General features: G+C 45.5%; 3 protein-coding genes and 1 pseudogene across 6 annotated transcripts in view; all 4 read right to left on the reverse strand.

Moving 5' to 3' along the window:
• The window catches only part of LOC106507259, an 8277-nt pseudogene extending 2612 nt beyond the window's left edge, over positions 1 to 5665 (reverse strand). Inside the window, exons 1-6 of the transcript XR_002343949.1 lie at positions 5610 to 5665; positions 2051 to 2554; positions 912 to 1126; positions 509 to 569; positions 256 to 351; positions 1 to 129 (exon numbers count right to left, since the gene is read on the reverse strand). The exon at positions 1 to 129 is cut by the window's left edge and continues 36 nt beyond it. The product of XR_002343949.1 is annotated as a keratin, type II cytoskeletal 6A-like (transcript). The remainder of the gene's footprint in view (positions 130 to 255; positions 352 to 508; positions 570 to 911; positions 1127 to 2050; positions 2555 to 5609) is intronic.
• LOC100737483 (keratin, type II cytoskeletal 6A) lies at positions 13161 to 21687 on the reverse strand. Its single transcript, XM_021091686.1, has 10 exons — positions 21632 to 21687; positions 18092 to 18596; positions 16666 to 16880; positions 16263 to 16323; positions 16010 to 16105; positions 15719 to 15883; positions 15121 to 15246; positions 14144 to 14364; positions 13892 to 13926; positions 13161 to 13777 (listed from the first exon to the last, which is right to left on the reverse strand). Exons 1-10 carry the CDS (start codon positions 21670 to 21672, stop codon positions 13536 to 13538), a joined length of 1707 nt encoding a protein of 568 aa, XP_020947345.1. The 5' UTR covers positions 21673 to 21687; the 3' UTR covers positions 13161 to 13535.
• On the reverse strand, positions 29184 to 50150 carry KRT6A (keratin 6A). Of its 3 annotated transcripts, none has more exons than XM_021091688.1 (10): positions 49816 to 50134; positions 33828 to 34126; positions 32688 to 32902; positions 32286 to 32346; positions 32033 to 32128; positions 31743 to 31907; positions 31145 to 31270; positions 30167 to 30387; positions 29915 to 29949; positions 29184 to 29800 (listed from the first exon to the last, which is right to left on the reverse strand). In XM_021091688.1, exons 1-10 carry the CDS (start codon positions 50051 to 50053, stop codon positions 29559 to 29561), a joined length of 1698 nt encoding a protein of 565 aa, XP_020947347.1. In that variant the 5' UTR covers positions 50054 to 50134; the 3' UTR covers positions 29184 to 29558. The 3 variants fall into 3 exon arrangements, with proteins under 3 accessions (XP_020947347.1, XP_020947348.1, XP_013840212.2); XM_021091689.1 differs by having other exon boundaries at positions 33828 to 34084; positions 49774 to 50134; XM_013984758.2 differs by lacking the exons at positions 29184 to 29800; positions 29915 to 29949; positions 30167 to 30387; ... (4 more) ...; positions 32688 to 32902; positions 33828 to 34126 and adding exons at positions 44872 to 45488; positions 45599 to 45633; positions 45851 to 46071; ... (3 more) ...; positions 47969 to 48029; positions 48372 to 48586 and having other exon boundaries at positions 49517 to 50150.
• On the reverse strand, positions 61084 to 67434 carry KRT5 (keratin 5). The gene is made up of 9 exons (XM_003126173.4): positions 66712 to 67434; positions 65926 to 66140; positions 64899 to 64959; positions 64693 to 64788; positions 63929 to 64093; positions 63475 to 63600; positions 63020 to 63240; positions 62207 to 62241; positions 61084 to 61751 (listed from the first exon to the last, which is right to left on the reverse strand). Exons 1-9 carry the CDS (start codon positions 67279 to 67281, stop codon positions 61432 to 61434), a joined length of 1809 nt encoding a protein of 602 aa, XP_003126221.1. The 5' UTR covers positions 67282 to 67434; the 3' UTR covers positions 61084 to 61431.

Consider the following 69810-nt stretch of genomic DNA (forward strand, 5'->3'; position numbering starts at 1 on the left):
CCTCTGAGCAATGTCCTCATATTGGGCTTTGACTTCAGCGATGATGCTGTCCAGGTCCAGGTTGCGGTTGTTGTCCATGGAGAGGACCACAGACGTGTCTGAGATGTGGGTTTGCATCTGAGCCAGTTCCTGCAGAACGCGACATCCTTAGATTGTCTTTGCCTGTGACATTTACAGACGTACCCGAGCCCAAGCTTTCCATCCCTCTCAGAGTCTCGTCAGAGTGACTCGAGCAAGGTGAGGGGAGATGCTTACTGCGTCATAGAAGGCTCTTAGGAAGTTGATCTCATCTGTGAGAGAGTCGACCTTGGCTTGTAGTTCAACCTTATTCATGTAGGCAGTATCCACATCCTGAGAAAGAAGACCAAAACTGACAGTCAGATGAACCCTCCTTCCCAGTCTAGCCACCTTTTGGTCTCCCTGCTTATTCTTCTCTTGGCTGCGGGCAGGGACCCAGAGTGCTCTCTTTCTGCAAAGAAGCATGAACCCCCGACCTTACTCAGCTCACCTTCTTCAGATTCACAAATTCATTCTCGGCCGCTGTGCGCTTGTTGATCTCGTCTTCATACCTGGAATTAGAAAGGACGAGACGTACTTGAGCCAGTGGTGAAGCTGATACACAACAGACACCCTGGGACCCCAGTCTCCCCGAGTGGGATATCCAAATGGAACTTTCCTGCCCGCAAGCCTAAGAGATGAGCTCTGTGGTCCCGAAATGGGTTATTTCTTTACTCGCCCCACCCACCTGGCTGGCCCTGTTGTTCTTTTGGGTCTGGGTATAGGCAGTGATTTTGGTTTCATTTCCATGGCCATATTTGCCTGGGAATCATGCCCTCATGTGGACCTGGTCATCCAAGAGACTTGCAGTGTGGGCTTCAGGAAACTGAGCCCCCTTCTCTCCTGTCACTCACTTCTTCTTGAAGTCCTCCACCAAGTCCTGCATCCCCCTGAGCTCTGAGTCCAGGCGGCCTCTCTCCCCCAGGATGCTGTCCAGCTGTCTCCTGAGGTCGTTGATGTACTGCTCGAACAAAGGCTCCAGGTTCTGCCTGACAGTCTTGATGCCCTGCTCCTGCAGCAGGGTCCACTTGGTGTCCAGCACCTTGTTCTGCTGCTCCAGGAATCGGACCTGGAGGAAGAGCAGATGGTTATTTGCCAGACGAAAGATGGAAGAGAGAGATGTGAGTTGCCTGGTCCCCAAGCAGACCTGGGTGGTCTCCATGAGGCTGGGCTACTCCAGAGCATGTACAGAGACTCAGGCTGCCAGTTGTGTTTTCCTTGACAGCACATAGCTATCACTGGCTATGTTCTTCCTTGAAGTTTTAAGATACCTTCCTCTAAGGTATGGAGGCTGTCACTGTCTTTCCAAGTTTCTTTTATTCCTCTTCATAAGCACAGTCACAGACTAGTTCACAGTAGTGTTTCTTTGGTGTATTGCACAGTTTTCTTGGAAATTATACCTCCATTAAAGTGTTCCCAGATATGTAGAAACTCACGATCAATTTTGAATCCTATTAATAACTGAATTCCAGTTTATTTTCCCATTCAGTGCATGAGTCTCCTCTGAAACCAACTCCCTTAATAGTCAAAATCTGGTTCTGCAGATTGCGTATCTCTATGGATATGTACTTCGTTCTGAGTCTTTTTTCCCCCTAGAATTTCCTTTTCTCTTTTATTTTCGTTCCTCTTGTTTCCCCCCTCTGTAGGGCTCTAGAGCAGTTTCCACTGTAATTCTGTTTTTAATTTGTGAGACCCTTCAGAAGGTCAGGCTAACCCGTTCCTTGCCCTCCTTCCCTTTCCTTTGCTTCAGGGTTATCAAGAGCTGAGAATTCTTTCCAGGCAGAAATGAGAGACCTCCAAGGGATCGGCGGTTCTGAACGATTCCCATCACCTCCTGCCTCCTGTCCACACAGAGCCTGTCCTGCATCCCAGTGGAGAGCTGGCCTGAGTCCCCTCCTCCCCGTGTCCTGAGTCTCTCCCTGGTAGGACTCATGGGTTGGTTCTTTAGTCTGGGGGCTGAAATCCCAGTGGAGGGCAGGTGCTCCAGGCTCACCTTGTCGATGAAGGAGGCGAACTTGTTGTTGAGGGTCTTGATCTGCTCCCGCTCCTCGGTCCTCACCCGCTGGATGGTGGGGTCGATTTGCAGGTTCAGAGGGGTGAGGAGATTCTGGTTGATGGTGACCTCTTGGATGCCTCCGGGGGGCACACAGGGAAGCCAGAGCCCCCATAGCCCCCAACAAAGCCAGCTCCACCACCGAGCCCAAAGCCACCACTACCAGCACCAAAACCAAATCCACTCCTGGCTCCACCTCCAAAGCCGAAGCCAGCCCCAACTCCGCCGCCATATCCACCAGCGATGGAGATCCTCTTGGAGCCGCCCAGGCTATAGAGGCTGCGGCTGCCAAAACCAGCTCCTCCACACACTCCAGACAGGCCGCCACTGCCCCTGGAGCGGGACACGGAGACAGTGCTGAAGCCAGAGCGGCAGACCCCGGGGACTCTGGCTGAGCTGGCACTGAAGCCCCGGCGGCCGCTGCTTTGGCTCCTCACGGTGGATCTGCAAGACATGGTTCCTGAGGATGAGAAGGCTGAAGAAAGGCGTGAGAGGTGGAGGGTAGAGCTGAGGGGAGCAGATCTGTGAGAGGAGCTTCCCAGCAGCAGCTTATATATGGAGAAGAGGGGCTGGGCTCAGTCCTGGAAGGTGAGCTTGCAGGTTGGGAAGGGCTGGGCTTTGCAAACAGTGAGATCACATCTGGGTTATTAGAAATGTTATGAAATATGAGGATTGCATTTTTGGTTTCCTTTAGTCAGGGAAAATTTCTCCTGCCTTCCAGCTTTGACTTGATTTCAGTACAATAAGACTATTCTCAACTCACTGAGCTGGGAGTTAGTCACTGTCTTACAGAAAGATTTATATGTTATGCACGTGTGTGAAATGTACTGAGGCTCCTCTCCACCTGCTGTTTCTCACAGTGAAGACACTGGAGATCAAACTAATTCATTGCTTATCCCCTGAGTATAATTATTAGTGTCTTTCATTGTTTCTAGAAGTTAGAGTTTTTGCTTTCTTTAATAGTTTCACGTGGGTAGATCAGTAAATTGACAATATAATGGGCCTCTCCACCTATCACTGGGTTTTATAAAAAGTACCTCATGGTCAGCCTCATATCATCTATACTTCCACCCAATTCCTTATCATTCCTGAAATATTTGAAAGAAAATCCCAGAGATCGTGTCATTTCTTTGGGATATAATTCAATGTTTATATGTAAATGAGTGCGCCTTTAAAATATATAACCAAATACCATTTATATATCCTTAATATTTATATATTCACTAGACATCAAGAAGTGTCTATTCAATATTGAAATCCTGTGTGTTATTCATATTTTTTATTTTCATTGTCTAAATCAGGATTCTAATAAGTTTCATACGTATCATGTGGTAATATGTCCTTAAACAATATGTCTTTAAAATCATTTAAATCATTAAATCCCCCTTCTCTTCTTCTTCTTCTGCCTTTTTTTTTTTTTTGCTTTTCAGGGCCACACTTGTGGCATATGGAGGTTCCCAGGCTAGGGGTCCAATCAGAGCCACAGTTGCTGGCCTACACCATAGCCACAGCAATGCCAGATCCAAGGCACATCTGTGACCTGCACCACAGCTCACAGCAAGGCCAGATCCTTAACCCACTGAGCAAGGCCAGGGATTGAACCTACAACCTCATAGTTCCTACTCAAATTAGTTTCCACTATACCATAACAAGAACTCCCCCCTCCTCTTCTTGACTTGCAATTCATTTGTGAAAGGAACCAGGTTCTTTGTCCTGTGCAGTTGTCCATTCTTGGAGTTTTCCAACTGCATAGTCACTTTGTCTTATTTAACATGATCTCCTCTGCTTCGTGTATCCTGTAAACTGACAGATAAAACTACAATCTTAATGAGCTCTCTATTTAAACATACCAGATGTAGAGGTAGTAGAATGCCTATTTATATATTGATTATTGTTATTTACGTACTTGTATATTTTAAAATTAAGTAAATAATGCATGTTTACATATTTAAAGAAAAAAAATATGCTCAAGGCCGTGGTCTAGCCATGCAGTCCTGTGTGGGAAGACAGGCCGTGTTCCACTTCCCTGTGTATCCTTGTAGGAACTTCCCTTAGTTACTTCTCTGTATTCTTCCTGGGTCACATGTGATGCACGTGATCATGTATGTGTTTTGTATGTGTGTGTGTGTATTTGTCTCCTATCTCTGTGTTTTCCCTTGGTTCTCATGTAATATGATTGCTATCTCATAATTATTGATCTGCCTTTACCTGTGATCCATTATTATTCATTGGCAATGCTTTGTGCTGCTCTCAGCTTGGTCTTCATTTCTATGGTGGCTTTATTTATTCACTTGTTTATCATTGCCTTCCTGTCTTTTCTTTCTTTCTCTTCCTTTCTTTCTTTCTTTCTTTCTTTCTTTCTTTCTTTCTTTCTTTCTTTCTTTCTTTCTTTCTTTCTTTTTTTCTTTCTTTCTTTCTCTCTCTCTCTCTCTCTCTCTCTCTCTCTCTCTCTCTCTCTCTCTTTCTCTCTCTCTCTGTTTCTTTCTTTCTCTTTTCTTTTTAGGGAAAGAAAAACCACCTGCAGCATGTCAAAATTCCCATGCTACGGTTCAAATTGGCCAACAGCTGCCAGCCTAGGTCACAGCCACAGCCACAGAAACAGGGGGCCTGCAACCGTGACCTACGCTGCCACCTATGGCAACGCCAGATCTTTAACCCACTCGGTGAGGCCGGGGTTTGAACCCACACTCTCATGGACATGGACACTATGTCGGGTTCTTAAGCCAAACCACAGCGGGAGCGCCTTCTTTTCTAAGCTCTACCAGCTAATATTTTTCTTTTATTGTCTCATTATACTGCCTCTTTGTTCTCTTATTTTATCATGGTGTTTATTTTACTGCCTTTGGGGTAATATTTTATTGTGACCTTTTTCTATTGAGGATTTTCTGTATTTCCTTGTTTTTCCTTTTCTTTGCATTTTTTAAAGGATAGCACTGGGAACTATATCTAGTCACTTATGATGGAGGGCAATATGAGAAAAAGAATGTGTATATGTTGTGTGACTGGATCACTCTGCTGTACAGTAGAAAATTGACAGAACACTGTAAACCAGCTACGATGGAAAAAAATAAAAATAGTTTGAAAAATAAAGAAAGAAAGAATCCCTTGTGGATCCTGGAATGGTCCCTTTCTAGTGAGAGTTCATCTTTGAATGAGGTAAGCTCTTTCTGGACCTGTCCGTTGCAGACAGGATTCTGGGAGGAGGGGCCAGGCTTCCTCCAGACTAACAGGAATTCTCTTTATGACACAGGCTGTGTGAATAATTCTTTTAATTTTAATTCTGTCAAGCCCAGGAGGATGGCTGCAGTGTGTGTGGCTCACAGCTCATAGTCTCAGGCTTTCTTTGCTTCCCCAACACATGTGCCAGTGGGTCTTGCCTCTTACTCATTTCTCAGCCCTGCCTTCACTGTGTCTTAAAACTCCTTGGCAAATAGGGTCTTGCCTGCAGCCCCCACACCCACTTCTGACTATTGCAAACCAAAGGTTCTTGGATATCTACCTGAGGAGCTGTCCCTTACCTCCGCACAGGAGGAGTTGCATGAGTCAGCAGTGCCCGGCAGTAGGAAAACCTCAGGGTTAGTTTTGTGTTGCTGTTTCTCTGTGGTTACCACGTTGCTTGGTTTTGATTTGTTTTTGAGAGTGTTCTTTACTGGGTTTTCTGAGCTGTGCGCTGAGGGCGGCTTCTCTCTAATTTCTCCTACCACTGTGTTTATGTGTCTCTCCTGTGAAAATCGTTTGCTCTTTATTTTGATTGAGGGATTTTAAAACGTTTTTCTTGTGGTAGTTGAGGATGGAGCGTACCTTTATATTTTGGGTTCTCCGTGTTTGCTTTTAGGTAATTTCTGAGAAGAGGAAATGCTTCCCTTTCCTCCACTAGGTTAAGTTCAGAAGCCTCCCACTCACCTATTAATATTCAAAATAGATCTCTTTACACAGCAAGCCAATAACTTAAATTAGAACTATCACTTTTCATCTCTCCCACTTCATGAAAACTGTTTCATCCACTGAGACTTCATTGTCTTCAGCCCCCTCCCTTCCCTGAGTCATGTTGGGAGGCACCTGAGTTTTCTACAAGACATCGTATTTATGGTCATCAGCAATTTTAGCCCAAAATATATTTGTGCTCTCCTCAGTGTGAAAACCGACTTTATTGTTTAACCAAAATTTGTATTATTGAAAATCAAATCTATTTAAAGAGAACAGTATATAAACCACCATGTACCAATCACCCAGATTAAACAGTTATCAGTAGCTGTCATTATTGCTTCATCTAGAATTCATAAAAAATTTCCCTAGTTTTATACCAAAATCCTCTACTTCTTTTTTTGATACACCTTAAAAGAATTGAAACATCAAGTCACTTCACTTGCAAATATTTGCATGCCGTTTTAAGTAATAATGATTTTTTAATCTTACTGGGTGACAGTTTTAAATCAGAACCAACAGTCATTTCTTTTTTTTTTTTTTTTTTCTTTTTGCCTTTTATCTTTTTTTTTTTTTTTTTTTTTAGGGCCGTACCCGTGGCACATGGAGGTTCCCAGGCCAGGGGTCGAATCAGAGCTGTTGCTGTTAGCCTACACCAGAGCCATAGCAACGCCAGATCCGAGCAGCATCTGTGACCTATACCACTGCTGACGGCAATGCCGGATGCTTCACCCACTGAGCAAGGCCAGGGATCGAACCCGTAACCTCATGGTTCCTAGTTGGATTCGTTTCCAGCGCGCCACGACAGGAACCCCAACAGTCTTTTTTTTTTTTTGTCTTTTTGCTATTTCGTGGGCCGCTCCCGCGGCATATGGAGGTTCCCAGGCTAGGGGTCGAATCGGAGCTGTAGCCACCGGCCTATGCCAGAGGCACAGCAACGTGGGATCGGAGCTGTGTCTGCAACCTACACCGCAACTCAACGGCAACGCTGGATTCTTAACCCACTGAGCAAGGCCAGGGATTGAACCCGCAACCTCGTGGTTCTTAGTCGGATTCGTTAACTACTGCGCCACAACGGGAAATCCCCAACAGTCATTTCTTAATGAAATCGAATAATGCCCATTTGTGTTCAGATTTCTCTGATTATCTCAAAGGTGTCTTTTCTTGCTGGTTTGCTGGAAGCAACATCCCACGCTGGTGCACATATTGCATTGGACGGTCGTGTGTCTTAAGATCCTTTCATTCTGTGACAGACTCCTTTCTTTTCTTTTAAACACCTTTGAGAAATTATGGAGAAATTGATTTTTCTGTGGAATGTTTATATTCTGGAGATGGCGCATTGCTTCCTGTTGGTGCCCCCAAACTTCTAACCCCCGTTTTTCCTATATAATAGTTGTAGTAGAGTTGATTAGATTTAATTCCATTGTCTCAGGCAGGATTATGTTCCAGCTGTTGCTGGGTACCACCTATTGCATCACCACGAGGTACATAATACTAATTGTCCTACTTCAGTGATGTTAAGGCTGATCCAGGGATACCTGTAGTTTCAGCCTTATCCCTTCGTTAAAAAGTACACAATGGATTAGCAATGAGATCCTGCTGTGTAGCACTGGGAACTATGTCTAGTCCCTTATGATGGAGCATGATAATGGGAGAAAAAACAATGTATACATGTATGTGTAACTGGGTCACCATGCTGTAAAGTAAAAAAATAAAATAAAATAACGTATTGGGGAAATAAAAAAATTATGTACACACCTAAAAAAATACACAATAAAAATGTCACCTAATATCTTAATATTCATTGATCCCTTCCCATATTTACTATTTCATTAGGGGTTGCAAAATGTTAACTTACTAACACCCCGCCTCTGCATTTATCAACTGAGAGTCATTTGTAAAGAGGGATTCTTTGTTGTTTATTTTTAGATAATCTAATAAGTGTTTAATTCATCACAGGAAAGGCAGAATAAGTGCTTGATTCTTTCCCTTTATTTTGCAGTTTTCAGAAGAGTGGGTTGGGACCCCAGCAATTTCCAAATGTCAGCAAAGAAAGTTTTTCTTTGGTTATTTTTGTTTTGGGGGTTTTGTGCAATTATAAATTCATAGTGTAAAAAAATATATTTGACTATAACATTGTAAATCAGCTATACTTTAATGAAAAAAAATTTAAATAAAAAAATTAAAAATATATTTGATATGGTTCAGTCCACTGCAGTCATTAAAATTTTGGTGCTTAAATTGTCCCATTTTAGGCCAATGGGAGCTCTTTGGATTGGCTTCTGTGTCCTCTTGTTAGGACCTTATTCAGATTTGACAATTTCCTTCTTTTCTGGGATGAGCTGTCAAGGCTACCTTGTACTTTTCTAGAAACAGACATGGAATCAGCCGTTTCTCTGAGTAGCTCTGGTTCTTTTTATTGGGGAATGATAACCCTAAGCTGGAGTTTTCATGCCATGGATGCTCATTGTTACTGGATTCTTCTTGCTTTGAAGATTGATCAATGGACAGAGCTGGCAAAAATGTAAAAATATACTTAAAAAACAAATCAGAAGCTTATACTAATATTTACTACTCAAGGAGAAGAATATGGGATGATTTTATACCTGTATTTATTCTACTCACTCTGAAAAGCCTGGCTATGAATGACCTAAACATATTACTTATTTGCTTTATCCTCCAGCATACTTATGATAGTATGAAAATAACAATACAAATACTACTATTAAAACTAGGTTTGCTAAACACAGTTTCTGATTTCTTTGTGGCTACTTCTCCTGGTGCGATGAAAAAAAAATCAAATTAGGCAAGGGGAATAGAGAGTTAGAAGAAGGGGATAGAGGAAAATTTTCATGAGAATCCAGATAAATTGTAGCCTGGTAGTTTCAAACAGAAGCAGGAAAGAAGGTCTTCCGCTGTTACAACTGATGGAGAAGAGTCTCTCAAGTGAGGGAGTACAGGCACAGATGGCATTAAACAAGGGACTGCTACAGTTGCATAAGGAGATTGGGGACAGCAGGAGTGTTGGGAGAGGTGGCACATCTGAATAGACATACCTCCAAGAGCATGGTTTTCCTGCCCCCACCCCCTCAGTTTCTAGTGCCAAAGGGACACTCCTGCCATCCGGTAAGTGAGAGTGTTGAGAAGGGACTGCCTGGCAAAAGTCACAGTCAAAGTATCCAGCTACTGTCAGAGATGGACTTCTTAGCCCCCTTTTCTTCCCATCCACGGGTCTGCCACCAGCTCTTCTTTTCTTTAAAATTTTTTTACTAAAGTGTAGTTGATTTACAGTGTTCCTTCAATTTCTGCTGTACATCAAAGTGACCCAGTCACACATACATGTACATTCTTTTTTTTTTTTACATACTATCTTCCATCATGTTCTAACCCAAGAGACTGCACATAGTTCCCTGTGCTGTACAGTAGGACCCCATTGCTTGTCCTTTCCTAATGCAACAGTTTTCACCTACTAACCCATTCCCGCCCCCTCCAGCAACCACAAGTCTGTTCTCTATGTCCATTATATGTTTCTGTTTTGTAGATAGGATCGTTTGTGCCAAATTTTAGATTCCACATATACATGATATTATATAGTATTTGTCTTTCTCTTTCTGACTTACTTCACTTAGTATGAGAATCTCTAGTTGCATCCATGTTGCTGCAGATGGCATTCTTTTAGCCTTTTTATGGCTGAGTGGTATTCCATTGTACATATGTGCCACATCTTCTTAATCCATTCATCTGTTGATGGACTTTCATGTTGCTTCCATGTCTTGGCTGTTATGAATAGTGCTTAAGGCCAAGTACAACAGAGTTAGCTATCAAGGAGTTCTATAGGCATGTCTCCTGGGGCAGGAGCTGGACAGAGACGAGCAGCCTGCTCTCTGCATCTCTTGAAGCATTTCCTCTCCTGACTCTGCTCCACCCCTCCCCCCAGCTCCCCACCAATGTATGGAGGTGTGATTCCATACATTGAGGTGTGCTGGGATTCCAGTCAATGCAGCTAGAATCACATGGCTTACAAGCTATCATCCTGGATCGCAAGGGACTCACATAAGGGACTTTGGATATGGCCTCTAACTGGCAAAAAGTTCTTCTACTTGAGGATGTTATTAAAAAGTTGTATTTCCTATATTTTCCAGGTACATGGGCTCCACACTGGAGAAGGCAACTGGGCGGCCTCCTTAGGAATCAAATCTGGTATCTAGTGACCATCGGTACTGCAAAGTCATTCCTTGCCTCAAAAACCAAATCTTTGCTGTTGCAAAATGAATCTGTTTCTTCCTAGTAAGTCCTCAGTGGGTAAAGGAAAACAATCTAATTTTTTTTTTTCTCATGGGCCTTAAATCCAGAGATTGAATCTTTTGTCCCTTCATACCAAAAAGTGTAACCATGTTTAGTCTCAGACATCATACAATGATGACGTCATTGGGAACATGCTTTCTCTTTTGAAATAACACATGTTCAACATCAAAAAAATTAGAAGGCACACAACTTAAAAGAAATACAGTTTTCTTGAGTTAACACCAAGTTGAGATAACCCATATTATTGTTTTAGCGTTGGTCCTTCAATTATTTTCTGGATCTCTGTCCCTCCACCTTGTCTCTCTGTTTCATTGTCATTCTGTCTCTCTCTCTCTACCTTACTTACTCTATAATTTTGTGTACCAAATTTGTTTAGTTAAAAATACAAACGGTCCTTTGAGCCCCACACCTTAGATTATTTTGTAATTAACTTTTTTTTTTTTTTGGCTTTTTGTCTTTTCTGAGGCTGCACCCACGGCATATGGAGGTTCCCAGGCTAGGCGTCTAATCGGAGCTGTAGCTGCCGGCCTATGCCAGAGCCACAGCAACGTGGGATCCAAGCCGTGTCCGCAACCTACACCACAGCTCACGGCAATGCCGGATGCTTAACCCACCGAGCAAGGGCAGGGACCGAACCCGCAACCTCATGGTTCCTCGTCAGATTCGTTAACCACTGCGCCACGATGGGAACTCCAACTTTTTTATTTTAGAGTAGTTTAGACTTACAAAAAATTGTGAGGGTATACAGACATCTTGTATACCGTACACAGCCAGTTTCCTTATTATCATCTTCATGATTATGATTATGATTATATGGCTGCACCCACGGCACATGGAATTGAACCTGAGCTGCAGCTGCGACCTCTTCCAGATCCTTTAACCCACTGGGCTGGGCTGTGATCAAACCTGTGTCCCCAGAGCAGCCAGAGATGCTGCAGTCAGATTCTTAACTCACTGCTCCAAGGCAGGAACTCCTCCTTGTTATTAATACCTCCCATTAAGGAAGCAATGTAAATGTATTATAATTAACTAGTTTATACCTCATTTGGACTTTTTTACCTTTTACCCTGTGTTCTATTTTTCTGTTCTGCGGTCTCATTCCATTGTATGACTTTGCATTTACTCATTGTGTCTCCTTAGACTCACCTTGGCTAACACAGTTTGTCAGATTTTCTTTGTTTTGATAATCGTGAAGTTTTGAGGAGCTCTGCCCAGATGTTTTGTAGATGTCCACAATTGGGCTTCGTCTGGGTGTTTTCTCATGATTAGACTGGGGTTGTGGATTTTTTTGGGTGGAAGACCTCGGAAGTGATGTGCCTTCTCGTCACATCATATCCGTCGTACATGATATCGACATGACTTATCACTCTTGATGTTCACCTTGATCATGTGGCTGAGGAAATGTTTGGTGGATTTTTCTACAGTAAAGTTACTCTTTTATCCCATGTTTTGCTGTAGTCTTTGGAAGGAAGTCATTGTGCCCAGCCCACACTTAAAGGGGAGTCGTTATGCACTCCTTCCTTGACTTGGAAACCCTAGGTAACCAAATGGAGTTCTTCTGCAGGAGAGTTGTCAATCCTCCTTCTTAATTAATGCATGCAATCACTTATTCATGTCTGTACAGACCATGCATATTTATTTTATACTTTGGATTATAATGCAACATATTATCTATCTATCTATCTATCTATCTATCTATCTATCTATCTATCTATCTATCGTCTATCTATCAAGGCTCAAATTGTCCCAATTTGGCTACTGGGAGCACGGAAGCAGCCTTTTTGTTATTTCTTTAATTTGGGCACTGAAATAGTTTCAGGACCTTCTTATTTACATATCCCACCCGATTCTTAGAATAAGTTTTTTCTCCTTTGTTCCTAGGAAGGAAACTTTCATTCCTAGTGGTATTAGGCAGTGTTCTCCAGAGAAAGAGCCAGGGATTATGAGCATGGCCACAACAGAGACTGGAAACAGTGATTGACCCTGAGGGAGCACAAGCCGACTGACCATTCTTGCTCTGTATCCTGAATGTTCCCACTCCTCTTCAATAAAAAGTTGAAGCAGACCAGGACACACCTGAGAGAGGGTGCATCCTTGTTGAGGTAACAAGGATTTGACTTCTTTGAGTCTCTGTGAGAGGCTTATGGTGTAAGGAGGAATGCATTTCCCTTCCTATTTGCCTCCATGCTTCAAAAAATCAGCACGTGCATTTTGTGCTTGAGTCTTTGGATCCTGAATTAGGCCAGTGTATCCAATTTTCACCTTTTGAAAAGATTATTGGGATTCACATCCATGAACGGCAACATCCGCAATTTGTACTATTTTCTCAGAAAACAATTCCAGAAGCATAATTTCAGCTCAGGAGTATGTGCATTTTAATTACTTCTGAAGTGTGCTATAAGGCAAGTTTCTTGGTCATGAGGCAATTTTAATTATAAATCACATATCTTATTCCAGAGTCAATGCGCTTCCAATCTAATTAAACTGTAATGTGATTTCCTGGGGATTTCGGGTGACCTCTCAGCAGGAGGAAGTAGAGCCTTAAAGACCAAGTCAGAGAGACTAAGCTTAGGACATGGTGCAGGCAATAAAAAGGAGACTTTACAACGATGATGGACCAGAACTCTCCCACAACACTTGCCAAACGGATCTGGGAGGAATCATGACCATCATGATGCCAAACAATCATTTGGTGAAATTTTCTAAAGGAGGGGAGTGAAGCACACAAGATTAGGAGTATCCTTCATTCATGAAAAGGCGTTTCTCAGATGAAACCTCAAGAACAAGTGGTGACAGGGGAAAGCAATAGGAAACCATGCACTGTATTATAAATCTGCTTTATTTAGCAATTACAAGTGAGCAAAGAACAGAGGAAGCATCACAGGGATCCACACCTTGTATAGCATAGAACTTGTCACTCATGCTTTAACATTGAAACCTGTAAGATGGGAAATCCTGGACAACTGGAGAGCAAGGGGAACTGCACTGTTCTGAATCAGGATCCAGGTAATGACCTTCCAGTGTTGATCAATGAAAGCTCAGATTGAGCAAGGGGAGATGCAGGCACTCAGGAACTTCAGTTCTAACTCAAGAAATCAGGGAAGTTGGGAGCAAGAGAGAGGAAGAAAATGGAGGAGATGGCAGTTCAGATGAGAGAGGCCTAGACATAGTGGGACCAAGAGCACATGGCAGGACTTCAGTGCCTGTAGCCCTTCCTGCTAGAAGAGGAGGAGGTGGTGGTGGTGTATTTGATGGTGGAACTGCTGCCCCCAGAGGAGCTGAGGCCACCTCCTATGGCTCTGCCACTGCCAGAACTGAAGCCACCTCCAAGGCCGTGACCACTGCTGTAGGAGTAGCCACTGCCTCCACCCAGGCCCAAGCCACTGCCGACACCGCTGGCACCGCCATAGCCGCTGGAGACGGTGGACTGCACCACAGCTGTGGAGGGAAGGGACAAGATCAGCACAAGACACGCTGGCCCATTCATTCTGCCAGACGGAGTCCCGTCAGAAGAGCACAAGGACAAGGGAGGGGGCACGCAAAGCTACTTACAGATGTTGACTTGTCCAACGCCTTCCCCATTCAGCCTAGGAGAGAGGAGACACGGCCATCATGAGACCTGAGAGTCACAGCTGGACTGCTGTGCAGACCCCTTTGTGAGGAGAGTCCGTGGGGAATGCTCTTCCTAAGTGGTTTTCTGAGGGTAGCATCATGGCCAAGACTAGACGGCCTTCGGCTTGAGCTCGTGACTGGACGTCTTGGCGATGGCCCCAGATGTTTGAGGGGGTTGTGTGAGTTACCCACCTGCACTCCTCGCCTTCCAGCAGCTTCCTGTAGGTGGCAATCTCCACGTCCAGGGCCAGCTTGGTGTTCATGAGCTCCTGGTACTCCTTCAGCAGCCTGGCCATGTCCTGCTTGGCCTTCTGCAGGGCATCCTCCAGCTCGGCCAGCTTGTTCCTGGCATCCTTGAGGGCCATCTCCCCACGCTGCTCGGCATCAGCGATGGCAGACTGCAGGCTGGCGCACTAGAGGACAAGATAAGCAGAGGGAACTAGCAACCTGATCTCCAGAGCAGACTAACCATGGTACCTCCTTCCCACTTCGGAAGAGTTCTGGAGCGAGGACCCTTTGGTCGAGTCTTTGTCGGTTCTGCAAACCTTAACTAGCCTAGGAGAGACTAGAGAAAACCTATGCCCTTCTGTGTGGAGCATCGTAGTGAGGATGGGCTGCTGACTGCTGGAAGATAGCACAGCAGATGCAAGATCAGGGACACGGGACGGAATAGATCCACTGGATTGTTTGGAATGTTGACGGCGGATGCTCATTCGCTTAGGCGATGTCACAAACATTCTCTGGGAGGTGGTGATTTGACATGAAACTGTGGAGACCTTGCTTCCCTTCCAACTCATATTTTTGGACAGTGCTTATTTTGATCCTTGTCTTTCCAAGACTTTCTTTTTCACATTTATTCGGAGTGATTTTTCAGCAATCTTCCTCACTCTTTCTGGCTGGTTCTTTTCTCTACCGGCTTGTTTCTTACGTGTGTTCTCTTTTCAGTGCCTCTAGACTATATCTTTGTACCACGGGCCCTATCAGGATCGGGCCTGTCATGAGTTTACTACATGCCCCTTGGCTGAAGTCCTTAGGAACTCACTGAGGGGGTAACTGTGTGCCTTCCTCTCCCTGCTGGCCCCTCAGTGCAAGAAATTTCCCAAATGTGGCTGATGCATGCCTGCTGGTCTAAAAAAACAATGGTTTAAGCTCCATGGTCCCCACCATACCTGCTTCTTGACGTGGTCGATCTCAGACCGCAGCCTCTGGATCATGCGGTTGATCTCGGAGATCTCCTGCTTGGTGTTGCGCAGGTCATCTCCGTGCCTGCCCGCTGTGACCCGCAGCTCCTCATACTATAAGCCAGAGGGAGAGAGGGTGTTTTACGTGGGCTTCACGTGGCAATGGTGACTGCCACGCATTTAGCAAATTAATGCTCCTAGCTTTCCCACGAGACGTTTTAGGAAAAGGGACACCACAAGATCATTGCTGTTCTACACCCACGGCAGACCATCCCTGCCAGGACCACTGACTGCCTAGTTCACTCCAGGGTCAAGAGTGTTCTGCGTGGTTTCTGAGAACCAGCGTCAGGGTGAAGCCGACACAAAGATCTTATCTACAGTAGCTTTTGTCTTGCCTTTGGGTTCTTTGGTTTCCTAGACTTGGACCTAACTACTGCAAAGATCTACTCTGTTAGGGCAGGGGGCGCATCGCTGTGAGAGGACCCCAGCTTCCTAGAAGGAGATTTCCCCAGGGAAGTCTGTAGCCATGGTGGCCTTCAAGGAGGAGGCCCAGGGAGGCTTCATCAGCTGCCCCCGCACCACCCACCTTGGACTGGTACCAGGACTCAGCCTCAGCCCGGCTCCTCTGAGCAATGTCCTCATATTGGGCTTTGACTTCAGCGATGATGCTGTCCAGGTCCAGGTTGCGGTTGTTGTCCATGGAGAGGACCACAGACGTGTCTGAGATGTGGGTTTGCATCTGAGCCAGTTCCTGCAGAACGCGACATCCTTAGATTGTCTTTGCCTGTGACATTTACAGACGTACCCGAGCCCAAGCTTTCCATCCCTCTCAGAGTCTCGTCAGAGTGACTCGAGCAAGGTGAGGGGAGATGCTTACTGCGTCATAGAAGGCTCTTAGGAAGTTGATCTCATCTGTGAGAGAGTCGACCTTGGCTTGTAGTTCAACCTTATTCATGTAGGCAGTATCCACATCCTGAGAAAGAAGACCAAAACTGACAGTCAGATGAACCCTCCTTCCCAGTCTAGCCACCTTTTGGTCTCCCTGCTTATTCTTCTCTTGGCTGCGGGCAGGGACCCAGAGTGCTCTCTTTCTGCAAAGAAGCATGAACCCCCGACCTTACTCAGCTCACCTTCTTCAGATTCACAAATTCATTCTCGGCCGCTGTGCGCTTGTTGATCTCGTCTTCATACCTGGAATTAGAAAGGACGAGACGTACTTGAGCCAGTGGTGAAGCTGATACACAGCAGACACCCTGGGACCCCAGTCTCCCCGAGTGGGATATCCAAATGGAACTTTCCTGCCCGCAAGCCTAAGAGATGAGCTCTGTGGTCCCGAAATGGGTTATTTCTTTACTCGCCCCACCCACCTGGCTGGCCCTGTTGTTCTTTTGGGTCTGGGTATAGGCAGTGATTTTGGTTTCATTTCCATGGCCATATTTGCCTGGGAATCATGCCCTCATGTGGACCTGGTCATCCAAGAGACTTGCAGTGTGGGCTTCAGGAAACTGAGCCCCCTTCTCTCCTGTCACTCACTTCTTCTTGAAGTCCTCCACCAAGTCCTGCATCCCCCTGAGCTCTGAGTCCAGGCGGCCTCTCTCCCCCAGGATGCTGTCCAGCTGTCTCCTGAGGTCGTTGATGTACTGCTCGAACAAAGGCTCCAGGTTCTGCCTGACAGTCTTGATGCCCTGCTCCTGCAGCAGGGTCCACTTGGTGTCCAGCACCTTGTTCTGCTGCTCCAGGAATCGGACCTGGAGGAAGAGCAGATGGTTATTTGCCAGACGAAAGATGGAAGAGAGAGATGTGAGTTGCCTGGTCCCCAAGCAGACCTGGGTGGTCTCCATGAGGCTGGGCTACTCCAGAGCATGTACAGAGACTCAGGCTGCCAGTTGTGTTTTCCTTGACAGCACATAGCTATCACTGGCTATGTTCTTCCTTGAAGTTTTAAGGTACCTTCCTCTAAGGTATGGAGGCTGTCACTGTCTTTCCAAGTTTTTTTTTTTTTTTTTTTTTGGTCTTTTGTTGTTGTTGATGCTATTTCTTGGGCCGCTCCCGCGGCATATGGAGGTTCCCAGGCTAGGGGTTGAATCGGAGCTGTAGCCACTGGCCTACGCCAGAGCCACAGCAACGCAGGATCCGAGCCGTGTCTGCAACCTACACCACAGCTCACGGCAACGCCGGATCGTTAACCCACTGAGCAAGGGCAGGGACTGAACCCGCAACCTCATGGTTCCTAGTCGGATTCGTTAACCACTGCGCCACGACGGGAACTCCCCAAGTTTCTTTTATTCCTCTTCATAAGCACAGTCACAGACTAGTTCACAGTAGTGTTTCTTTGGTGTATTGCACAGTTTTCTTGGAAATTATACCTCCATTAAAGTGTTCCCAGATATGTAGAAACTCACGATCAATTTTGAATCCTATTAATAACTGAATTCCAGTTTATTTTCCCATTCAGTGCATGAGTCTCCTCTGAAACCAACTCCCTTAATAGTCAAAATCTGGTTCTGCAGATTGCGTATCTCTATGGATATGTACTTCGTTCTGAGTCTTTTTTCCCCCTAGAATTTCCTTTTCTCTTTTATTTTCGTTCCTCTTGTTTCCCCCCTCTGTAGGGCTCTAGAGCAGTTTCCACTGTAATTCTGTTTTTAATTTGTGAGACCCTTCAGAAGGTCAGGCTAACCCGTTCCTTGCCCTCCTTCCCTTTCCTTTGCTTCAGGGTTATCAAGAGCTGAGAATTCTTTCCAGGCAGAAATGAGAGCCCTCCAAGGGATCGGCGGTTCTGAACGATTCCCATCACCTCCTGCCTCCTGTCCACACAGAGCCTGTCCTGCATCCCAGTGGAGAGCTGGCCTGAGTCCCCTCCTCCCCGTGTCCTGAGTCTCTCCCTGGTAGGACTCATGGGTTGGTTCTTTAGTCTGGGGGCTGAAATCCCAGTGGAGGGCAGGTGCTCCGGGCTCACCTTGTCGATGAAGGAGGCGAACTTGTTGTTGAGGGTCTTGATCTGCTCCCGCTCCTCGGTCCTCACCCGCTGGATGGTGGGGTCGATTTGCAGGTTCAGAGGGGTGAGGAGATTCTGGTTGATGGTGACCTCTTGGATGCCTCCGGGGGGGCACACAGGGAAGCCAGAGCCCCCATAGCCCCCAACAAAGCCAGCTCCACCACCGAGCCCAAAGCCACCACTACCAGCACCAAAACCAAATCCACTCCTGGCTCCACCTCCAAAGCCGAAGCCAGCCCCAACTCCGCCGCCATATCCACCAGCGATGGAGATCCTCTTGGAGCCGCCCAGGCTATAGAGGCTGCGGCTGCCAAAACCAGCTCCTCCACACACTCCAGACAGGCCGCCACTGCCCCTGGAGCGGGACACGGAGACAGTGCTGAAGCCAGAGCGGCAGACCCCGGGGACTCTGGCTGAGCTGGCACTGAAGCCCCGGCGGCCGCTGCTTTGGCTCCTCACGGTGGATCTGCAAGACATGGTTCCTGAGGATGAGAAGGCTGAAGAAAGGCGTGAGAGGTGGAGGGTAGAGCTGAGGGGAGCAGATCTGTGAGAGGAGCTTCCCAGCAGCAGCTTATATATGGAGAAGAGGGGCTGGGCTCAGTCCTGGAAGGTGAGCTTGCAGGTTGGGAAGGGCTGGGCTTTGCAAACAGTGAGATCACATCTGGGTTATTAGAAATGTTATGAAATATGAGGATTGCATTTTTGGTTTCCTTTAGTCAGGGAAAATTTCTCCTGCCTTCCAGCTTTGACTTGATTTCAGTACAATAAGACTATTCTCAACTCACTGAGCTGGGAGTTAGTCACTGTCTTACAGAAAGATTTATATGTTATGCACGTGTGTGAAATGTACTGAGGCTCCTCTCCACCTGCTGTTTCTCACAGTGAAGACACTGGAGATCAAACTAATTCATTGCTTATCCCCTGAGTATAATTATTAGTGTCTTTCATTGTTTCTAGAAGTTAGAGTTTTTGCTTTCTTTAATAGTTTCACGTGGGTAGATCAGTAAATTGACAATATAATGGGCCTCTCCACCTATCACTGGGTTTTATAAAAAGTACCTCATGGTCAGCCTCATATCATCTATACTTCCACCCAATTCCTTATCATTCCTGAAATATTTGAAAGAAAATCCAGAGATCGTGTCATTTCTTTGGGATATAATTCAATGTTTATATGTAAATGAGTGCGCCTTTAAAATATATAACCAAATACCATTTATATATCCTTAATATTTATATATTCACTAGACATCAAGAAGTGTCTATTCAATATTGAAATCCTGTGTGTTATTCATATTTTTTATTTTCATTGTCTAAATCAGGATTCTAATAAGTTTCATACGTATCATGTGGTAATATGTCCTTAAACAATATGTCTTTAAAATCATTTAAATCATTAAATCCCCCTTCTCTTCTTCTTCTTCTGCCTTTTTTTTTTTTTTGCTTTTCAGGGCCACACTTGTGGCATATGGAAGTTCCCAGGCTAGGGGTCCAATCAGAGCCACAGTTGCTGGCCTACACCATAGCCACAGCAATGCCAGATCCAAGGCACATCTGTGACCTGCACCACAGCTCACAGCAAGGCCAGATCCTTAACCCACTGAGCAAGGCCAGGGATTGAACCTACAACCTCATAGTTCCTACTCAAATTAGTTTCCACTACACCATAACAAGAACTCCCCCCTCCTCTTCTTGACTTGCAATTTATTTGTGAAAGGAACCAGGTTCTTTGTCCTGTGCAGTTGTCCATTCTTGGAGTTTTCCAACTGCATAGTCACTTTGTCTTATTTAACATGATCTCCTCTGCTTCGTGTATCCTGTAAACTGACAGATAAAACTACAATCTTAATGAGCTCTCTATTTAAACATACCAGATGTAGAGGTAGTAGAATGCCTATTTATATATTGATTATTGTTATTTACGTACTTGTATATTTTAAAATTAAGTAAATAATGCATGTTTACATATTTAAAGAAAAAAAATATGCTCAAGGCCGTGGTCTAGCCATGCAGTCCTATGTGGGAAGACAGGCCGTGTTCCACTTCCCTGTGTATCCTTGTAGGAACTTCCCTTAGTTACTTCTCTGTATTCTTCCTGGGTCACATGTGATGCACGTGATCATGTATGTGTTTTGTATGTGTGTGTGTATTTGTCTCCTATCTCTGTGTTTTCCCTTGGTTCTCATGTAATATGATTGCTATCTCATAATTATTGATCTGCCTTTACCTGTGATCCATTATTATTCATTGGCAATGCTTTGTGCTGCTCTCAGCTTGGTCTTCATTTCTATGGTGGCTTTATTTATTCACTTGTTTATCATTGCCTTCCTGTCTTTTCTTTCTTTCTCTTTCTTTCTTTCTTTCTTCTTCTTTCTTTCTTTCTTTCTTTCTTTCTTTTTTTCTTTCTTTCTTTCTTTCTCTCTCTCTCTCTCTCTCTCTCTCTCTCTCTCTCTCTCTCTCTCTTTCTCTCTCTCTCTGTTTCTTTCTTTCTCTTTTCTTTTTAGGGAAAGAAAAACCACCTGCAGCATGTCAAAATTCCCATGCTACGGTTCAAATTGGCCAACAGCTGCCAGCCTAGGTCACAGCCACAGCCACAGAAACAGGGGGCCTGCAACCGTGACCTACGCTGCCACCTATGGCAACGCCAGATCTTTAACCCACTCAGTGAGGACGGGGTTTGAACCCACACTCTCATGGACATGGACACTATGTCGGGTTCTTAAGCCAAACCACAGCGGGAGCGCCTTCTTTTCTAAGCTCTACCAGCTAATATTTTTCTTTTATTGTCTCATTATACTGCCTCTTTGTTCTCTTATTTTATCATGGTGTTTATTTTACTGCCTTTGGGGTAATGTTTTATTGTGACCTTTTTCTATTGAGGATTTTCTGTATTTCCTTGTTTTTCCTTTTCTTTGCATTTTTTAAAGGATAGCACTGGGAACTATATCTAGTCACTTATGATGGAGGGCAATATGAGAAAAAGAATGTGTATATGTTGTGTGACTGGATCACAACATATACACAGTAGAAAATTGACAGAACACTGTAAACCAGCTACGATGGAAAAAAATAAAAATAGTTTGAAAAATAAAGAAAGAAAGAATCCCTTGTGGATCCTGGAATGGTCCCTTTCTAGTGAGAGTTCATCTTTGAATGAGGTAAGCTCTTTCTGGACCTGTCCGTTGCAGACAGGATTCTGGGAGGAGGGGCCAGGCTTCCTCCAGACTAACAGGAATTCTCTTTATGACACAGGCTGTGTGAATAATTCTTTTAATTTTAATTCTGTCAAGCCCAGGAGGATGGCTGCAGTGTGTGTGGCTCACAGCTCATAGTCTCAGGCTTTCTTTGCTTCCCCAACACATGTGCCAGTGGGTCTTGCCTCTTACTCATTTCTCAGCCCTGCCTTCACTGTGTCTTAAAACTCCTTGGCAAATAGGGTCTTGCCTGCAGCCCCCACACCCACTTCTGACTATTGCAAACCAAAGGTTCTTGGATATCTACCTGAGGAGCTGTCCCTTACCTCCGCACAGGAGGAGTTGCATGAGTCAGCAGTGCCCGGCAGTAGGAAAACCTCAGGGTTAGTTTTGTGTTGCTGTTTCTCTGTGGTTACCACGTTGCTTGGTTTTGATTTGTTTTTGAGAGTGTTCTTTACTGGGTTTTCTGAGCTGTGCGCTGAGGGCGGCTTCTCTCTAATTTCTCCTACCACTGTGTTTATGTGTCTCTCCTGTGAAAATCGTTTGCTCTTTATTTTGATTGAGGGATTTTAAAACGTTTTTCTTGTGGTAGTTGAGGATGGAGCGTACCTTTATATTTTGGGTTCTCCGTGTTTGCTTTTAGGTAATTTCTGAGAAGAGGAAATGCTTCCCTTTCCTCCACTAGGTTAAGTTCAGAAGCCTCCCACTCACCTATTAATATTCAAAATAGATCTCTTTACACAGCAAGCCAATAACTTAAATTAGAACTATCACTTTTCATCTCTCCCACTTCATGAAAACTGTTTCATCCACTGAGACTTCATTGTCTTCAGCCCCCTCCCTTCCCTGAGTCATGTTGGGAGGCACCTGAGTTTTCTACAAGACATCGTATTTATGGTCATCAGCAATTTTAGCCCAAAATATATTTGTGCTCTCCTCAGTGTGAAAACCGACTTTATTGTTTAACCAAAATTTGTATTATTGAAAATCAAATCTATTTAAAGAGAACAGTATATAAACCACCATGTACCAATCACCCAGATTAAACAGTTATCAGTAGCTGTCATTATTGCTTCATCTAGAATTCATAAAAAATTTCCCTAGTTTTTATACCAAAATCCTCTACTTCTTTTTTTGATACACCTTAAAAGAATTGAAACATCAAGTCACTTCACTTGCAAATATTTGCATGCCGTTTTAAGTAATAATGATTTTTTAATCTTACTGGGTGACAGTTTTAAATCAGAACCAACAGTCATTTCTTTTTTTTTTTTTTTCTTTTTGCCTTTTATCTTTTTTTTTTTTTTTTTTTTAGGGCCGTACCCGTGGCACATGGAGGTTCCCAGGCCAGGGGTCGAATCAGAGCTGTTGCTGTTAGCCTACACCAGAGCCATAGCAACGCCAGATCCGAGCAGCATCTGTGACCTATACCACTGCTGACGGCAATGCCGGATGCTTCACCCACTGAGCAAGGCCAGGGATCGAACCCGTAACCTCATGGTTCCTAGTTGGATTCGTTTCCAGCGCGCCACGACAGGAACCCCAACAGTCTTTTTTTTTTTTTTGTCTTTTTGCTATTTCGTGGGCCGCTCCCGCGGCATATGGAGGTTCCCAGGCTAGGGGTCGAATCGGAGCTGTAGCCACCGGCCTATGCCAGAGGCACAGCAACGTGGGATCGGAGCTGTGTCTGCAACCTACACCGCAACTCAACGGCAACGCTGGATTCTTAACCCACTGAGCAAGGCCAGGGATTGGACCCGCAACCTCGTGGTTCTTAGTCGGATTCGTTAACTACTGCGCCACAACGGGAAATCCCCAACAGTCATTTCTTAATGAAATCGAATAATGCCCATTTGTGTTCAGATTTCTCTGATTATCTCAAAGGTGTCTTTTCTTGCTGGTTTGCTGGAAGCAACATCCCACGCTGGTGCACATATTGCATTGGACGGTCGTGTGTCTTAAGATCCTTTCATTCTGTGACAGACTCCTTTCTTTTCTTTTAAACACCTTTGAGAAATTATGGAGAAATTGATTTTTCTGTGGAATGTTTATATTCTGGAGATGGCGCATTGCTTCCTGTTGGTGCCCCCAAACTTCTAACCCCCGTTTTTCCTATATAATAGTTGTAGTAGAGTTGATTAGATTTAATTCCATTGTCTCAGGCAGGATTATGTTCCAGCTGTTGCTGGTACCACCTATTGCATCACACGAGGTACATAATACTAATTGTCCTACTTCAGTGATGTTAAGGCTGATCCAGGGATACCTGTAGTTTCAGCCTTATCCCTTCGTTAAAAAGTACACAATGGATTAGCAATGAGATCCTGCTGTGTAGCACTGGGAACTATGTCTAGTCCCTTATGATGGAGCATGATAATGGGAGAAAAAACAATGTATACATGTATGTGTAACTGGGTCACCATGCTGTAAAGTAAAAAAATAAAATAAAATAACGTATTGGGGAAATAAAAAATTATGTACACACCTAAAAAAATACACAATAAAAATGTCACCTAATATCTTAATATTCATTGATCCCTTCCCATATTTACTATTTCATTAGGGGTTGCAAAATGTTAACTTACTAACACCCCGCCTCTGCATTTATCAACTGAGAGTCATTTGTAAAGAGGGATTCTTTGTTGTTTATTTTTAGATAATCTAATAAGTGTTTAATTCATCACAGGAAAGGCAGAATAAGTGCTTGATTCTTTCCCTTTATTTTGCAGTTTTCAGAAGAGTGGGTTGGGACCCCAGCAATTTCCAAATGTCAGCAAAGAAAGTTTTTCTTTGGTTATTTTTGTTTTGGGGGTTTTGTGCAATTATAAATTCATAGTGTAAAAAAATATATTTGACTATAACATTGTAAATCAGCTATACTTTAATGAAAAAAAATTTAAATAAAAAAATTAAAAATATATTTGATATGGTTCAGTCCACTGCAGTCATTAAAATTTTGGTGCTTAAATTGTCCCATTTTAGGCCAATGGGAGCTCTTTGGATTGGCTTCTGTGTCCTCTTGTTAGGACCTTATTCAGATTTGACAATTTCCTTCTTTTCTGGGATGAGCTGTCAAGGCTACCTTGTACTTTTCTAGAAACAGACATGGAATCAGCCGTTTCTCTGAGTAGCTCTGGTTCTTTTTATTGGGGAATGATAACCCTAAGCTGGAGTTTTCATGCCATGGATGCTCATTGTTACTGGATTCTTCTTGCTTTGAAGATTGATCAATGGACAGAGCTGGCAAAAATGTAAAAATATACTTAAAAAACAAATCAGAAGCTTATACTAATATTTACTACTCAAGGAGAAGAATATGGGATGATTTTATACCTGTATTTATTCTACTCACTCTGAAAAGCCTGGCTATGAATGACCTAAACATATTACTTATTTGCTTTATCCTCCAGCATACTTATGATAGTATGAAAATAACAATACAAATACTACTATTAAAACTAGGTTTGCTAAACACAGTTTCTGATTTCTTTGTGGCTACTTCTCCTGGTGCGATGAAAAAAAAATCAAATTAGGCAAGGGGAATAGAGAGTTAGAAGAAGGGGATAGAGGAAAATTTTCATGAGAATCCAGATAAATTGTAGCCTGGTAGTTTCAAACAGAAGCAGGAAAGAAGGTCTTCCGCTGTTACAACTGATGGAGAAGAGTCTCTCAAGTGAGGGAGTACAGGCACAGATGGCATTAAACAAGGGACTGCTACAGTTGCATAAGGAGATTGGGACAGCAGGAGTGTTGGGAGAGGTGGCACATCTGAATAGACATACCTCCAAGAGCATGGTTTTCCTGCCCCCACCCCTCAGTTTCTAGTGCCAAAGGGACACTCCTGCCATCCGGTAAGTGAGAGTGTTGAGAAGGGACTGCCTGGCAAAAGTCACAGTCAAAGTATCCAGCTACTGTCAGAGATGGACTTCTTAGCCCCCTTTTCTTCCCATCCACGGGTCTGCCACCAGCTCTTCTTTTCTTTAAAATTTTTTTACTAAAGTGTAGTTGATTTACAGTGTTCCTTCAATTTCTGCTGTACATCAAAGTGACCCAGTCACACATACATGTACATTCTTTTTTTTTTTTACATACTATCTTCCATCATGTTCTAACCCAAGAGACTGCACATAGTTCCCTGTGCTGTACAGTAGGACCCCATTGCTTGTCCTTTCCTAATGCAACAGTTTTCACCTACTAACCCATTCCCGCCCCTCCAGCAACCACAAGTCTGTTCTCTATGTCCATTATATGTTTCTGTTTTGTAGATAGGATTGTTTGTGCCAAATTTTAGATTCCACATATACATGATATTATATAGTATTTGTCTTTCTCTTTCTGACTTACTTCACTTAGTATGAGAATCTCTAGTTGCATCCATGTTGCTGCAGATGGCATTCTTTTAGCCTTTTTATGGCTGAGTGGTATTCCATTGTACATATGTGCCACATCTTCTTAATCCATTCATCTGTTGATGGACTTTCATGTTGCTTCCATGTCTTGGCTGTTATGAATAGTGCTTAAGGCCAAGTACAACAGAGTTAGCTATCAAGGAGTTCTATAGGCATGTCTCCTGGGGCAGGAGCTGGACAGAGACGAGCAGCCTGCTCTCTGCATCTCTTGAAGCATTTCCTCTCCTGACTCTGCTCCACCCCTCCCCCCAGCTCCCCACCAATGTATGGAGGTGTGATTCCATACATTGAGGTGTGCTGGGATTCCAGTCAATGCAGCTAGAATCACATGGCTTACAAGCTATCATCCTGGATCGCAAGGGACTCACATAAGGGACTTTGGATATGGCCTCTAACTGGCAAAAAGTTCTTCTACTTGAGGATGTTATTAAAAAGTTGTATTTCCTATATTTTCCAGGTACATGGGCTCCACACTGGAGAAGGCAACTGGGCGGCCTCCTTAGGAATCAAATCTGGTATCTAGTGACCATCGGTACTGCAAAGTCATTCCTTGCCTCAAAAACCAAATCTTTGCTGTTGCAAAATGAATCTGTTTCTTCCTAGTAAGTCCTCAGTGGGTAAAGGAAAACAATCTAATTTTTTTTTTTCTCATGGGCCTTAAATCCAGAGATTGAATCTTTTGTCCCTTCATACCAAAAAGTGTAACCATGTTTAGTCTCAGACATCATACAATGATGACGTCATTGGGAACATGCTTTCTCTTTTGAAATAACACATGTTCAACATCAAAAAAATTAGAAGGCACACAACTTAAAAGAAATACAGTTTTCTTGAGTTAACACCAAGTTGAGATAACCCATATTATTGTTTTAGCGTTGGTCCTTCAATTATTTTCTGGATCTCTGTCCCTCCACCTTGTCTCTCTGTTTCATTGTCATTCTGTCTCTCTCTCTCTACCTTACTTACTCTATAATTTTGTGTACCAAATTTGTTTAGTTAAAAATACAAACGGTCCTTTGAGCCCCACACCTTAGATTATTTTGTAATTAACTTTTTTTTTTTTTTTGGCTTTTTGTCTTTTCTGAGGCTGCACCCACGGCATATGGAGGTTCCCAGGCTAGGCGTCTAATCGGAGCTGTAGCTGCCGGCCTATGCCAGAGCCACAGCAACGTGGGATCCAAGCCGTGTCCGCAACCTACACCACAGCTCACGGCAATGCCGGATGCTTAACCCACCGAGCAAGGGCAGGGACCGAACCCGCAACCTCATGGTTCCTCGTCAGATTCGTTAACCACTGCGCCACGATGGGAACTCCAACTTTTTTATTTTAGAGTAGTTTTAGACTTACAAAAAATTGTGAGGGTATACAGACATCTTGTATACCGTACACAGCCAGTTTCCTTATTATCATCTTCATGATTATGATTATGATTATATGGCTGCACCCACGGCACATGGAATTGAACCTGAGCTGCAGCTGCGACCTCTTCCAGATCCTTTAACCCACTGGGCTGGGCTGTGATCAAACCTGTGTCCCCAGAGCAGCCAGAGATGCTGCAGTCAGATTCTTAACTCACTGCTCCAAGGCAGGAACTCCTCCTTGTTATTAATACCTCCCATTAAGGAAGCAATGTAAATGTATTATAATTAACTAGTTTATACCTCATTTGGACTTTTTTACCTTTTACCCTGTGTTCTATTTTTCTGTTCTGCGGTCTCATTCCATTGTATGACTTTACATTTACTCATTGTGTCTCCTTAGACTCACCTTGGCTAACACAGTTTGTCAGATTTTCTTTGTTTTGATAATCGTGAAGTTTTGAGGAGCTCTGCCCAGATGTTTTGTAGATGTCCACAACTGAGCTTCGTCTGGGTGTTTTCTCATGATTAGACTGGGGTTGTGGATTTTTTTGGGTGGAAGACCTCGGAAGTGATGTGCCTTCTCGTCACATCATATCCGTCGTACATGATATCGACATGACTTATCACTCTTGATGTTCACCTTGATCATGTGGCTGAGGAAATGTTTGGTGGATTTTTCTACAGTAAAGTTACTCTTTTATCCCATGTTTTGCTGTAGTCTTTGGAAGGAAGTCATTGTGCCCAGCCCACACTTAAAGGGGAGTCGTTATGCACTCCTTCCTTGACTTGGAAACCCTAGGTAACCAAATGGAGTTCTTCTGCAGGAGAGTTGTCAATCCTCCTTCTTAATTAATGCATGCAATCACTTATTCATGTCTGTACAGACCATGCATATTTATTTTATACTTTGGATTATAATGCAACATATTATCTATCTATCTATCTATCTATCTATCTATCTATCTATCTATCTATCTATCATCTATCATCTATCTATCAAGGCTCAAATTGTCCCAATTTGGCTACTGGGAGCACGGAAGCAGCCTTTTTGTTATTTCTTTAATTTGGGCACTGAAATAGTTTCAGGACCTTCTTATTTACATATCCCACCCGATTCTTAGAATAAGTTGTTTCTCCTTTGTTCCTAGGAAGGAAACTTTCATTCCTAGTGGTATTAGGCAGTGTTCTCCAGAGAAAGAGCCAGGGATTATGAGCATGGCCACAACAGAGACTGGAAACAGTGATTGACCCTGAGGGAGCACAAGCTGACTGACCATTCTTGCTCTGTATCCTGAATGTTCCCACTCCTCTTCAATAAAAAGTTGAAGCAGACCAGGACACACCTGAGAGAGGGTGCATCCTTGTTGAGGTAACAAGGATTTGACTTCTTTGAGTCTCTGTGAGAGGCTTATGGTGTAAGGAGGAATGCATTTCCCTTCCTATTTGCCTCCATGCTTCAAAAAATCAGCACGTGCATTTTGTGCTTGAGTCTTTGGATCCTGAATTAGGCCAGTGTATCCAATTTTCACCTTTTGAAAAGATTATTGGGATTCACATCCACGAACGGCAACATCCGCAATTTGTACTATTTTCTCAGAAAACAATTCCAGAAGCATAATTTCAGCTCAGGAGTATGTGCATTTTAATTACTTCTGAAGTGTGCTATAAGGCAAGTTTCTTGGTCATGAGGCAATTTTAATTATAAATCACATATCTTATTCCAGAGTCAATGCGCTTCCAATCTAATTAAACTGTAATGTGATTTCCTGGGGATTTCGGGTGACCTCTCAGCAGGAGGAAGTAGAGCCTTAAAGACCAAGTCAGAGAGACTAAGCTTAGGACATGGTGCAGGCAATAAAAAGGAGACTTTACAACGATGATGGACCAGAACTCTCCCACAACACTTGCCAAACGGATCTGGGAGGAATCATGACCATCATGATGCCAAACAATCATTTGGTGAAATTTTCTAAAGGAGGGGAGTGAAGCACACAAGATTAGGAGTATCCTTCATTCATGAAAAGGCGTTTCTCAGATGAAACCTCAAGAACAAGTGGTGACAGGGGAAAGCAATAGGAAACCATGCACTGTATTATAAATCTGCTTTATTTAGCAATTACAAGTGAGCAAAGAACAGAGGAAGCATCACAGGGATCCACACCTTGTATAGCATAGAACTTGTCACTCATGCTTTAACATTGAAACCTGTAAGATGGGAAATCCTGGACAACTGGAGAGCAAGGGGAACTGCACTGTTCTGAATCAGGATCCAGGTAATGACCTTCCAGTGTTGATCAATGAAAGCTCAGATTGAGCAAGGGGAGATGCAGGCACTCAGGAACTTCAGTTCTAACTCAAGAAGTCAGGGAAGTTGGGAGCAAGAGAGAGGAAGAAAATGGAGGAGATGGCAGTTCAGATGAGAGAGGCCTAGACATAGTGGGACCAAGAGCACATGGCAGGACTTCAGTGCCTGTAGCCCTTCCTGCTAGAAGAGGAGGAGGTGGTGGTGGTGTATTTGATGGTGGAACTGCTGCCCCCAGAGGAGCTGAGGCCACCTCCTATGGCTCTGCCACTGCCAGAACTGAAGCCACCTCCAAGGCCGTGACCACTGCTGTAGGAGTAGCCACTGCCTCCACCCAGGCCCAAGCCACTGCCGACACCGCTGGCACCGCCATAGCCGCTGGAGACGGTGGACTGCACCACAGCTGTGGAGGGAAGGGACAAGATCAGCACAAGACACGCTGACCCATTCATTCTGCCAGACGGAGTCCCGTCAGAAGAGCACAAGGACAAGGGAGGGGGCACGCAAAGCTACTTACAGATGTTGACTTGTCCAACGCCTTCCCCATTCAGCCTAGGAGAGAGGAGACACGGCCATCATGAGACCTGAGAGTCACAGCTGGACTGCTGTGCACACCCCTTTGTGAGGAGAGTCCGTGGCGAATGCTCTTCCTAAGTGGTTTTCTGAGGGTAGCATCATGGCCAAGACTAGACGGCCTTCGGCTTGAGCTCGTGACTGGACCTCTTGGCGATGGCCCCAGATGTTTGAGGGGGTTGTGTGAGTTACCCACCTGCACTCCTCGCCTTCCAGCAGCTTCCTGTAGGTGGCAATCTCCACGTCCAGGGCCAGCTTGGTGTTCATGAGCTCCTGGTACTCCTTCAGCAGCCTGGCCATGTCCTGCTTGGCCTTCTGCAGGGCATCCTCCAGCTCGGCCAGCTTGTTCCTGGCATCCTTGAGGGCCATCTCCCCACGCTGCTCGGCATCAGCGATGGCAGACTGCAGGCTGGCGCACTAGAGGACAAGATAAGCAGAGGGAACTAGCAACCTGATCTCCAGAGCAGACTAACCATGGTACCTCCTTCCCACTTCGGAAGAGTTCTGGAGCGAGGACCCTTTGGTCGAGTCTTTGTCGGTTCTGCAAACCTTAACTAGCCTAGGAGAGACTAGAGAAAACCTATGTCCTTCTGTGTGGAGCATCGTAGTGAGGATGGGCTGGTGACTGCTGGAAGATAGCACAGCAGATGCAAGATCAGGGGACACGGGACGGAATAGATCCACTGGATTGTTTGGAATGTTGACGGCGGATGCTCATTCGCTTAGGCGATGTCACAAACATTCTCTGGGAGGTGGTGATTTGACATGAAACTGTGGAGACCTTGCTTCCCTTCCAACTCATATTTTTGGACAGTGCTTATTTTGATCCTTGTCTTTCCGAGACTTTCTTTTTCACATTTATTCGGAGTGATTTTTCAGCAATCTTCCTCACTCTTTCTGGCTGGTTCTTTTCTCTACCGGCTTGTTTCTTACATGTGCTCTCTTTTCAGTGCCTCTAGACTATATCTTTGTACCACGGGCCCTATCAGGATCGGGCCCGTCATGAGTTTACTACATGCCCCTTGGCTGAAGTCCTTAGGAACTCACTGAGGGGTAACTGTGTGCCTTCCTCTCCCTGCTGGCCCCTCAGTGCAAGAAATTTCCCAAATGTGGCTGATGCATGCCTGCTGGTCTAAAAAAAACAATGGTTTAAGCTCCATGGTCCCCACCATACCTGCTTCTTGACGTGGTCGATCTCAGACCGCAGCCTCTGGATCATGCGGTTGATCTCGGAGATCTCCTGCTTGGTGTTGCGCAGGTCATCTCCGTGCCTGCCCGCTGTGACCCGCAGCTCCTCATACTATAAGCCAGAGGGAGAGAGGGTGCTTTACGTGGGCTTCACGTGGCAATGGTGACTGCCACGCATTTAACAAATTAATGCTCCTAGCTTTCCCACGAGACGTTTTAGGAAAAGGGACACCACAAGATCATTGCTGTTCTACACCCACGGCAGACCATCCCTGCCAGGACCACTGACTGCCTAGTTCACTCCAGGGTCAAGAGTGTTCTGCGTGGTTTCTGAGAACCAGCATCAGGGTGAAGCCGACACAAAGATCTTATCTACAGTAGCTTTTGTCTTGCCTTTGGGTTCTTTGGTTTCCTAGACTTGGACCTAACTACTGCAAAGATCTACTCTGTTAGGGCAGGGGGCGCATCGCTGTGAGAGGACCCCAGCTTCCTAGAAGGAGATTTCCCCAGGGAAGTCTGTAGCCATGGTGGCCTTCAAGGAGGAGGCCCAGGGAGGCTTCATCAGCTGCCGCCGCACCACCCACCTTGGACTGGTACCAGGACTCAGCCTCAGCCCGGCTCCTCTGAGCAATGTCCTCATATTGGGCTTTGACTTCAGCGATGATGCTGTCCAGGTCCAGGTTGCGGTTGTTGTCCATGGAGAGGACCACAGACGTGTCTGAGATGTGGGTTTGCATCTGAGCCAGTTCCTGCAGAACGCGACATCCTTAGATTGTCTTTGCCTGTGACATTTACAGACGTACCCGAGCCCAAGCTTTCCATCCCTCTCAGAGTCTCGTCAGAGTGACTCGAGCAAGGTGAGGGAGATGCTTACTGCGTCATAGAAGGCTCTTAGGAAGTTGATCTCATCTGTGAGAGAGTCGACCTTGGCTTGTAGTTCAACCTTATTCATGTAGGCAGTATCCACATCCTGAGAAAGAAGACCAAAACTGACAGTCAGATGAACCCTCCTTCCCAGTCTAGCCACCTTTTGGTCTCCCTGCTTATTCTTCTCTTGGCTGCGGGCAGGGACCCAGAGTGCTCTCTTTCTGCAAAGAAGCATGAACCCCCGACCTTACTCAGCTCACCTTCTTCAGATTCACAAATTCATTCTCGGCCGCTGTGCGCTTGTTGATCTCGTCTTCATACCTGGAATTAGAAAGGACGAGACGTACTTGAGCCAGTGGTGAAGCTGATACACAACAGACACCCTGGGACCCCAGTCTCCCCGAGTGGGATATCCAAATGGAACTTTCCTGCCCGCAAGCCTAAGAGATGAGCTCTGTGGTCCCGAAATGGGTTATTTCTTTACTCGCCCCACCACCTGGCTGGCCCTGTTGTTCTTTTGGGTCTGGGTATAGGCAGTGATTTTGGTTTCATTTCCATGGCCATATTTGCCTGGGAATCATGCCCTCATGTGGACCTGGTCATCCAAGAGACTTGAAGTGTGGGCTTCAGGAAACTGAGCCCCCTTCTCTCCTGTCACTCACTTGTTCTTGAAGTCCACCACCAGGTCCTGCATGCTCCTCAGCTCTGAGTCCAGGCGGCCTCTCTCCCCCAGGATGCTGTCCAGCTGTCTCCTGAGGTCGTTGATGTACTGCTCGAACAAAGGCTCCAGGTTCTGCCTGACAGTCTTGATGCCCTGCTCCTGCAGCAGGGTCCACTTGGTGTCCAGGACCTTGTTCTGCTGCTCCAGGAATCGGACCTGGAGGAAGAGCAGATGGTTATTTGCCAGACGAAAGATGGAAGAGAGAGATGTGAGTTGCCTGGTCCCCAAGCAGACCTGGGTGGTCTCCATTAGGCTGGGCTACTCCAGAGCATGTACAGAGACTCAGGCTGCCAGTTGTGTTTTCCTTGACAGCACATAGCTATCACTGGCTATGTTCTTCCTTGAAGTTTTAAGGTACCTTCCTCTAAGGTATGGAGGCTGTCACTGTCTTTCCAAGTTTCTTTTATTCCTCTTCATAAGCACAGTCACAGACTAGTTCACAGTAGTGTTTCTTTGGTGTATTGCACAGTTTTCTTGGAAATTATACCTCCATTAAAGTGTTCCCAGATATGTAGAAACTCACGATCAAGTTTGAATCCTATTAATAACTGAATTCCAGTTTATTTTCCCATTCAGTGCATGAGTCTCCTCTGAAACCAACTCCCTTAATAGTCAAAATCTGGTTCTGCAGATTGCGTATCTCTATGGATATGTTACTTTGTTCTGAGGCTTTTTTCCCCCTAGAATTTCCTTTTCTCTTTTATTTTCGTTCCTCTTGTTTCCCCCCTCTGTAGGGCTCTAGAGCAGTTTCCACTGTAATTCTGTTTTTAATTTGTGAGACCCTTCAGAAGGTCAGGCTAACCCGTTCCTTGCCCTCCTTCCCTTTCCTTTGCTTCAGGGTTATCAAGAGCTGAGAATTCTTTCCAGGCAGAAATGAGAGACCTCCAAGGGATCGGCGGTTCTGAACGATTCCCATCACCTCCTGCCTCCTGTCCACACAGAGCCTGTCCTGCATCCCAGTGGAGAGCTGGCCTGAGTCCCCTCCTCCCCGTGTCCTGAGTCTCTCCCTGGTAGGACTCATGGGTTGGTTCTTTAGTCTGGGGGCTGAAATCCCAGTGGAGGGCAGGTGCTCCAGGCTCACCTTGTCGATGAAGGAGGCGAACTTGTTGTTGAGGGTCTTGATCTGCTCCCGCTCCTCGGTCCTCACCCGCTGGATGGTGGGGTCGATTTGCAGGTTCAGAGGGGTGAGGAGATTCTGGTTGATGGTGACCTCTTGGATGCCTCCGGGGGGGCACACAGGGAAGCCAGAGCCCCCATAGCCCCCAACAAAGCCAGCTCCACCACCGAGCCCAAAGCCACCACTACCAGCACCAAAACCAAATCCACTCCTGGCTCCACCTCCAAAGCCGAAGCCAGCCCCAACTCCGCCGCCATATCCACCAGCGATGGAGATCCTCTTGGAGCCGCCCAGGCTATAGAGGCTGCGGCTGCCAAAACCAGCTCCTCCACACACTCCAGACAGGCCGCCACTGCCCCTGGAGCGGGACACGGAGACAGTGCTGAAGCCAGAGCGGCAGACCCCGGGGACTCTGGCTGAGCTGGCACTGAAGCCCCGGCGGCCGCTGCTTTGGCTCCTCACGGTGGATCTGCAAGACATGGTTCCTGAGGATGAGAAGGCTGAAGAAAGGCGTGAGAGGTGGAGGGTAGAGCTGAGGGGAGCAGATCTGTGAGAGGAGCTTCCCAGCAGCAGCTTATATATGGAGAAGAGGGGCTGGGCTCAGTCCTGGAAGGTGAGCTTGCAGGTTGGGAAGGGCTGGGCTTTGCAAACAGTGAGATCACATCTGGGTTATTAGAAATGTTATGAAATATGAGGATTGCATTTTTGGTTTCCTTTAGTCAGGGAAAATTTCTCCTGCCTTCCAGCTTTGACTTGATTTCAGTACAATAAGACTATTCTCAACTCACTGAGCTGGGAGTTAGTCACTGTCTTACAGAAAGATTTATATGTTATGCACGTGTGTGAAATGTACTGAGGCTCCTCTCCACCTGCTGTTTCTCACAGTGAAGACACTGGAGATCAAACTAATTCATTGCTTATCCCTGAGTATAATTATTAGTGTCTTTCATTGTTTCTAGAAGTTAGAGTTTTTGCTTTCTTTAATAGTTTCACGTGGGTAGATCAGTAAATTGACAATATAATGGGCCTCTCCACCTATCACTGGGTTTTATAAAAAGTACCTCATGGTCAGCCTCATATCATCTATACTTCCACCCAATTCCTTATCATTCCTGAAATATTTGAAAGAAAATCCCAGAGATCGTGTCATTTCTTTGGGATATAATTCAATGTTTATATGTAAATGAGTGCGCCTTTAAAATATATAACCAAATACCATTTATATATCCTTAATATTTATATATTCACTAGACATCAAGAAGTGTCTATTCAATATTGAAATCCTGTGTGTTATTCATATTTTTTATTTTCATTGTCTAAATCAGGATTCTAATAAGTTTCATACGTATCATGTGGTAATATGTCCTTAAACAATATGTCTTTAAAATCATTTAAATCATTAAATCCCCCTTCTCTTCTTCTTCTTCTGCCTTTTTTTTTTTTTTTTTTTGCTTTTCAGGGCCACACTTGTGGCATATGGAGTTTCCCAGGCTAGGGGTCCAATCAGAGCCACAGTTGCTGGCCTACACCATAGCCACAGCAATGCCAGATCCAAGGCACATCTGTGACCTGCACCACAGCTCACAGCAAGGCCAGATCCTTAACCCACTGAGCAAGGCCAGGGATTGAACCTACAACCTCATAGTTCCTACTCAAATTAGTTTCCACTACACCATAACAAGAACTCCCCCCTCCTCTTCTTGACTTGCAATTTATTTGTGAAAGGAACCAGGTTCTTTGTCCTGTGCAGTTGTCCATTCTTGGAGTTTTCCAACTGCATAGTCACTTTGTCTTATTTAACATGATCTCCTCTGCTTCGTGTATCCTGTAAACTGACAGATAAAACTACAATCTTAATGAGCTCTCTATTTAAACATACCAGATGTAGAGGTAGTAGAATGCCTATTTATATATTGATTATTGTTATTTACGTACTTGTATATTTTAAAATTAAGTAAATAATGCATGTTTACATATTTAAAGAAAAAAAATATGCTCAAGGCCGTGGTCTAGCCATGCAGTCCTGTGTGGGAAGACAGGCTGTGTTCCACTTCCCTGTGTATCCTTGTAGGAACTTCCCTTAGTTACTTCTCTGTATTCTTCCTGGGTCACATGTGATGCACGTGATCATGTATGTGTTTTGTATGTGTGTGTGTATTTGTCTCCTGTCTCTGTGTTTTCCCTTGGTTCTCATGTAATATCTCATAATTATTGATCTGCCTTTACCTGTGATCCATTATTATTCATTGGCAATGCTTTGTGCTGCTCTCAGCTTGGTCTTCATTTCTATGGTGGCTTTATTTATTCACTTGTTTATCATTGCCTTCCTGTCTTTTCTTTCTTTCTCTTTCTTTCTTTCTTTCTTTCTTTCTTTCTTTCTTTCTTTCTTTCTTTCTTTCTTTCTTTCTTTCTCTCTCTCTCTCTCTCTCTCTCTCTCTGTTTCTTTCTTTCTCTTTTCTTTTTAGGGAAAGAAAAACCACCTGCAGCATGTCAAAATTCCCATGCTAGGGTTCAAATTGGCCAACAGCTGCCAGCCTAGGTCACAGCCACAGCCACAGAAACAGGGGGCCTGCAACCGTGACCTACGCTGCAACCTATGGCAACGCCAGATCTTTAACCCACTCGGTGAGGCCGGGGTTTGAACCCACACTCTCATGGACATGGACACTATGTCGGGTTCTTAAGCCAAACCACAGCGGGAGCGCCTTCTTTTCTAAGCTCTACCAGCTAATATTTTTCTTTTATTGTCTCATTATACTGCCTCTTTGTTCTCTTATTTTATCATGGTGTTTATTTTACTGCCTTTGGGGTAATATTTTATTGTGACTTTTTTCTATTGAGGATTTTCTGTATTTCCTTGTTTTTCCTTTTCTTTGCATTTTTTAAAGGATAGCACTGGGAACTATATCTAGTCACTTATGATGGAGGGCAATATGAGAAAAAGAATGTGTATATGTTGTGTGACTGGATCACTCTGCTGTACAGTAGAAAATTGACAGAACACTGTAAACCAGCTACGATGGAAAAAAATAAAAATAGTTTGAAAAATAAAGAAAGAAAGAATCCCTTGTGGATCCTGGAATGGTCCCTTACTAGTGAGAGTTCATCTTTGAATGAGGTAAGCTCTTTCTGGACCTGTCCGTTGCAGACAGGATTCTGGGAGGAGGGGCCAGGCTTCCTCCAGACTAACAGGAATTCTCTTTATGACACAGGCTGTGTGAATAATTCTTTTAATTTTAATTCTGTCAAGCCCAGGAGGATGGCTGCAGTGTGTGTGGCTCACAGCTCATAGTCTCAGGCTTTCTTTGCTTCCCCAACACATGTGCCAGTGGGTCTTGCCTCTTACTCATTTCTCAGCCCTGCCTTCACTGTGTCTTAAAACTCCTTGGCAAATAGGGTCTTGCCTGCAGCCCCCACACCCACTTCTGACTATTGCAAACCAAAGGTTCTTGGATATCTACCTGAGGAGCTGTCCCTTACCTCCGCACAGGAGGAGTTGCATGAGTCAGCAGTGCCCGGCAGTAGGAAAACCTCAGGGTTAGTTTTGTGTTGCTGTTTCTCTGTGGTTACCACGTTGCTTGGTTTTGATTTGTTTTTGAGAGTGTTCTTTACTGGGTTTTCTGAGCTGTGCGCTGAGGGCGGCTTCTCTCTAATTTCTCCTACCACTGTGTTTATGTGTCTCTCCTGTGAAAATCGTTTGCTCTTTATTTTGATTGAGGGATTTTAAAACGTTTTTCTTGTGGTAGTTGAGGATGGAGCGTACCTTTATATTTTGGGTTCTCCGTGTTTGCTTTTAGGTAATTTCTGAGAAGAGGAAATGCTTCCCTTTCCTCCACTAGGTTAAGTTCAGAAGCCTCCCACTCACCTATTAATATTCAAAATAGATCTCTTTACACAGCAAGCCAATAACTTAAATTAGAACTATCACTTTTCATCTCTCCCACTTCATGAAAACTGTTTCATCCACTGAGACTTCATTGTCTTCAGCCCCCTCCCTTCCCTGAGTCATGTTGGGAGGCACCTGAGTTTTCTACAAGACATCGTATTTATGGTCATCAGCAATTTTAGCCCAAAATATATTTGTGCTCTCCTCAGTGTGAAAACCGACTTTATTGTTTAACCAAAATTTGTATTATTGAAAATCAAATCTATTTAAAGAGAACAGTATATAAACCACCATGTACCAATCACCCAGATTAAACAGTTATCAGTAGCTGTCATTATTGCTTCATCTAGAATTCATAAAAAATTTCCCTAGTTTTTATACCAAAATCCTCTACTTCTTTTTTTGATACACCTTAAAAGAATTGAAACATCAAGTCACTTCACTTGCAAATATTTGCATGCCGTTTTAAGTAATAATGATTTTTTAATCTTACTGGGTGACAGTTTTAAATCAGAACCAACAGTCATTTCTTTTTTTTTTTTCTTTTTGCCTTTTATCTTTTTTTTTTTTTTTTTTTAGGGCCGTACCCGTGGCACATGGAGGTTCCCAGGCCAGGGGTCGAATCAGAGCTGTTGCTGTTAGCCTACACCAGAGCCATAGCAACGCCAGATCCGAGCAGCATCTGTGACCTATACCACTGCTGACGGCAATGCCGGATGCTTCACCCACTGAGCAAGGCCAGGGATCGAACCCGTAACCTCATGGTTCCTAGTTGGATTCGTTTCCAGCGCGCCACGACAGGAACCCCAACAGTCTTTTTTTTTTTTTTTTGTCTTTTTGCTATTTCTTGGGCCGCTTCCGTGGCGTATGGGAGGTTCCCAGGCTAGGGGTCGAATCAGAGCTGTAGCCACCGGCCTATGCCAGAGCCACAGCCACGTGGGGTCGGAGCTGTGTCTGCAACCTACACCGCAACTCAACGGCAACGCTGGATTCTTAACCCACTGAGCAAGGCCAGGGATTGAACCCGCAACCTCGTGGTTCTTAGTCGGATTCGTTAACCACTGCGCCACAACGGGAAATCCCCAACAGTCATTTCTTAATGAAATCGAATAATGCCCATTTGTGTTCAGATTTCTCTGATTATCTCAAAGGTGTCTTTTCTTGCTGGTTTGCTGGAAGCAGCATCCCACGCTGGTGCACATATTGCATTGGACGGTCGTGTCTCTTAAGGTCCTTTCATTCTGTGACAGATTCCTTTCTTTTCTTTTAAACACCTTTGAGAAATTATGGAGAAATTGATTTTTCTGTGGAATGTTTATATTCTGGAGATGGCGCATTGCTTCCTGTTGGTGCCCCCAAACTTCTAACCCCCGTTTTTCCTATATAATAGTTGTAGTAGAGTTGATTAGATTTAATTCCATTGTCTCAGGCAGGATTATGTTCCAGCTGTTGCTGGGTACCACCTATTGCATCACCACGAGGTACATAATACTAATTGTCCTACTTCAGTGATGTTAAGGCTGATCCAGGGATACCTGTAGTTTCAGCCTTATCCCTTCGTTAAAAAGTACACAATGGATTAGCAATGAGATCCTGCTGTGTAGCACTGGGAACTATGTCTAGTCCCTTATGATGGAGCATGATAATGGGAGAAAAAACAATGTATACATGTATGTGTAACTGGGTCACCATGCTGTAAAGTAAAAAAATAAAATAAAATAACGTATTGGGGAAATAAAAAAATTATGTACACACCTAAAAAAATACACAATAAAAATGTCATCTTAATATTTTAATATTCATTGATCCCTTCCCATATTTACTATTTCATTAGGGGTCGCAAAATGTTAACTTACTAACACCCCGCCTCTGCATTTATCAACTGAGAGTCATTTGTAAAGAGGGATTCTTTGTTGTTTATTTTTAGATAATCTAATAAGTGTTTAATTCATCACAGGAAAGGCAGAATAAGTGCTTGATTCTTTCCCTTTATTTTGCAGTTTTCAGAAGAGTGGGTTGGGACCCCAGCAATTTCCAAATGTCAGCAAAGAAAGTTTTTCTTTGGTTATTTTGTTTTGGGGGTTTTGTGCAATTATAAATTCATAGTGTAAAAAAATATATTTGACTATAACATTGTAAATCAGCTATACTTTAATGAAAAAAAATTTAAATAAAAAAATTAAAAATATATTTGATATGGTTCAGTCCACTGCAGTCATTAAAATTTTGGTGCTTAAATTGTCCCATTTTAGGCCAATGGGAGCTCTTTGGATTGGCTTCTGTGTCCTCTTGTTAGGACCTTATTCAGATTTGACAATTTCCTTCTTTTCTGGGATGAGCTGTCAAGGCTACCTTGTACTTTTCTAGAAACAGACATGGAATCAGCCGTTTCTCTGAGTAGCTCTGGTTCTTTTTATTGGGGAATGATAACCCTAAGCTGGAGTTTTCATGCCATGGATGCTCATTGTTACTGGATTCTTCTTGCTTTGAAGATTGATCAATGGACAGAGCTGGCAAAAATGTAAAAATATACTTAAAAAACAAATCAGAAGCTTATACTAATATTTACTACTCAAGGAGAAGAATATGGGATGATTTTATACCTGTATTTATTCTACTCACTCTGAAAAGCCTGGCTATGAATGACCTAAACATATTACTTATTTGCTTTATCCTCCAGCATACTTATGATAGTATGAAAATAACAATACAAATACTACTATTAAAACTAGGTTTGCTAAACACAGTTTCTGATTTCTTTGTGGCTACTTCTCCTGGTGCGATGAAAAAAAAATCAAATTAGGCAAGGGGAATAGAGAGTTAGAAGAAGGGGATAGAGGAAAATTTTCATGAGAATCCAGATAAATTGTAGCCTGGTAGTTTCAAACAGAAGCAGGAAAGAAGGTCTTCCGCTGTTACAACTGATGGAGAAGAGTCTCTCAAGTGAGGGAGTACAGGCACAGATGGCATTAAACAAGGGACTGCTACAGTTGCATAAGGAGATTGGGACAGCAGGAGTGTTGGGAGAGGTGGCACATCTGAATAGACATACCTCCAAGAGCATGGTTTTCCTGCCCCCACCCCCTCAGTTTCTAGTGCCAAAGGGACACTCCTGCCATCCGGTAAGTGAGAGTGTTGAGAAGGGACTGCCTGGCAAAAGTCACAGTCAAAGTATCCAGCTACTGTCAGAGATGGACTTCTTAGCCCCCTTTTCTTCCCATCCACGGGTCTGCCACCAGCTCTTCTTTTCTTTAAAATTTTTTTACTAAAGTGTAGTTGATTTACAGTGTTCCTTCAATTTCTGCTGTACATCAAAGTGACCCAGTCACACATACATGTACATTCTTTTTTTTTTTTACATACTATCTTCCATCATGTTCTAACCCAAGAGACTGCACATAGTTCCCTGTGCTGTACAGTAGGACCCCATTGCTTGTCCTTTCCTAATGCAACAGTTTTCACCTACTAACCCATTCCCGCCCCCTCCAGCAACCACAAGTCTGTTCTCTATGTCCATTATATGTTTCTGTTTTGTAGATAGGATCGTTTGTGCCAAATTTTAGATTCCACATATACATGATATTATATAGTATTTGTCTTTCTCTTTCTGACTTACTTCACTTAGTATGAGAATCTCTAGTTGCATCCATGTTGCTGCAGATGGCATTCTTTTAGCCTTTTTATGGCTGAGTGGTATTCCATTGTACATATGTGCCACATCTTCTTAATCCATTCATCTGTTGATGGACTTTCATGTTGCTTCCATGTCTTGGCTGTTATGAATAGTGCTTAAGGCCAAGTACAACAGAGTTAGCTATCAAGGAGTTCTATAGGCATGTCTCCTGGGGCAGGAGCTGGACAGAGACGAGCAGCCTGCTCTCTGCATCTCTTGAAGCATTTCCTCTCCTGACTCTGCTCCACCCCTCCCCCCAGCTCCCCACCAATGTATGGAGGTGTGATTCCATACATTGAGGTGTGCTGGGATTCCAGTCAATGCAGCTAGAATCACATGGCTTACAAGCTATCATCCTGGATCGCAAGGGACTCACATAAGGGACTTTGGATATGGCCTCTAACTGGCAAAAAGTTCTTCTACTTGAGGATGTTATTAAAAAGTTGTATTTCCTATATTTTCCAGGTACATGGGCTCCACACTGGAGAAGGCAACTGGGCGGCCTCCTTAGGAATCAAATCTGGTATCTAGTGACCATCGGTACTGCAAAGTCATTCCTTGCCTCAAAAACCAAATCTTTGCTGTTGCAAAATGAATCTGTTTCTTCCTAGTAAGTCCTCAGTGGGTAAAGGAAAACAATCTAATTTTTTTTTTTCTCATGGGCCTTAAATCCAGAGATTGAATCTTTTGTCCCTTCATACCAAAAAGTGTAACCATGTTTAGTCTCAGACATCATACAATGATGACGTCATTGGGAACATGCTTTCTCTTTTGAAATAACACATGTTCAACATCAAAAAAATTAGAAGGCACACAACTTAAAAGAAATACAGTTTTCTTGAGTTAACACCAAGTTGAGATAACCCATATTATTGTTTTAGCGTTGGTCCTTCAATTATTTTCTGGATCTCTGTCCCTCCACCTTGTCTCTCTGTTTCATTGTCATTCTGTCTCTCTCTCTCTACCTTACTTACTCTATAATTTTGTGTACCAAATTTGTTTAGTTAAAAATACAAACGGTCCTTTGAGCCCCACACCTTAGATTATTTTGTAATTAACTTTTTTTTTTTTTTTGGCTTTTTGTCTTTTCTGAGGCTGCACCCACGGCATATGGAGGTTCCCAGGCTAGGCGTCTAATCGGAGCTGTAGCTGCCGGCCTATGCCAGAGCCACAGCAACGTGGGATCCAAGCCGTGTCCGCAACCTACACCACAGCTCACGGCAATGCCGGATGCTTAACCCACCGAGCAAGGGCAGGGACCGAACCCGCAACCTCATGGTTCCTCGTCAGATTCGTTAACCACTGCGCCACGATGGGAACTCCAACTTTTTTATTTTAGAGTAGTTTAGACTTACAAAAAATTGTGAGGGTATACAGACATCTTGTATACCGTACACAGCCAGTTTCCTTATTATCATCTTCATGATTATGATTATGATTATATGGCTGCACCCACGGCACATGGAATTGAACCTGAGCTGCAGCTGCGACCTCTTCCAGATCCTTTAACCCACTGGGCTGGGCTGTGATCAAACCTGTGTCCCCAGAGCAGCCAGAGATGCTGCAGTCAGATTCTTAACTCACTGCTCCAAGGCAGGAACTCCTCCTTGTTATTAATACCTCCCATTAAGGAAGCAATGTAAATGTATTATAATTAACTAGTTTATACCTCATTTGGACTTTTTTACCTTTTACCCTGTGTTCTATTTTTCTGTTCTGCGGTCTCATTCCATTGTATGACTTTGCATTTACTCATTGTGTCTCCTTAGACTCACCTTGGCTAACACAGTTTGTCAGATTTTCTTTGTTTTGATAATCGTGAAGTTTTGAGGAGCTCTGCCCAGATGTTTTGTAGATGTCCACAACTGAGCTTCGTCTGGGTGTTTTCTCATGATTAGACTGGAGTTGTGGATTTTTTTGGGTGGAAGACCTCGGAAGTGATGTGCCTTCTCGTCACATCATATCCGTCGTACATGATATCGACATGACTTATCACTCTTGATGTTCACCTTGATCATGTGGCTGAGGAAATGTTTGGTGGATTTTTCTACAGTAAAGTTACTCTTTTATCCCATGTTTTGCTGTAGTCTTTGGAAGGAAGTCATTGTGCCCAGCCCACACTTAAAGGGGAGTCGTTATGCACTCCTTCCTTGACTTGGAAACCCTAGGTAACCAAATGGAGTTCTTCTGCAGGAGAGTTGTCAATCCTCCTTCTTAATTAATGCATGCAATCACTTATTCATGTCTGTACAGACCATGCATATTTATTTTATACTTTGGATTATAATGCAACATATTATCTATCTATCTATCTATCTATCTATCTATCTATCTATCTATCATCTATCATCTATCTATCAAGGCTCAAATTGTCCCAATTTGGCTACTGGGAGCACGGAAGCAGCCTTTTTGTTATTTCTTTAATTTGGGCACTGAAATAGTTTCAGGACCTTCTTATTTACATATCCCACCCGATTCTTAGAATAAGTTGTTTCTCCTTTGTTCCTAGGAAGGAAACTTTCATTCCTAGTGGTATTAGGCAGTGTTCTCCAGAGAAAGAGCCAGGGATTATGAGCATGGCCACAACAGAGACTGGAAACAGTGATTGACCCTGAGGGAGCACAAGCTGACTGACCATTCTTGCTCTGTATCCTGAATGTTCCCACTCCTCTTCAATAAAAAGTTGAAGCAGACCAGGACACACCTGAGAGAGGGTGCATCCTTGTTGAGGTAACAAGGATTTGACTTCTTTGAGTCTCTGTGAGAGGCTTATGGTGTAAGGAGGAATGCATTTCCCTTCCTATTTGCCTCCATGCTTCAAAAAATCAGCACGTGCATTTTGTGCTTGAGTCTTTGGATCCTGAATTAGGCCAGTGTATCCAATTTTCACCTTTTGAAAAGATTATTGGGATTCACATCCATGAACGGCAACATCCGCAATTTGTACTATTTTCTCAGAAAACAATTCCAGAAGCATAATTTCAGCTCAGGAGTATGTGCATTTTAATTACTTCTGAAGTGTGCTATAAGGCAAGTTTCTTGGTCATGAGGCAATTTTAATTATAAATCACATATCTTATTCCAGAGTCAATGCGCTTCCAATCTAATTAAACTGTAATGTGATTTCCTGGGGATTTCGGGTGACCTCTCAGCAGGAGGAAGTAGAGCCTTAAAGACCAAGTCAGAGAGACTAAGCTTAGGACATGGTGCAGGCAATAAAAAGGAGACTTTACAACGATGATGGACCAGAACTCTCCCACAACACTTGCCAAACGGATCTGGGAGGAATCATGACCATCATGATGCCAAACAATCATTTGGTGAAATTTTCTAAAGGAGGGGAGTGAAGCACACAAGATTAGGAGTATCCTTCATTCATGAAAAGGCGTTTCTCAGATGAAACCTCAAGAACAAGTGGTGACAGGGGAAAGCAATAGGAAACCATGCACTGTATTATAAATCTGCTTTATTTAGCAATTACAAGTGAGCAAAGAACAGAGGAAGCATCACAGGGATCCACACCTTGTATAGCATAGAACTTGTCACTCATGCTTTAACATTGAAACCTGTAAGATGGGAAATCCTGGACAACTGGAGAGCAAGGGGAATTGCTCGGATCTGGATCAGAACCCAGGCAATGACCTTCCAGTGTTGATCAATGAAAGCTCAGATTGAGCAAGGGGAGATGCAGGCACTCAGGAACTTCAGTTCTAACTCAAGAAGTCAGGGAAGTTGGGAGCAAGAGAGAGGAAGAAAATGGAGGAGATGGCAGTTCAGATGAGAGAGACCTAGACATCGTGGGACCAAGAGCACATGGCAGGACTTCAGTGCCTGTAGCCCTTCCTGCTAGAAGAGGAGGAGGTGGTGGTGGTGTATTTGATGGTGGAACTGCTGCCCCCAGAGGAGCTGAGGCCACCTCCTATGGCTCTGCCACTGCCAGAACTGAAGCCACCTCCAAGGCCGTGACCACTGCTGTAGGAGTAGCCACTGCCTCCACCCAGGCCCAAGCCACTGCCGACACCGCTGGCACCGCCATAGCCGCTGGAGACGGTGGACTGCACCACAGCTGTGGAGGGAAGGGACAAGATCAGCACAAGACACGCTGACCCATTCTGCCAGACGGAGTCCCGTCAGAAGAGCACAAGGACAAGGGAGGGGGCACGCAAAGCTACTTACAGATGTTGACTTGTCCAACGCCTTCCCCATTCAGCCTAGGAGAGAGGAGACACGGCCATCATGAGACCTGAGAGTCACAGCTGGACTGCTGTGCAGACCCCTTTGTGAGGAGAGTCCGTGGGGAATGCTCTTCCTAAGTGGTTTTCTGAGGGTAGCATCATGGCCAAGACTAGACGGCCTTCGGCTTGAGCTCGTGACTGGACCTCTTGGCGATGGCCCCAGATGTTTGAGGGGGTTGTGTGAGTTACCCACCTGCACTCCTCGCCTTCCAGCAGCTTCCTGTAGGTGGCAATCTCCACGTCCAGGGCCAGCTTGGCGTTCATGAGCTCCTGGTACTCCTTCAGCAGCCTGGCCATGTCCTGCTTGGCCTTAAGCAGGGCATCCTCCAGCTCGGCCAGCTTGTTCCTGGCATCCTTGAGGGCCATCTCCCCACGCTGCTCGGCATCAGCGATGGCAGACTGCAGGCTGGCGCACTAGAGGACAAGATAAGCAGAGGGAACTAGCAACCTGATCTCCAGAGCAGACTAACCATGGTACCTCCTTCCCACTTCGGAAGAGTTCTGGAGCGAGGACCCTTTGGTCGAGTCTTTGTCGGTTCTGCAAACCTTAACTAGCCTAGGAGAGACTAGAGAAAACCTATGTCCTTCTGTGTGGAGCATCGTAGTGAGGATGGGCTGCTGACTGCTGGAAGATAGCACAGCAGATGCAAGATCAGGGACACGGGACGGAATAGATCCACTGGATTGTTTGGAATGTTGACGGCGGATGCTCATTCGCTTAGGCGATGTCACAAACATTCTCTGGGAGGTGGTGATTTGACATGAAACTGTGGAGACCTTGCTTCCCTTCCAACTCATATTTTTGGACAGTGCTTATTTTGATCCTTGTCTTTCCAAGACTTTCTTTTTCACATTTATTCGGAGTGATTTTTCAGCAATCTTCCTCACTCTTTCTGGCTGGTTCTTTTCTCTACCGGCTTGTTTCTTACGTGTGTTCTCTTTTCAGTGCCTCTAGACTATATCTTTGTACCACGGGCCCTATCAGGATCGGGCCTGTCATGAGTTTACTACATGCCCCTTGGCTGAAGTCCTTAGGAACTCACTGAGGGGTAACTGTGTGCCTTCCTCTCCCTGCTGGCCCCTCAGTGCAAGAAATTTCCCAAATGTGGCTGATGCATGCCTGCTGGTCTAAAAAAAACAATGGTTTAAGCTCCATGGTCCCCACCATACCTGCTTCTTGACGTGGTCGATCTCAGACCGCAGCCTCTGGATCATGCGGTTGATCTCGGAGATCTCCTGCTTGGTGTTGCGCAGGTCATCTCCGTGCCTGCCCGCTGTGACCCGCAGCTCCTCATACTATAAGCCAGAGGGAGAGAGGGTGTTTACGTGGGCTTCACGTGGCAATGGTGACTGCCACGCATTTAGCAAATTAATGCTCCTAGCTTTCCCACGAGACGTTTTAGGAAAAGGGACACCACAAGATCATTGCTGTTCTACACCCACGGCAGACCATCCCTGCCAGGACCACTGACTGCCTAGTTCACTCCAGGGTCAAGAGTGTTCTGCGTGGTTTCTGAGAACCAGCGTCAGGGTGAAGCCGACACAAAGATCTTATCTACAGTAGCTTTTGTCTTGCCTTTGGGTTCTTTGGTTTCCTAGACTTGGACCTAACTACTGCAAAGATCTACTCTGTTAGGGCAGGGGGCGCATCGCTGTGAGAGGACCCCAGCTTCCTAGAAGGAGATTTCCCCAGGGAAGTCTGTAGCCATGGTGGCCTTCAAGGAGGAGGCCCAGGGAGGCTTCATCAGCTGCCCCCGCACCACCCACCTTGGACTGGTACCAGGACTCAGCCTCAGCCCGGCTCCTCTGAGCAATGTCCTCATATTGGGCTTTGACTTCAGCGATGATGCTGTCCAGGTCCAGGTTGCGGTTGTTGTCCATGGAGAGGACCACAGACGTGTCTGAGATGTGGGTTTGCATCTGAGCCAGTTCCTGCAGAACGCGACATCCTTAGATTGTCTTTGCCTGTGACATTTACAGACGTACCCGAGCCCAAGCTTTCCATCCCTCTCAGAGTCTCGTCAGAGTGACTCGAGCAAGGTGAGGGGAGATGCTTACTGCGTCATAGAAGGCTCTTAGGAAGTTGATCTCATCTGTGAGAGAGTCGACCTTGGCTTGTAGTTCAACCTTATTCATGTAGGCAGTATCCACATCCTGAGAAAGAAGACCAAAACTGACAGTCAGATGAACCCTCCTTCCCAGTCTAGCCACCTTTTGGTCTCCCTGCTTATTCTTCTCTTGGCTGCGGGCAGGGACCCAGAGTGCTCTCTTTCTGCAAAGAAGCATGAACCCCCGACCTTACTCAGCTCACCTTCTTCAGATTCACAAATTCATTCTCGGCCGCTGTGCGCTTGTTGATCTCGTCTTCATACCTGGAATTAGAAAGGACGAGACGTACTTGAGCCAGTGGTGAAGCTGATACACAGCAGACACCCTGGGACCCCAGTCTCCCCGAGTGGGATATCCAAATGGAACTTTCCTGCCCGCAAGCCTAAGAGATGAGCTCTGTGGTCCCGAAATGGGTTATTTCTTTACTCGCCCCACCCACCTGGCTGGCCCTGTTGTTCTTTTGGGTCTGGGTATAGGCAGTGATTTTGGTTTCATTTCCATGGCCATATTTGCCTGGGAATCATGCCCTCATGTGGACCTGGTCATCCAAGAGACTTGAAGTGTGGGCTTCAGGAAACTGAGCCCCCTTCTCTCCTGTCACTCACTTGTTCTTGAAGTCCTCCACCAGGTCCTGCATGCTCCTCAGCTCTGAGTCCAGGCGGCCTCTCTCCCCCAGGATGCTGTCCAGCTGTCTCCTAAGGTTGTTGATGTACTGCTCGAACAAAGGCTCCAGGTTCTGCCTGACAGTCTTGGTGCCCTGCTCCTGCAGCAGGGTCCACTTGGTGTCCAGGACCTTGTTCTGCTGCTCCAGGAATCGGACCTGGAGGAAGAGCAGATGGTTATTTGCCAGACGAAAGATGGAAGAGAGAGATGTGAGTTGCCTGGTCCCAAGCCGACCTGGGTGGTCTCTATGGTACTGGGTTACTCCTGAGTATGTACAGAGACTCAGGCTGACAGTTACGCTACCCTGACCATTTTTCCTTCAGAGGATACTGATTTCATCACCTAAATTCTGCCATGGAGCTGTGACGTATTCCATCCTTCTGAGTTATGAAGCCTGTCATTAACTTTCAACATTTCTTCTCTTCCTCTTGATAAGTACAATCACAAATGTAATTTATAGCAGTATTTCTCAGATGTACTAAACATATTTTTTAAGAGACTATCTCAGTTAAAGGGATGTCAAATGTTTAGAATCTAATGATTTAACTCCAGTCCTATTAATGATTGGATTGAATCTACCTTCTCATTTAGCGCATTAGTCTTTTCTAAACCAAAATCCCTTAATGGGCAGAATCTGACTCTATGTAATATTTCTATGGATATATTTTTTTCAGCCTTTTTTCCCCCTAGAATTTCCTTTTCTCTTTTATTTTCGTTCCTCTTGTTTCCCCCCTCTGTAGGGCTCTAGAGCAGTTTCCACTGTAATTCTGTTTTTAATTTGTGAGACCCTTCAGAAGGTCAGGCTAACCCGTTCCTTGCCCTCCTTCCCTTTCCTTTGCTTCAGGGTTATCAAGAGCTGAGAATTCTTTCCAGGCAGAAATGAGAGCCCTCCAAGGGATCGGCGGTTCTGAACGATTCCCATCACCTCCTGCCTCCTGTCCACACAGAGCCTGTCCTGCATCCCAGTGGAGAGCTGGCCTGAGTCCCCTCCTCCCCGTGTCCTGAGTCTCTCCCTGGTAGGACTCATGGGTTGGTTCTTTAGTCTGGGGGCTGAAATCCCAGTGGAGGGCAGGTGCTCCAGGCTCACCTTGTCGATGAAGGAGGCGAACTTGTTGTTGAGGGTCTTGATCTGCTCCCGCTCCTCGGTCCTCACCCGCTGGATGGTGGGGTCGATTTGCAGGTTCAGAGGGGTGAGGAGATTCTGGTTGATGGTGACCTCTTGGATGCCTCCGGGGGGGCACACAGGGAAGCCAGAGCCCCCATAGCCCCCAACAAAGCCAGCTCCACCACCGAGCCCAAAGCCACCACTACCAGCACCAAAACCAAATCCACTCCTGGCTCCACCTCCAAAGCCGAAGCCAGCCCCAACTCCGCCGCCATATCCACCACCAATGACACAACTGCCCCCTCCGATGGAGATCCTCTTGGAGCCCCCCAGGCTATAGAGGCTGCGGCTGCCAAAACCAGCTCCTCCACACACTCCAGACAGGCCGCCACTGCCCCTGGAGCGGGACACGGAGACAGTGCTGAAGCCAGAGCGGCAGACCCCGGGGACTCTGGCTGAGCTGGCACTGAAGCCCCGGCGGCCGCTGCTTTGGCTCCTCACGATGGATTTGCAAGACATGGTTCCTGAGGATGAGAAGGCTGAAGAAAGGCGTGAGAGGTGGAGGGTAGAGCTGAGGGGAGCAGATCTGTGAGAGGAGCTTCCCAGCAGCAGCTTATATATGGAGAAGAGGGGCTGGGCTCAGTCCTGGAAGGTGACCTGCTGATTGGAAAGGGCTGGGCTTTGCAAATAGTGAGATCACCCCCAGCTTCTAGAAAGGTATGAAGAATGAATATTGCTTCTTTGGCTTCCTTTAGTCATGGAGAAATTCTGCTGGCTTCTAGCCTTGACTTGATCCGAACACAATAAGCCGGGATGTAAATTCACTGAAGTCATGAATTAGTCATGTTCTCAAACAAAGGAGGCAAGGAGCTGATCTGTGATAATTGTCCCCTCCTTCTGCTTACTCAGACACTCTTCTGTGTGCCCCCTTCCCACACAGGTTTTATTCCTCCAGCACCACCCTCCCCATCAGGTTGGACTAATAGGCATTTGCCCCATGGCCTGAGCAAGAAGTGGCCTGCGGTGTTTTTCCACCATGTTTGAACCTGTTATTCCGGAGCTCCAGGCTGCCTTCCTGGTGGCCTGGCCTGGGAATGGCGACCTCTTTGGGGGAATGATCCTCCTTTGAAAAGCAGGAGAGACAAAAGGGTATAATTTTTACAGCATAAGTGCAAGTCTGTCCTTTGTGGAATGGGCATTTTCATGATAGGCTAGAAGACCACCCAAGCCAGCCCTGCCCAGCTGGCTTGACTGTGACTTTTTGCAATTTCTACCACGCATGCATCTCTCTTCCCAGTGTTTGCTTTCCTATTGAGCTGATAACTATATACATTTTTTAGGAAATGAAATTTGTAGACATCTTATTCTATGATTTTTTTGGAGTAATCTCTTAGACCTTAAAGAACATAAAGTGAACAGGGCAAAAGTCAGTAAGGGAATTCACTGCATTTTGATTCCCAGGGATTCTGACACTTCTTTAAAATCAAGAATCAGGGCGTTTCCGTCATGGCGCAGTGGTTAACGAATCCGACTAGGAACCATGAGGTTGCGGGTTCGGTCCCTGCCCTTGCTCAGTGGGTTAATGATCCAGCATTGCCGTGAGCTGTGGTGTAGGTTGCAGACGCGGCTCGAATCCCGCGTTGCTGTGGCTCTGGCGTAGGCCGGTGGCTACAGCTCCAATTCAACCCCTAGCCTGGGAACCTCCATAGTGCCGCGGGAGCGGCCCAAGAAATAGCAACAACAACAACAACAACAACAAAAGACAAAAGACAAAAAAAAAAAAATCAAGAATCAGACATCTTAATGGGGTGTGTACATAAATTTGAGGAGCATATAGAAACAATGAATCATAAAAATGTATCTTTGCAGGTGTGGTGATGTCACAAGTAAATTCCAAATTTATATTTCTAATCTCAGTGCTTGAAATCTCAAACCTTAGATAACTTCTTGGAAGAGAAGCCTGTTAAGTGAGCATGGTGTTTGGTGTAGAGGGGAATGAGGTTTGTTTTTTTCTAGTCCATGCATTAAAAGCAATTGTAGACATGGTGTTTTATGAGAACATCTGGTTAAATGGACAACTAGGGGAGGAAAGACAAACTGCCACATTGAGAGGATCCTGGGGAAAGCTCTTATGACTACTTAATAAGCAGTTCCATCTCTCCAGCGTTATGGGGGCACACCATCCAAGAGGGCAGGGCCTTCCCTGCCCGAAGGCATGCTAACTCAGCATCTGGCAGGAAAAGGATACCTTCTCAAGACAACGGAAACAGCGCCCCTTCCTCCACCCTGGTTGCACAATGCTTGACCAAGAAATGTGCTTCCACCCAGTTCTGGGAAAGAAGCTTTCTTTCCCGTGGCACAGTGTTCTGATCTACTCTCTTGGAATAGTGTCTTTAGACTTGGCCTGGATGAGACTGGGAGGAGAAGGAAGGGTTGGCAAGTGACACGGGAGTTGTGTGCACTTGTCCAATGTCCTGTGTCTGTGTCAATATTCAATGTCTGCGTCTGCTTTCACACTGTGTCTGTGTCAATATTCAATGTCTGTGTCTGCTTTTCACACTGCAGTGGGGGAATTGAGCAGTAGCTGCAACACAGAGTATATGGCTGGGAAAACCTAAAAGATTTATTAGATAGCCCCTTAAAGAGAAAGTTTGCCAACTCCCAGTTAAGAGCAACAATTCTGGAGACAGAGCACTCAGGCTCATGGTCAGGGTCCCGTGTGTCTTCATTTTTAGAGCTGTAAACTGGGGATGAAAATAGTACTTGCTGCACAGTGATGTGAGGGTTATGTGAAATAATTAAAGGTCTTAGTGCAGCGCCTATATGTAAGTTCTCAATGAAGATGAGCTAATATCATCAGTATAATGGAAGCATGAAGGAGGTTGGTGTGTTCAGCAACCCACAGGAAGCTTCAAGAATTGGAACCCAGGGGTGTCCTGTGTATGTATGTGTTGGGAGCAAGGAGAAAACGCAACCATCATTGCAGGTTTGTGCCATGTTAGTAAGGACCAGAAGCCACACATAAGGATTTGCCCTTGTTCCCGGAGGCATGCTGAGGTACTGAAGGCAGAAGAGCAACAGATCAATAGTATGATTTGCAAGTTTGTTGGCACTTGGAGCAGCAGGCAGGAAAGAGCTCTGTTCCTGGGTGGATGCAGCTCCTTGTCAAGTGGCTGGAAGGGAGGTCAGAGGGAGGGAGGATCCCAGTCCTTGGAGGGAGCCTGGCAGGCTGCCCTCTCCCTCCTGTGGATCAACTTCCCCGGTGCCATTCTCCGCTGGGTCTTCCTCTGTCATCTGGGCTATGCACATGGAGACAGGCTACTATCAACCAGAATAGGTGACTGATCCGTTTCTCTTTTACTACTAATTGTGTATCTTTTCTGGGGTAGGAAAGTATTCATCCCTGAATGAAATGTGTAATTCAGTTGCAACAGGAACCTCATATTCAACCTTTTAGCCTATCAGAGGAGGAGGGTTTCGCTTCAACATATTGTTCTGATGCTAAACTTACACCAGCAATGTAAAGTATCATATTTTATTTTGGGCACAAGTATTTCTCCTACTGGTAGATTTCGTAAGTCATTTTCTAACATATATTATATGTTTTGTAGATTTAATATTTATAAAGATATCTATCTTTTTTCCCCAAATCCCCATCACTACCTGCCGGGGAATGATGTCCCAGGAACCACTTCTAGGGACCTTGACCCCCGAGTGAGATCAGTTGAAGGACTCAGGAGAGATGATGAGGGCTTCTGAGACAGTGGAGGGAGAGTCAGAGAGAAGAGACCCTGTGGCAGCTCCATTTCTGTCCATTCTTTCCTAGTCTCACCACCTTTAAAAGGTCAAGTTTGCACCTGCTTCATTTGCTCTTAATTTTCTCTCTCTCTCTCTCCCTCTGTCTTGTGCCCTGTGTGCCCTAACCTGTTTTTAGACTCCCACCCTGGGCTGAGCTGCATTCTCTTCTCTGGAGTCCAGTCCTCTGTCCTCTTCCCCTACTTTAGTGCCCAGGGGAGAGTTGTGTTCACATTCAGATGGGACCCATTGGATGAGAATCGACTTCTTAGATGAAATCTCCTGAGTGATCTTGAGTCGTGTCCATGGAGGAGCTCAAGGGAGTTATGTTTTCCCAGAGGGGCAGGGTGGGGAAGCCAGACCTTCATAACAAGATTAAAACAAAAGGTGATAGTTCAGGCAACTATGTGAGAGAAACTGAAGCAAAAGCAATGTGAGTAACTCCGACAACAGCAAGCTTCCTCCCCAGGAGGCTGCCGAGTTCAGCCTCTACTCTGCCAGGAGAGCCTCCATCCAGTCTGGTGCTGTCTCTAATGTCCACGGAGTGAGCAATGCCTTTGTTCTAGAGCCCAGGGATTAATCTGTACTTCTTGTATTTTTCCCAGCAAGGAGGAAGGCAGGAGGGATCTCCCTGAGCCCATGGAAAGTCTGTCTTGAGAAGATTTGTCTTGTCTTTCTGCCTCCCTGGGTGGGGCTGGAAGATGAGAAATAAGAAATAGGCTATTGTCACATTTCATCAAAAGCTTAAGACTAAGTGCCTCATCCTGCAAAAGCCCCAGTGCAAGATGCCTAATCCTAATCCCACAAACCCCAACACAGAATGATGCTTCTCAGAGGAAATCCCACGGACCCAGTCCTGTCCCTTGGATGCACCCATTGAAAGAGAAACACATGCAGCCACTCACGTAAAGGATGGAGACAGTAGCACCAGAGTTGGAGTGGAAAGTGCAGCCTTCTATGATTTACAGAGTGGTTCAGAAAGCACTGATATTTTCAAAGTTATATTACCTAGTAACTAAGCTGCTTATGAACATGTAGTAGGCACCATTCCCTAGTATTTCTCAATTTTCACACACACATTGTCCACCCATTTTTCACAGAGAATGTAGTGATGGGTTGCCTATCTGGATACGATACCTTCATGGCTTTATCCAAAGCTGCAGGTAGTTTCTGACAATTCTGTCTTCCAGTGGGATGGGGCTCTACTTTGGGTCAATCATGGGGTCCAGAGGTCAAAGAACACCATCCACAGTGTTCAGTGAGTTTCTCAGTTCAATGCACTGACTTCAGAATTCCTGTTGTGGCTCAGCAGTAATGAACCAGACCAGTATCCATGAGGATTCGGGTTCGACCGCTGGCCTTGCTCAGTGGGTTAAGGATCTGGTGTTGCTGTGAGCTCTAGTGTGGGTTGCAGACGGTGGCTTGGATCTGGAGTTGCTGTGGCTGTGGTGTAGGTCAGCAGCTGCAGCTCCGATTCAACCTCTAGCCTGGAAACTTCCATATGCAGCCAGTGCAGCTGCAAAAAAAGCAAAAAAAAAAAAAAAAAAAAAAAGCATTGATCTGCCTTGGGAACTGCCATCCCAAATCTCCAGATGTCACTCCATGTGCCTTACAGTGGGATGTCAAGAACCTCCTGACTGTCCCACCTCTTCCTCACAGCCTGAAGTAGATGAAGGGGAGTGTTTTGGCTGTCATTTTAGCCAACAAAATTAATGCACAGAAAACAGTCTTGGATGAACTGCAGTGTAATTATTAGCCTATAGATTTGAGGCGTATCATGTGTCTCTAAGGACATCAAGAGTGTACAGTTATAGACAAAAACTGATTATTCCCAATTGATTTTGGTACACATTCTTATAAAACCTAGTCACTGAGTGATAACATTTTTGAAAGTGTTCATTACTTTTTTTTTTTTTTTAGGGCCGCACCCATGGCATATGGAAGTTCCTAGGATAGGGGTCAAATTAGAGCTGTAGCTGCCGGCCTACACCACAGCCATAGCAATGCCAGATCCAAGCCACATCTGCAAACCACACCACAGCTCACAGCAACACTGGATCCTTAACCCACTGAGAGAGGCCAGGAATTGAACCCGTGTCCTCATGGATGCCAGTCAGGTTCATTACTGCTGAGCCATGACGGGAACTCCTATTCATTACTTTTTGACTTGTTCTGTACATACTGGTAGTGGGTAAATAGGTATGCTTGAAAGTGTAAGTCACTGACAAGTGAGTCATTGGGCTGGGACTTAAGGGTGGATTTGGATAAAGGGAACAACTTTTGGCCTTCCTGATCTATGTGGGGAAACTAGTTGGAGGAGAAGGAGCAGTGGGTATCTCATGAGTGAGGCATTTTGATACTCTGAGGGAAGAATGATGCTGGATGTGAGAAGTGCTCTAGAGAAGATGGGGAGAGAATGGGCTGAACCCCAGGGCTGGTATGGGATGAGCAGCAAGAAAGAGCATGGGAACAGAGACGAGAGGCCAGATGCTCCATCATGTATCCTTGGTCCTCGAGAGAAACAAGTGAGTCAAGTCAGGGTTCCAGCAGAGACAGGAAAGTGCCCAAGAAGTGTCACCAGTGGACTGGTTTCTTTCTCTCTCCATGCCTCCATCACAAACCCACCTCCCTTCTTACTCCTACTTCCACTGTGAGCTTCTGGTTTTCACCTCCTCACAACTGCAGGGTGCAGCTCCCTGTACTGTATCATTTTAAAAAATAGTTGGGTAAAAATACTCTAACTCTTTAATAAGATACATCAAGATTCTCCTTTAAATAAGTGATTGGATAAGGTGGAGCCTTATAGGATGATGTCTTACTACCTGTGCCTTCTGGTTAAACTCCCTTTATTTCAGTAAAGGGGAAATATTGGTTAATTATAAATGAACTAGGTAATCCCCTCACCCCAGTTCAGGATGATTTGGAATAATTCTTACCCCCCAAATTCATCTCAAGATCATCTGAATATCCTACAGAGCAAACATGCCTCAAACCATCTCCTTTGAGATTTCTTGGCATTTAGTGACTACTTCCATTTGTTAATCCTTTATAATCTCACTTTAAGCCTAGTGTTGGAATTAGCATCACTGATATCTGGCACAAGACTTTGTAACTAATGTTGCACAGAAGGCCTTGGGGGATCTGATACATTTGACTGCCTTCCAATTTTCCTCTGCCCCTCCCTCAGTCGCTTCCAGGAGATAATTTAGATTTTTCCCTTTGCAGTTCTGCATTCATGGATTCATCGATGGAGTCATTTTCTGACACAAGTATTTCTCCTACTGGTAGATTTCATAAGTCATTCTCTAAGATATATAAATGGGATTCAACCAACCATCGATCGTATATACTATATGTTATATATATTTCCTGGGTTGTGGCTTGCTGTTTTGCTCTCTTCATGAGAACAGAATGAGCAAAAGTTTATACTTTTTTTAAGGCAAACAATTTTTTATGGCGTTTAAGAAATTTTGCTTATCAGTTCATAAGGATATATTCTGTTTTCTTCTAAATACATCATTTTATCTTTTGTATATAGGACTATAATACAGCTGAAATTGATGTTTGTGAATGGTTTGAACTGGGACCTGTGATGCACTTTTTTCCATGGAGACAGCCGATTGACCTTGCACCATTTGTTGTACGAAGTCATCCTTCCCTATTGCTCTGCGATGACACCATTGCTGTAAATCTAGTGAGTCTACTTGTGGTTGGGTTTCTAGTTTCTATGTATGGTCCCATTGGTCCACTTTTCAGTCATTTCCTCAATACCACAGTCTCTTAACTGCTGTATCTTTCTAATAATTCTCAGTATCTGAAAGGCTAAGAATTTTGTTCATCAAGATTTTTTTGGTCTATTTTAGATCTTTTTCATTTCCATACAAATTTTAGAATAGGTTTATAAGTTTCCATAAAATACCAAATGAAATTGGATAGAAATTGCTTTGAATCCATTGTTCAATTGGGGGACATTGACATATTTGCATTGTCAAGTGTTCCAATCCATAAAGATGGCATATATATACCTGTTTATTATCTTTCTTTAGTCATTTTCAACAAACATTTGTAGTTTTCTGTTTGTTAGTTTTGCATATCTTGGACTATAATTATTCCTAGACATCAGATATTTTTGGTGCTACTGGAAATTGTATCTTTTAAATTTCATTTTCGAATTGTTTCTTACCAGTATACCGAAACACAATAGATTTTTATAATTATTTTATCGTGATCTTAATAAATTCGCTCATTAATTCTAATAGTTTGGAGAATCTTTATTTTCTACATACATAATCATGTTATGTGTGAGTAACTGAGTAATTATGGTTTGCTTTCTTTCTTTCTAATCCTTAAGCTTTTTTTTATTGTTTGTTTTTCCTATGTTGCCTTGCATTGGCTATATCTCCGTTACAATGTAGAATAATTGTGTTGGCTATAGTTATTCTTTCCTCCTTTCGGATCTCAATGAACAATTTTGTTCATTTGCTATTAAGTATGCTATCCCCTGTCTATGTTGGGGAGAGGTGACCATTTGATTTCTCTCCTTTTGTTCTGTAAAGTTGTGTATTATGTGATTTTAAAAAAAATGTTAAACCACTCTTTCCTTATGAGAAAACTGATAAGAAAGCCTTAGTGATCCCCACTTTGTGTCTAGTAAGAACTTCAAACCATGTGTGAGAATCCTTGGCCTGGCCCCGCCCCTAACCTCCATGGAAAACCTACTCCAGTCTCTTTCGAGCTATATGTGGACCAGCTTGGGAGGCCTGCCCTGCTCTCTCCAGAAAGCCCTATTATGTGAGTCATATAATTTTCATACCATCTTGGGGTGTGTGTGTGTGTGTGTGTGTGTACGCATAGTCACCAATTTCAATGGTGGAACCACATTTTGAGTGAGGGTGTACACAATCATCGGCCTTGTGAACAGGATGTCTAGATGGTGACTGCTACCACTGGGATTTTTCTTTACTTGTTTTGACTTGCAACATGGAAATATGTACTTTGAACTGCTGCTTTTTGGCTAGTGGGCTCTTTGAGTTGTTCTGCTGCCTGCTGTCAAGCTTGTACTTTGAGTTGTATGGCTTTGTGCTATGTTGCTGAGTTTTATCAAGCCCTCTGTTATATACATACCTGATCTATGCCAGAAATTTCAATAATTGTCATTTAGAGATATTATGGGATTGGAGCCCTCCTTAAAGTGGCATTGGGTCATGTGTCTCATTCCAGAGCTATCTGTGTGTCTCACACTGAGTTGGGTTTTTTGGATTCCTCTGTAAGCAATGACTAACACTAAGCTCAAGGGAATGACTCTTACTCCCTGAAGATTGGTGTGTGTCTTAAGCAGGTGTTTGCATCTATTCTATGAAGTGCTCAGGGGAAAGACTATGACCTGTGCAATATATGGTCCTATCAGGTGATCACTCTTTGGAGGATGAGCAGTTATTATGCGGTATGCTGAGGCTGTACTCTTAAAGGCAGATGGTTTACTAGAACCCTATAAAATGTTTTGCTGCTACAGCTGTTGCCTATACTTCTGTTGCCAAAAAAGATAGCCTCAGGGCTATAGGGGAAAACACATATGGCATCCTTATAGCACAACTAAGGGGTTGACTTAACCTATTTCCATGGGGGAGGCGTCAACCCTGATGATACTGATTTGAGGCCTTCTGGAGGAAGAAATTTACAGATACAAAGAGGGTAGAGAGAATCCTCTTTCCCTAGATATATCTAGTAACTAAAGAAAAAAAAAAGAGAAAGGGCGAAGGGGAGAGAGAGAGAGAAAGGAGGAAGGGAAGAAGGAAGAAAAGATGGAAGGAGGAAGAAAGAACAGCCCAGAGAGAGAAAGGAAGGAAAGAAAGAAACCTGAAAATGGGACCTGGGGGGAGGGGGGAAGGGGCGGAGGACAGGACAAAAAAACCGGAACACAATTTGAGGCCATTGGAAATTTAGAATTTACTAAAAGAATTTAGACACCCAAAAGATAAAAAGAGGTGTGGATTGGCTTTGCAACTCTACCACATAGTTTCTGAATTAACATTAACATGTGCTGAAATATACGAATTGGCAAATCTTCATGGCCTTAATCCATACTGGAACTCAAATCATTCTCATGCCTGGAGATGCCACTAAATTTAAACAACACCCCTGTAATCTTGGAGACATTATGGAACACAAAATAAAGACAAACGGGTATGCCTCACCTTAATTATCAGAACTACTGACTTGCCTAAATTTCACATGATCACATCCCTTAATATATCTCACACTTGGTCATGGACACTCTGATTTAATGAATAACAAATTAAAATTAAATTAAGCCCTTGACACTTACAAACTGATTTGTCAAAATGGGACTCCAAATATCTTCCCCCAGTTAAGATAGTTAGTGTGCCTCAAGGTAAATTAAAACAAGGTCTTTAAAGAGTGAAACACATTATAGGGAATATATTTAGAGAAGGAGTGAGTACGCCCACTGTTTCTCCATTCAGCCACTCAGTTGGGCCTATTTTTAAACTTAGAAAGAATAAAAGTTCCTCAAGGTGATCACCGCACCCCTCATGCTAGGGTCACACCCATTAAGACCCTCTACCCAATATTACTGAAATTATGGACTCTATCCAATCAGCAACTGGGAAATATTTTGCTCTTGTGGATTTGGCTAATAATGTTCTGTTCAGTGCCCATTGGAAGAGACTCTCTGTCTCAGGTTTTTTTTCATCTCTGAAGAAGTACAATCTATCTTTACCCAGACATCGTGGGAGTACCTCGTCAGCTCTGCTACTGCACACAATCATTGCAGGCAAGATCTTAAATGAATCTGACTTTCTCTTGGAGCATGGGTATGATATTGCATTGAGGAACTCCCCCTTCAAAGTGACTGATTGAACACACTCATTCAGGACCAAGGAAGACCCACAGAAGAGCTCAGAGAAAGTGAATGGCCCGTTGTCCCACACATAGTGTAAGTTCCAGACGCCTCCATTAAAATTTTGAAATTATTTGCTAATTCAAGGGACACTCCATCCCTGACTCTGTTAAGAAATTATCAGCTATTGACCCTCTAAGTACCCACATTAGTAGAAGGAGCCCAATATCTTTTAGGCCTTTGGGGAGGGGTCTAAAGGCAATACAGTTCTGTTTTTTATTTGTTTGTTTGTTTGTTTGTTTGTTTGTTTTTCAGGGCCACCTCTGTGGCATATGGAAGTTCCCAGGATAGGGGTCCAATTGGAGCCAAAGATGCCGGCCTACACCACAGACATAGCAACTCGGGATCTGAGCAACGTCTGTGACCTACACCATAGCTCACAGCAATGCCAGATCCTTAACCCACTGAGCAGGGCCAGGGATCAAACCCCACGTCCTCATGGATACCAGTTGGGTTTGTTCCTTACCCGCTGAGCTACAACAGGAACTCTCGGCAAATATCCTTCATTTACAAATTTGGCTTAAGCCCATAATGTAGTTACTTGCAAATTGACCCACTTTGAATGCCCCCCCCAACAAAAAGCTCTATAATCTGTCCAAACTGTAATATGAGGAACACTCCCCATCATGCCCTCCAGAGACACCTGCATTCTAGAGGTTTTAGCAACCACCCGTCAGGCCTCCTGGAGTCTCTGGACCACCCGTGATGGCCACTTTCCCTTCAAGGCCATTCTGTCTTCCTGTGAATCATCAAAAGACTCACACCTGGACAGATGGACACAAGGGGGTCTCTAGGCTGGTTGTAGATCTTGAAAAAAACAATTCTGCCCAACAGCTTATAGAAAAGCATTTTATTGAACACACTCTGGAGGTAGTCAGACCAGATGGAATCAGGGCGGGAACTCTGTTTTGATGGTTTAGATACTGGAAAACTTTGGATTCATCTCCAAAGAGCAGGCTGTAGAGACCCAAAGGCTGATTTGAAGCAGAGCGTAGAATCGGGACACAGAAGACTAGAAAGTGGGGGCTGCACCTTCCAGGAACCAAAGAACGTGGGTCTGCAATAGGCTTGATTGACTACGCTTCAGAAAAAAGAGAAAACTTGGCTTGGGCAACCACCGAGAAGAGGGAGCGCCATAGCCAGCCGCTGCTGCAGCTGGGAGACAGTGACTTGCTGGAGGCTCTTAGCTCTTGAAGCTCTTCCGGGAGGAGGAGGTGGTGGAGACAAATTTGACACTGGAGCTGCTGCCTCCGCCACTGCCAAAGCCCAGGCTTCGGCCACTGCTTGAACTGAAGCCAGCGCCCCCCACGCTGAGCCCACCGCCAAGGCCTACGCCCCCGCTGCTGCTGCTGGAGTAGTAGCTGCTGCCACCACCTCCACCAATTCCACCGCCCAGACCTCCACCGAGGCCGCCCCCGAGGCCACCACCGAGGCCACCGCCGAGGCCGCCACCAAAGCCACTGCCACCGCCATAGCCAGAGGAGAGGGTGTTTGTGACGACCGCTGCAGAGAAAGGAAGGAAAACTTAGTGAGACCAGTCTGTGAGGTTGATCCTATGCATCTAATTGATTTGATTCCCCTTCCCGGCCCCTTTTACAGAGTAGCAGATGAGGCCCAGAAGAACAAAGTCATTTAGTCAAGGTCCTAACAAAGTTGCTGAACACAGCAGGCAACTGATAATGCTACGTCCTTACGGGATGGGGGCAGGGACAAGGCAGGGGGACAGGGTCCAAGACATGTAAGGTATAGGACCTACCCCATAGGAGATAAGACATGAGCCACACTGCTTCCTGTCTCAACCTGTATTGTTTCCCCTCCACCCACTGCTTCTCACTAAGTGTATTAAATAACCATTCAGGGGATGGGAGTGTCTCCTATCTAGAAACAGCAGAATTCTGAGTTGGCACCAAATACCCCATATTGTCAAACATAATTGATGTTTGTTCAAAGTTACTTACAGATATTGACTGGTCCAACACCTTCTCCACTCAATCTGAAAGGGGAAAAAATGAAATAAGAGTTCAAAACTCCCCCACAAAGACAGCATTAGTCTATGTGGCTATCTCCCATAGTCAGGTTTAGAGCTTGTTCTCTGAGCAAAGAGCCTGAAAAACTGCTTAAATTCGAGAAAGAGATAGTGCTCTGGAGGAATTTCCCAAGGAAGAGGACTTGACCAAGACACAGGTTATCAAAGGAAGGTTATAATTCACACTGTCCTCCACCCACTATACGGAAAGCATGAGTAAGAGGTTGTGGGAGCTATGAATATGTAAGAACCAGTTTTTGCCTTGTAGGAGCTTACATTCTGTGAGAAGACTTGGTATGGACAGAAATATTTCCAACAGGAAGGAGGTGGTAGGCAGTGTCAGAAGATTGAAGAAAAATGGAGTATAGTTTGGGAATCTGAAGGCAAGTGAATGTAACTCAGCTGGAGTAATCAGGAAAGGCTTCCTGGAGGAAGAAGTACTTGAAGAATGAGGATGACATTGGCTGAGTTGCTTAGTGGTTCGAAGGAGAGGCAGCATCCTAGACTATTAGTGGCAGGAACAGAGCCAGAAAAGTGAGTTGAAGTCACATTGTGTAGGTCAGCTATATACTGAGGAATCAGATTGGATTGGATTGGATTGGACCATTGGAGTAATGATGGCTAATCATCGTGCACAAGACACCAGCCAGCTATGTGTGTGTTTTACACCCTGTAGTGGAGAAGAAACTCTACTTTATCAAATGTGAAGCCATCCTGGGTTCACAATGTCAGCCATGTCACCCACCTGCACTCCTCGCCCTCCAGCAGCTTCCTGTAGGTGGCGATCTCCACGTCCAGGGCCAGCTTGGTGTTCATGAGCTCCTGGTACTCCCTCAGCAGCCGGGCCATGTCCTGCTTGGCCTTCTGCAGGGCATCCTCCAGCTCGGCCAGCTTGTTCCTGGCGTCCTTGAGGGCCAGCTCCCCACGCTGCTCAGCATCAGCAATGGCATTCTGCAGGTTGGCGCACTAGAGGGGGAGGAAGGGAGGGGGGGATGGCTTAGAGGCTGAGCTGGTCTCAAAGGAGTCCCTTTCTGAGATTCCAGTATATTTGTCCTGGTCATTGTGGATGGTGCAACTTTGAAATGCTGGCTCTTATTCCAGCTCTGTGCATGTACAGGCATGTGGGTTTAGATACGGCAAAACAAAACAAAATCGGTCTCCCTTTCAGAGCTGAGGCCCCTTCCCTGCCTTCTTTCCTACCTGCTTCTTGACGTTGTCGATCTCAGCTCTCAGCCTCTGGATCATCCTGTTCATTTCAGAGATCTCATGCTTGGTGTTGCGGAGATCATCACCATGCCGGCCAGCTGTCTGCTGCAGCTCTTCGTACTGATGCCACCAGAAAAGGGAAACAGATAGAAATACTTTCTCAAGTTCACAGGCAGGAGCTACCAAGTAGTAAGTGCCATGGTTATGTGGGGTCTTAGATAATTTCCTCTTTACTGACTTCGCCTTTCTGAGAAACTAATCTGGAACTCAGTGATATTCGCTTTGTGGTTCTTGAATTTGTGTGGCAGATGCCTTCACAAATGTTCCCCTAACTCATCTCAGGAGGCCTCACAGGTTTCAGGAGCCCCATCCTCAGCCTTTGGTCATGGCCTGGAAGCTTAGACATTGGTCCATCCCTCACTCAGGGCACATCCACCCTAGCACCCACCTTGGTCTGGTACCAGGACTCGGCTTCCGTGCGGCTGCGGTTGGCGATGTCCTCGTACTGGGCCTTGACCTCGGCGATGATGCTGTCCAGGTCCAGGTTGCGGTTGTTGTCCATAGAGAGGACCACAGATGTGTCTGAGACATGTGTCTGCATCTGGGACAGCTCCTGCAGGGAGGTCGGAAGTCAGTCATGTGAGTGTGTGTTATTCAATGTCGGGTCTGTTCAAATCTCCAACTCAGGGTGCTGTGTCAACTTGAGAAAAAACTAATAGCCCCCAACTTTAAAAACTTAGAGAAATTAGTAAATGGTCCAAATCACTACCAAATCTTTTTTTTTTTTTTAATTAACAACTGTGAAACTTAAGAAATTCCTACCATGCAACCTCTCGGACTCGAATTTTCTCAGGTCATAATTTATTTTAAAAGACTCTAGCTGTGTGGTCTGCCAGGCTGGGAGTAAACAGAGAGGGGGTGGTACTCGAGAAAGGGGAGGTGGCCAGGAAAGGTGTACTCAGGCCTTTAATTACTCACTCTAAACCTCACTCTGCAAAATGATTGTTGAAGAGGTCTTTCACTTTAAATTTAACTTTTTAAAAAATAGCCTTTATTGAGTAATAAGGGGTGAATCGTACTAGAGGAGAAGGGAAGACAGAGACATCTTCATAGCCTAGGAGCCACTGAAAGTCACTTAATTCTGGAGATCCTAATCCCTAGTGGCATCCCAGAGACCCTCTCTCTGGGTCCTGAATAGGGGGCATTTCTTACCGCCTCAAAGAACATCTTCGTGAAGTTGATCTCATCCATCAGTGCATCGACCTTGGCTTCCAGCTCCACCTTGTTCATGTAGGCGGCGTCCACATCCTACAGAAACAGGGATGGTTGGTACTGTACCCCACTTCCACCCAAACTTAAATGAACAGTGCCTTAAGCGAGCATAACCACAGGCGACAGTTTCTCTGCTACCCACGCACCTTCTTCAGCATCACAAATTCATTCTCGGCTGTGGTACGCTTGTTGATTTCATCTTCATACCTGGTGGTAAAAGGGATGGGAAGTGCTTATCAGAGAATGAAGCCTGGGGTCTTTACTGCGTAAAGTCAACTGTTGGCCCACAATCCCAATGAAAGGGGCTTCTCACATCTTCTAAGCAGAGAGGGAGGGACACAGGGAGCTTGAGCCCCTGGGCAACCCACCATGGTACTCTTTTCTCTGCAACTGCCTACCAGCTACTCATTCAAGGATTGCTATAGTTCAGTTTTTTCAAGAGCATTCCTTTAGAAAAACTATGCTATTTCTCCTCAAGTTCACAGGCAGGAGCTACCAAGTAGCAAGTGGCATGGTTATGTGGGGTCTTAGATAATTTCCTCTTTAGTGCCTTCGCCTTTCTGAGAAACTAATCTAGAACTCAGTGATATAACCCACATCTAGTTATTTCTCTAGTGCTTCTTTTCAGCTCCCATAGCCTTTGACAAAAAAAAAACAAAACAAAAAGACAGAAAATTAGCAGCCCAGCTGCTGCTTCATAAGGACTAAAGAAATTATTTGAACCACCAAGCTAGGTGACATCATCAGTTCCTGCTTTGGGGAAATCCATCAAAAAGCTCACGCTATGTATTTTGAGTGTATTAGGGAGGAAAGTCCCCTGAATCAAGGATTACATGACTGCTTTTTTTTTTTTTTTCACCAAGTGGCACCAAGGGCTCTGAGCTTATTATTCTGGCTGGAGGTGAAGTGTCTTGCAGAGGGACTGAGCTAGTGGCTAGAGCTTTCTAAAGAAGGAAATGTTCTGAAATGAGGTTGTGGTGATGGTTGGACAACTGTAAATAACATAAAATACATTGAATTATTAAAAAATGAACCTGGGCTTTTTCTTTTAGTACTTTAGTGTCTATGAAAGGTATATATTTTCAGCCCATGGTGGAGGCATAAACAGTAGTTGGGTTATAAAGTAGATCTCGTGCCAAGATCCGCCCCAGTCTCCACTCCACCCCAGCTCACTTGTTCTTGAAGTCCTCCACCAGGTCCTGCATGTTCCTCAGCTCTGAGTCCAGGCGGCCTCTCTCTCCCAGGATGCTGTCCAGCTGTCTCCTGAGGTTGTTGATGTACTGCTCGAACAAAGGCTCCAGGTTCTGCCTGACAGTCTTGGTGCCCTGCTCCTGCAGCAGGGTCCACTTGGTGTCCAGGACCTTGTTCTGCTGCTCCAGGAACCGCACCTGGGGACAGGGGAGGGGGCAGAGTTTGAAGATGGAGAAACTCGTATCTCCTGCTTTGATGAGCATTTTCCCAGTTTCCCTCCCATCTCATGCTGTCCCCCTAAACCAGGGGCAGCACCTGGCCCTGGGCCCCCGAGGGGGGGTCCAGAGTGAGGCATCAAACCTCACTCTTATAGAAGGGACAGGACACTTATCCAGGGCACAGGTGGCAGCTGGGCAGAGAGTGGCCCAGTGCAGGGGTGGCTGTGAAGGTAGGCAGGCAGCTGCCCCAGGAACTCATCCACGTTTCTATGCAACCAGCCCCGTTACATGAAGCCCAGAGTTCATCTCTCTGCCCGGCAGTGATTAAGGAGCCCTTGTGGGGTCATCACTGAAGGGGAAGAAGTAGGACCCTTAGCAGCCATTCTAATTAAGAAGGGGGCCCATAAATTCAGGACTCAGAAACAAATAGAAAACCATAACAGCAAACTGTGAAGATGTTTGCACAAAGTCGGGAAGTCTCCCCTCTTCCTGCTTTCTCTGACAATTACTCCACACTTGTGATGGTTTTTCACAGAGAATCGTGGCTCACCTTGTCGATGAAGGAGGCGAACTTGTTGTTGAGGGTCTTGATCTGCTCCCGCTCCTCGGTCCTCACCCGCTGGATGGTGGGGTCGATTTGCAGGTTAAGGGGAGTCAGGAGACTCTGGTTGACGGTGACCTCTTGAATGCCTCCAGGGGGGCAGACGGGGAAGCCAGGGCCACCGAAGCCACCTCCAAAGCCAGCGCCGCCTCCAAAGCCAGCACCGCCACCGAGCCCAAAGCCACCACCTGCTCCACCGCCAAAACCAAATCCGCTGCTGGCTCCACCTCCAAAACCATAGCCGCCTCCAGCACCGGCACCAAATCGGTTCCTGAAGCCACCACCGCTAGCGCTGATGGAGATCCTCTTGGAACCCCCCAGGTTGTAGAGGCTCCGGCTGCCATAGCCTCCAACTCCACAAGCACCCCCAAGGCTGACCCTGCCAAAGCCGCCACCGCCACCCCCAGACCGAGACACAGTGGTGAAACTGGTGCGAGAGACAGACGGGGTGATGGCAGAGGCGGCGCTGAAGCTACGGCTGCCCCCGGTGCGTAAGGACACACTCGATTGGCGAGACATGATGGCTTGTTCCTGGTGGAGCAAGAGTACCAGGCGCTAGTGGTCTGGAGGTGCTGAAGAAAAAGAGCTTGGCGGGACGCGCAGAAGGCGGCTCTGCCACCCAGAAGCCACAAGCCCCCCTTTTATCCTCTAGACCTGGGCTGGGCGGGAGAGTTTGTGGAGCTGTGAATGATTAAGTGGGCTGGGCATGCCTGGGGGGCAGCTGTGAGCTCACCGGCACACCTGCGCAGCGGTGTGGGGCTCAAAGGCAGTCTTCCTGGCAGACTCTGCTCAGGTAGGGATAACCTTGCCTCGCAGCCCTGGCGTCTTGGCAGCAACTTGGAGAGGCTGCCAGCAATTCTCTCTTCATCATAGGGGCCCAGGGCTGTGAGTATCCCAGAGGGTGCCAGGAAGCCAGGGGGCACTTGCCCAGTGTCCCAGGGATCCTCACAGGACCGTGGATGTCATCAAGCCTCCCAGCACTGTGTACACCGCCCAAGAACGGCGGGCAGAGTGAGACCCCCACTACCAGGGATCTCCTCCTCTCACTCCTTTAGTTGACAGGTTGCTGAGGCTATTTCCGTCCTTGGAAAGCCAAGCATGGCCTGAGAGCTCAGCTATGTGCCTGAGGGGAGAATGAACTGCTCTCCTTTACTGCAAAGTGTCCTTTTTGGGAACAGGCACAGTAATCCAGAGCTGGCTGGGCAGATTCCCCCGCAAGATTTGGGCTGGAAAGACTCCCTGAGCCCCAAGCTCCAGAAACCAAGAATGTAGGACATCCCCAGCCCCCACTGATTCCACTTTGCTCTCTGCAGGGGCAGGTCTATTCCCCCTCCACACCGCAGCCCCTCCTCATTCAGCAATTTCTGAACTTTTCCCTTGCTCTTTGGCCCCAGGCGGGCCCCTGTGGGGGTTTAGCAAAGCCAGGCATCCCGTACCCTCAGTCCCTGCCCCCCAGAGTCCTGAGACTCCGCCTGGCAGTCACGTCTCTCTGCAGGGGGAGCTGCTCTGCCCGCTCGCCAGCCCCCCAGGTGTGTTCCAGCAAGCCCTCAGTTGTTCCACTAGGGGAAGAAATGAGTCATCGTATCTGTTGATACAGGCTGAAGGCTGCCGCAAACACATACCTGCAGGAGCTTCTAATCTCATCAGGAACATGTTGAGAATCGGCCTGCCTGTTATAACGGAGAACCACCCCGTTCCAAGCAGCGGGAATTGCTGTGCTTTCTCTGAGCTCCAGCCTGAATCCTCCTTCTGGGCCAGGGCCATGCAAGAGGAATTCTGAGTCGAATGGATCGTCCTAGCAAAGAGACCAGAAGGGGCAGGTTTGGGGGACTAGGCTGCTGGTCTAACAATCTGCCACAGTTGTTTCCAGAAGTCCCTCACCCGGTCTCTTAGTAAGACCGCTCTGCAGAGCTTGTCTGGGTGGGCTTTGGTACCAGATGGAGAAGAAGGGATCTGGGTGGGTTTTAGCAAGTGTCTGTCTTAAATCAGGTCTCTTTTTTGGGGGGACGGGGTGCTGCAGACCCGAGTGGTACCACATCTCTGCCCCCTCAGGACTCTCAGGCAGTGCTTGGGGTGGTTGGTGGCACCCTTGGGCTGGGGCTGGAGGTAGGAATAGGGTGGGGATGGGTTGGAAGCCTCAGGGCTGAGGGGCTGCAGTCTCAAGAGCAAAGGAATGAGGACCAGCTCCAGCTTGGGAATCTTGAGTCAGGGCCTGTGCTTGGCCATGAGGAAGCCACGGCTGTAGGAAAATGACCCAGAGTGGCTGGGGATCAGAGAGCTGATTGCTGTGATGAAAAAGTGGGGGACAGGTAAATCCAGACAGACAGGCAGACAGACAGGCAGACAGATCGATGGCCAGAGCAAAAGCCTTACAAGGTCTTAGGCAACGAGGTCTGGTTGCCTCCCTAGCTGGAGAATTCCTGAGATGTGCAGAGATGAATTTTATTGAGTTTGCCGACTTCACACTTTGTTGCCTCTCAGGGAGCAGATGTGAGTGTCTCGGGGGTCCTGAGACAGACGGGTGGCCCCTCAGTCCCTGACAGAACAGACCTGAGCCTGAAGCCGGTGTCAGGGACTCCCAGCATGAGTCCCCTCTCTTCACTAGGAGGTCACCATCAGGGTTTGTCCCCGCTGCACACACATCCTGAGTCTAGTCCCCGCTGCCCAGGGGACGCTCCACCCTCCTAAGACACTGGGACATTCTTTTCTCCCCATCCCTCCTCCTCCCAGAAAGGAGAAGGACTCAGTGGGACAGGAATGCATTCTGGCTGGCTTGAGAATGGCCAGAGTGTGCCAAGCTGAGATCCAGATGCCAGGGACCAAAAGGTGGGGGTGGCAAGTCACCGTGGCCAAGATGCTGGGTGGGAGGTGGTGCCTTGCTGGAGGAAAAGCAGCTCGCTCTGTGGGAAACCTCCCCCAAGCCAGTGGGGCAGCCCCTCCTGCAATGACAGCTACAGACGGTGGCCATGTTCCCCTAGGGGGGGCCAGGCCCCAGCACCCCTACGGTGTGGGAGAGTCCCACCCAGGCCTGGAATTTTCACTGTGGCA

Source organism: Sus scrofa, chromosome 5 (genome assembly GCF_000003025.6).
Source record: "Sus scrofa isolate TJ Tabasco breed Duroc chromosome 5, Sscrofa11.1, whole genome shotgun sequence".
NCBI classification, from domain to species: domain Eukaryota; kingdom Metazoa; phylum Chordata; class Mammalia; order Artiodactyla; family Suidae; genus Sus; species Sus scrofa.

Coding starts and splice junctions, on each gene's coding strand:
- LOC100737483 (XM_021091686.1), bottom strand. CDS start 21,672: ATGCAACTCCTCCTGTGCGGAGGTAAGGGACAGCTCCTCAG. Junction 16,106..16,262: donor AATTTGTGAATCTGAAGAAG/GTGAGCTGAGTA, acceptor CTTCTTTCTCAG/GATGTGGATACTGCCTACAT. Junction 14,365..15,120: donor TCGACCACGTCAAGAAGCAG/GTATGGTGGGGA, acceptor CTTGTCCTCTAG/TGCGCCAGCCTGCAGTCTGC.
- KRT5 (XM_003126173.4), bottom strand. CDS start 67,281: ATGTCTCGCCAATCGAGTGTGTCCTTACGCACCGGGGGCAGCCGTAGC. Junction 64,789..64,898: donor AATTTGTGATGCTGAAGAAG/GTGCGTGGGTAG, acceptor CTGTTTCTGTAG/GATGTGGACGCCGCCTACAT. Junction 64,094..64,692: donor CGAAGATGTTCTTTGAGGCG/GTAAGAAATGCC, acceptor ACCTCCCTGCAG/GAGCTGTCCCAGATGCAGAC.
- KRT6A (XM_021091688.1), bottom strand. CDS start 50,053: ATGTCTTGCAAATCCATCGTGAGGAGCCAAAGCAGCGGCCGCCGGGGC. Junction 31,908..32,032: donor TAAGAGCCTTCTATGACGCA/GTAAGCATCTCC, acceptor CGCGTTCTGCAG/GAACTGGCTCAGATGCAAAC. Junction 30,388..31,144: donor TCGACCACGTCAAGAAGCAG/GTATGGTGGGGA, acceptor CTTGTCCTCTAG/TGCGCCAGCCTGCAGTCTGC.